Source organism: Oryx dammah, unplaced genomic scaffold, assembly GCF_014754425.2.
Source record: "Oryx dammah isolate SB20612 unplaced genomic scaffold, SCBI_Odam_1.1 HiC_scaffold_2, whole genome shotgun sequence".
In the NCBI taxonomy this organism is placed as follows: Eukaryota; Metazoa; Chordata; class Mammalia; order Artiodactyla; family Bovidae; genus Oryx; species Oryx dammah.
The window spans coordinates 195,267,378-195,338,020 of NW_024070186.1; the positions used below are offsets into that span (position 1 = coordinate 195,267,378).

The following is a 70,643-nucleotide window of genomic DNA, read 5'->3' on the forward strand; positions in this document are numbered from 1 at the left end:
GTTTAGTGGCTAAGTCGTGTCTGTCCCTGGGATTCTCCAGGCAAGAATACTGGAGTAGGTTGCCATTTCCTTAACTGAAACACTAACAATTCAGTTCAGTTCAGTAGCTCAGTCCTGTCTGACTCTTTGTCACCCCACAGACTGCAGCATGCCAGGCTTCCCTGTCCATCACCAACTTCTGGAGCTTGCTCAAACTCATGTCCATCGAGTCGGTGATGCCATCCAATCATCTCTTCCTCGGGAGAAGGAAATGGCAACCCACTCCAGTATTCTTGCCTGGAGAATCCCAGGGACAGAGGAGCCCGGTGGGCTGCCGTCTGTGGGGTCACAGAGAGTCAGATACGACGGAAGACACTTAGCAGCAGCAGCAGCATCTCATCCTCTGTCGTCCCCTTCTCCTCCTGCCTTCAATCTTTCCTGCATCAGGGTCTTTTCCAATGAATCAGTTCTTTGCATCAGGTGGTCAGCATGTTGGAGTTTCAGCTTCAGCATCAGTCTTTCCAATGAATATTCAGGACTTATTTTCCCTAGGATTGACTGGTTGGATCTTCTTGCAGTCCAAGGGATTCTCAAGAGTCTTCTCCAACACCACAGTTCAAAAGCATCAATTCTTCAGCGCTCAGCTTTCATTATAGTCCAACTCTCACATCCATACATGACTACTGGAAAAACCATACTTTTTACTTGCGATCTTTGTTGGTAAAGTAATGTCTCTGCTTTTTAATATGCTTTCTAGGTTGATCATAGTTTTTTCCCAAGGAGCAAGTGTCTTTTAATTTCATGGCTGCAGTCACCATCTGCAGTGATTTTGGAGCCTCCCAAAATAAAGTCTGTCACTGTTTCCATTGTTTCCCCATCTATTTGCCATGAAGTGATGGGACTAGATACCATGATCTTAGTTTTCTGAATGTTGAGTTTTAAGCCAACGTTTTCACTCTCCTCTTTCACTTTCATCAAGAGGCTCTTTAGTTCTTTTTCACTTTCTGCTATAAGACTGGTGTCATCTGCGTATCTGAGGTTATTGATGTTTCTCCCAGCAATCTTGATTTCAGCTTGTGCTTAATCCAGCCCAGCATTTCACATGATATACTCTGCATATAAGTTAAATAAGCAGGGTGACAATATACAACCTTGACATATTCCTATCCCTATTTGGAACCAGTCTGTTCCATGTCCAGTTTTAACTGTTGAAATACTATGTTTCATTAAAATGCTAGGATATAATAAATGTTCAGCCATGATAATAAATGTTCAATCATGGGCATATGGTTTCTCCAAGGAAGGAAAAGAGAATAGAAATTGTAGCTTTTCTAGATTACACAATCAATGCATTAAAAACAGTAGAAAAATCAGAAGGTACATACAAATTGAAAAAAGAAAATGGATACCTGCGAACTTACCTTTTTAACTGGATATTGTTTATGTTAGATAAAAATGTCATTTTTCAAAAATAGAATCATAAGGACAATGATTTATCACTATTTTGGGGGTGAAATCATGTAACCGTGTTCTCGACCAGTTACTTCTCAAAAGCTGGTATGGGTAAAATTAAAAATAAAATCTGCCAATCCAGAAAATTCTCTTCCCAGATGTAGAAATAAAGAAAACAGGTTTATTGTTGAATAACCATGAAAGCAGGCTGGGGGACTTCCCTGGTGGGCCAGTCGTTAAGATTCTGCCCTCCAAACACAGGGGGCTCAGGTTCAGTCCCTCCTGGAGGAGTTAAGGTCCGGCATGCTGTGGGACTGGCCAAAAAAAAAAAAGAAAGCTGGCTGTGCTGTGCACCACAAGGGAACCACTGCTTGTGTAAACGAGATGGACCTCATCTCTTTATTAGCTCAGGAGATAGAATCCAGTGCATATATGTTTAAGGTAACAGTAATTTGTCTTCTGTGAAAAAAGCTTGACAACATTTTCAGCTTGGAGGAGGCAAAGATGCTACTTCCTTGGGTCATCAGAAATCCGGGTTGTTTTGACACCATCTGCCTCCACCATGCTGCCTAAATTCAACACCAGCAAGATCAGAGTCATATAGTAAGGTGCATAGTGGGGAGGTCGTACCCTGTCTGCCCTGGCCCGGAAGAATAGCCCCAGGGTCTGTCTGCAAAAGAGGCTGGTGATGATATCACCAAGGCAACTGGTGATTGGAAGGGTCTGAGGATACAGTGAAACTGATCATTCAGAGCAGACAGGCCCAGATTGAATGGTACCTTCTACTTCTTATGGAACTGCTGAAGCCCTCAAGGAACTGCCAAGAGACAGGAAGAAGCAGAAAAACACTAGATACAGTGGAAACATCGGTTTTAATGAGATGGTCAACATTGCCAGGCAGATGCTCATTGATCTCTAGCTAGAAAACTCTCTGGAACCATTAAAGAGATCCGGGGGGATTGCCCAGTCTGTGGGCTGCGATGTTGATGGCTGCCACCCCCATGACATCATAGATGATATCAACAGTGGTGCAGTTGAGTGCTCTGAGCTTGAGCTTGGCAAACTTCCAGCCCTCGTGCCACAACTAAAAACCCCATAGAGCTGCAATGAAGACCCAGCACAGCCAAACTAAAAACAAGGAAAAAACAACAACAACAAAATCCTGGTTGTGGCAGTTTTCTTGGGCTGTGTCACAAAGTATGCCAAACCAGCGGGCTTAAACAACAGAAATGAATTGTCTGACAGTTCCACAGGTTGCAAGTCCAAATTGAGGCGTTGGCAGGAGTGGGTCTCTCCAAGAGCTGCAGGGGAAGATCTGCTGCAGATGGAGGGGGCAATTTCTTCACTACATATACACTAGGTAGGTACTAGGCAGGTGCTTGTCAGGAACTCCGATCCTGGCTCTGCTTATCCACAGCAGCACGAGGCAGCTTGAGGGGTTTGTCGTGGACCTGTTGGCAGGAGGACTAGAAGCTGGTTCATATATTTGCTCAGCCCCGGACCCATGGCTTGGCCACAACCCTTCCATGTTAGGGTCTAGGTCATGGTTCACCCCTTCCTGCTTGTTTCATTCGATGGTGACATGCTTTCTTTAGGACTTCCTACTGCACCAGCGGGGCTTCCCCGGTAGCTTACGAGTAAAGAACCCACCTGCCAATGCAGGAGAGGTGGGTTCGATCTCTGATCTGGGAAGATCCTCTAGAGACGGAAATGGTAAGCCATCCCAGTATTCTTGCCTGGAGAATCCCATGGACAGTGGAACGTGATGGACTACAGTCCTTGGGGTCACAAAGAGTCAGACACAACTTAGGAACTGAATAACAGCAATTGCACCAGCCTGGGCAGCTCATCTCACCCAGAGATTTCCATCAGAAGCGTGTCAACAAGAAAGTTCAAATTAGGCTCTAGCTCAGTGCTGTGGAATTAGAATCGGTGAGCCTGGGTCCTGGCATCTGTTTATTATTTTCTCCATGTGATTCTCAGCTGAAAGGATTGTATTGACGAAGCACTTTCATTTCACACTGCTGATATTTCTGCAGTACAGTTATCTTAAACTGCATTCATAGGAGGGAGAGAGAAGAGGAGAAGTGATAGTTCTGCTATTCCCCCTGAATACACTGTTAGTGAACAAATCTTGAGTCTGCTCACATGCACACAGTAAAGCCAGTCTCCTGACACTGGGTCGTGAGGAAGGAAAGTGGAACAAGGTGACAAGCAAGGAGTCCAGGCAGCTAGTGAGCAACAGGCCCCAACTCCCCCAGCGACTTTCAGGGAAGAGTTGTTAAAGATGGGGTGTGATTGTTGGTAGGAATATAAGGTGCAGCCACTATGGAGGATAGCGCGGAAGGTCCTTAAAAAACTGAAAATAGAGCTACTATGTGATCCAGCAATCCCACTCCTGGGCATATATCAGGAGAAACCCATAACTCAAAAAGATACGTGCACCTCTATGTTCATAGCCGTTTTATTTACAATAGCCAAGACACAGAAGCAACTTACATGTCCATCAACAGGTGAATGGATAAAGCTGACGTGGTACATACACACAATGAAATGTTACAAAACCTTTAAAAAGAAGGAAACAATGCCACTTGCAGCACCATGGGTGGAGCTAGATAGTACTAAGTGAGGTAAGTCAGAAAGAGAAAGTCAAAGAAAATATGATATCATTGCTATGTAGAATCTTAAAAAATGATACAAATGAACTTATTTACAAAACAGAAACGGACTCACAGACATAGAAAACAAATTTATGGTTCAGTTCAGTTCAGTCGCTCAGTCGTGTCCAACCCTTTGTGACCCCATGAATCACAGCACAGGCCTCCCTGTCCATCACCAACTCCCCGAGTTCACTCAGACTCACGTCCATCGAGTCGGTGATGCCATCCAGCCATCTCATCCTCTGTCGTCCCCTTCTCCTCCTGCCCCCAGTCCCTCCCAGCATCAGAGTCTTTTCCAATGAGTCAACTCTTCACATCAGGTGGCCAAAGTACTGGAGTTTCAGCTTTAGCATCATTCCTTCCAAAGAAATCCCAGGGCTGATCTCCTTCAGAATGGACCGGTTGGATCTCCTTGCAGTCCAAGGGACTCTCAAGAGTCTTCTCCAACACCACAGTTCAAAAGCATCAATTCTTCGGTGCTCAGCCTTCTTCACAGTCCAACTCTCACATCCATACATGACCACAGGAAAAACCATAGCCTTGACTAGATGGACCTTAGTCGGCAAAGTAATGTCTCTGCTTTTGAATATACTATCTAGGTTGGTCATAACTTTTCTTCCACGGAGTAAGCATCTTTTAATTTCATGGCTGCACTCACCATCTGCAGTGATTTTGGAGCCCCCCAAAATAAATTCTGACACTGTTTCCACTGTTTTCCCATCTATTTCCCATGAAGTGATGGGACCAGATGCCATGATCTTCGTTTTCTGAATGTTGAGCTTTAAGCCAACTTTTTCACTCTCCACTTTCACTTTCATCAAGAGGCTTTTGAGTTCCTCTTCACTTTCTGCCATAAGGGTGGTGTCATCTGCATATCTGAGGTTATTGATATTTCTCCTGGCAATCTTGATTCCAGCTTGTGTTTCTTCCAGCCCAGCGTTTCTCATGATGTACTCTGCATATAAGTGAAATAAGCAGGGTGACAATATACAGCCTTGACGTACTCCTTTTCCTATTTGAAACCAGTCTGTTGTTCCATGTCCAGTTCTAACTGTTGCTTCCTGACCTGCATACAGATTTCTCAAGAGGCAGGTCAGATGGTCTGGTATTCCCATCTCTTTCAGAATTTTCCACAGTTTATTGTGAGTCACACAGTCAAAGGCTTTGGTATAGTCAATAAAGCAGAAATAGATGTTTTTCTGGAACTCTCTTTCTTTTTCTATGATCCAGTGGATGTTGGAAATTTGATCTCTGGTTCCTCTGCCTTTTCTAAAACCAGCTTGAACATCAGGAAGATCATGGTTCATGTATTGCTGAAGCCTGTCTTGGAGAATTTTGAGCATTACTTGACTAGCGTGTGAGATGAGTGCAATTGTGTGGTAGTTTGACCATTCTTTGGCATTGCCTCTCTTTGGGGTTGGAATGAAAACTGACCTTTTCCAGTCCTGTGTCCACTGCTGAGTTTTACAAATTTGCTGGCATATTTATGGTTACCAAAGCGGAAATGTGTGGGGTGGAGAGATAAATTAGGAGTGCGGGGTTAACATATACACACTATGACATATAAAATGGACAATCAGGACTTTCCGAGTAGTCCAGTGGTTAAGACTCTTCACTCCCAGTGCAGGAGGTGTGGGTTTGATCCCTGGTCAGGGAACTATAATTCCCGCATGCCACATGGTAAGGCCAAAAAAATAGACAATCTTCAAGAACCTACTGTATAGCACAGGGAACTCTACACAATATTCTGTAATAACCTAGGGAGTTTCTTGGTTGCCTAGTGGTTAGGATTCCAGGCTTTTACCACTGTGGCCCAGGTTCAGTCCCTGGTCAGAGAACTGAGATTCCACAAGCTGCACAACATAGGGGAAAAGAAAAAATTCTGTAGGGGAAAAGAATCTGAGAAAAAGAATAGATATATATAAATGTATAACTGAAACATAGACAACATTATAAATCAACTATACTCCAATATAAAATTTAAAAATTTAAGTGAAGGAAAAAGAATGGGGAGGGGTGATTATGGGGTTGTGTGATCAGCTTGTGGACCTTCCTCTGATTGGCTGGTGTTGAGGTAACCAGGAGTCAACATCATTAACCTTCTGGTTCCTACTGGTCTGAGGTCTACATGCTTGTAACTTCTTCCACCTGATGGAGTTTTCAGTATCTGTGAAACACCTCATAAGGCTTGGCCCAGAATATTATCTATACCCCTTGAGGAGAAACTAAAGGACACTGACTTTGTTTAATGGCTAAACTATTATTATTTTGTCTCTTTTTGGCTGTTTCTCTTTCTTTATGCATGTTCTCACTTCTTTGATTAGATTTATTCTTTGGAACTTGGAGAAGGCGTAGGAGGCTAAAATTCTCTAACGACGAGATGCAGGGGAGGAGAATTCATCCCGGAAGACCCCGAGGTGCTGCTTAGTTACAGCAGCAGATTCAGTCTGGGTTGTTTATGCCATTTTTGGTCAACATAGCAACAGACCCCACACAATTGTAGCCTGATTGGGCAAGGTGGGCAGGGGAAGATTGGATTATGCAAATCCAGATTTGAAGATTAGATTAAATCATCAAGGCATTTTGCTGTTCATAACAGAAAGACAGAAAACCAGTCTTTTAATATTTGAAAGCTTGTTAACCGGGAGAGAGAGTGAATTTCTGTTTTGTTATGGAGAGACCTAATCAGCGTTGATGGGTGAAAGCCTAATGGATGCAAACCTGAACTCATTTGCCTCCTAAAAATTGAACATCATCCACAGCAGAAGGACACGGGTCCTCAGGCAGCCATGCTTCTCCCAGCAGTGCCCATGTGAGGAGAACCAGTCCAGTGGCAGGACCTCAGACGCGGTTTGCACGGCCTCTGAGACCTAGTCCATCTCAGAAAGTCGTGGAGAGCAACCCAGGGACACGGTCTCCGCACCTTCGATGAACTGCTCTGACTCTAGATGACCAACTAGAAACACGTAAGTGATCAAAATAGAAAATAAAACTTTGGGCACACCCTGAACAACAGAGGTACTTCTTATCAAAGTCCAAACAATAATTCAAAAGCAGGGCTCAGAGCCAAAGTTGTGAAACAACCCAAGTGTTCGTTTGACAGATGAATGGATAAAGAAAATGTAGTGTGTATGTTGATACAATTAATCCATAAAAGGGAAGGAAACTTTTAAAATCTATACAGAGAGCATTCATTTATTTATTTAATGATATTTGATATTTCTTTTTATATACAGTGAAAATTCGATAATTCCACTTTTAAGAGGAAGAGTTAGTATTTCTCTGTAGAAACAAGTTTCAGCAGGAGAGCCATAAGGGCTTAGGGTTAGGGTTAGCCAGGTGGTGCTAGCGGTAAAGAACCTGCCTGCCAAAGCAGGAGAGGTAAGATGCAGTTTCAACCCCTGGGTCAGGAAGGAGGGCATGGCACCCACTCCAGTATTCTTGCCTGGAGAATCCCATGGACAGAGGAGCCTGGTGGGCTGCAGTCCACAGTGTTGCAAAGAGTCAGACACAACTGAAGTGACTTGGAATGCCCGCGTGCAGAAGAGGCATACGCATGCACGAGGACACAGAGGACACAGGACTACAGCCCTCCAGCCTCCCCTGTGTCTGATCCCCCGAAGAGACCTGCTGGTTCTTCCTCCAGATGCCTGGAACCTGATGACTTCTCTCCATCTTTTCAGACATCCCCTTTCTGGACTTACCCACCCCCCAACTCTTAACCACATCTGGGTCTCCCTAGTTCCAACTCTTGCTGAGTCTCCACCCCATTTTTTCACATCTTGTGGGGTCTCAGTTCCCCGTTGAGGGGTTGAACTCAGCCTCAGCAGTGAGAGCACAGAGTCCTAACCACTGGACCACCAGGGGGTTCCCTGCACCCTACCCATTAATACAGCAGGCGACATTAATTTTTTACCTTTCGATGCAAATTGGTCCATGGCTCCTCTCCTTCACTGGTTTCCCATTGCACTTAGGATACATCAGAACGAACTCAGATCCAGGGTTTTCTTTCCTTCTTGCCTATTGTGTACCATCCACACCAGCTTTGAGGGTCTGAGAAGGAAATTTTGATTTAGGCTACCACGAGGGTGAACCGTGAAGATGTTACACTCAGTGAATCAGCCAGATACAAATGGACAAATGTGACCCAATTCCACTTCTATGAACTCCCTAGAGGGGTCAGATTCAAAGAGACAGAAAGTAGAAGGATGGGTGCCAGGAGCTGGAGGAGGAGGACGGGGAGTTCGTGTTTAATGGGGACGAAGTTTCAGTTCGGGAAGACGAGCACATTTTGGAGATGACGGCGGCAATGGTTGCATGACCACGTAAGTGTCTGATACACTCAATTGTACCCTGAAAAAGGGCAAGCCTGCTGGGAAGGGATGAACAGGGAATCCAGCACCTGAAGGATGGTTTTGGGGGGATGGTCAGGAGTTGGGTCAGTAGCAGGAGATACAATTTCCCCTTAACCTCCAGGAGAAGTGGACGCCTCGGTCAAACAGTTACTTGTGTTTTTCTTCAAGCTGGTTGCCAGATTGGAATGACCAGTGACGTCAGAGGTTTCTGACCTTCCTGATTGGAAGAGCAGACTCCCATAGTGCTCGACGGTGGAGGTGGACAGCAGCATCTCCCGGAACACCCTCCACTCCCAGTGCATCCTCAGCTTGAAGAAGGAACACCACGCTTGCGTTTGGCCAGGATCCAGAAGAGCTAAGACAGAACAAAGTCTAAGTTGTGTGGAAGAAGAGTTCGGGAGAAATCATGGCCAGTGGTTGCCTGAATTCCCAGTTTGAGGACCAGAGACCCCAGTCCAGCTCCTTGGGGCTCCCCATGGAGATGTTTGTCGGTGAAGAAAGCCCAGGACCCTCAGGTGAGCGAGCTGGGCATGAGAAGGAATTTCAGGGGGTTAACACTGGGGAGGAAGGGGTACAGAGGTCAGGAAGGAGCTCCTGTGTAAGGTGTGTGTAGAAGGAAGGAGAAACTCAGAAAGTCAGAGACTTGGGGAGGAGAGGACAGGAGCTGGAGACAGAAAACCTGGGAAGCAAGAAAGGAGGTTAGGACCTGAGATCCAAGGGTGAAAGAAAGGAAGAGGGGAAACAAAGAGAGGGTTCCTTTTTTTTTCCCTGAGTGGGAGAAATTGCTTCTCTGGTGAGTCGGTGGTAAAGAATTCGCCTGCCAATGCAAGAGACTTGGGTCTACTCCTGTGTTCTTGTCTGAAAATCCCACGGGCAGAGCAGCCTCATGGACTACAGTCCATGGGGTCACAGGGAAACATGACTTGGTGACTAGAACAACACAGTGGGAGAAATTACCTGCCATGAGGAAGAGATTTTCAGGATGGGAAACTGGAAAAATGGCCCCCAAAATGGAGGGAGGGGTAGATGGATATCAACAGAGAAAGATGGAAAGGACAACAATCTATGAGACTGGAGAGGCTGGATGGGGAGAGTTGAGGATGGGAGTGGGAATGGTTTAGGGGTTGGGGAACCAGTGGCTGAATTCCAAAGACAAAAGCTTCATAACCCTCTTTTCCTTTCTCAGCCCTCTGGGCCAGCCCCAGCTCCCTGCCTTCGTGCCCTGGCTATAAGAGGAAGTGGTCAGCGGCATTTGGAGCAGAGGTGGAGGACGAGGCCCAGGACAGCTGGATTGTGAAGTCGCTGAGTGGGCTCAGGATGAAGCTGAAGAAACAGCAGGTGTTTTTGGTGCTGCCTGAACACCACATGGTCTTCAACAAGATGCTTGGTAAGGACCCTTCCCCATCAGCCCCGCAACCTCCTGTTCTATAATTAAAAAAAAAAAAAAACCTTCTAATGACTACATTTTTCCAAGGAGAGGAATTCCCTGCTAGCCAATGAGCTCTCAGTCCCTGGGGGACTCAGTACTGCTCACTCACCAGGGACACTTAGGAATGAGGCAGGATTAGATTAGACTTAGAAATGATACTGATGGCTCAGTGGTAAAGACTCTGCCTGCAGTGCAAGAGACGCAGGTTCAATCCCTGGGTTGAGAAGATCCCCTGGAGAAGAGAAAGGCTACCCACTCCAGTATTCTTGCCTGGAGAATCGCATGGACAGAGCGTGGTAGCCTATGGTCCATGGAGTCGCAAAGAGTCGGACATGACTGAAGCGACAGAGCACAGCACAGCACAGCAGAGATCAGTCTTGGAAACGACAGTCTTGTAAGATGAGGTTAACTTGGTAGCTGCACCCCTGAGAATTCTTAGCCCTGACTGAATCTAGGCTGTTTGAATCTACATGCCTGACATGACTGTCAGGCAAGAAATTGTGACAACTCGATGGCTTCTGCGGTCGTACGTGCTCACATAACGAAAGAGCGCTGGTCCCTCTCATTTGCCACCCCTAGGAGGGGAGTCACCCCCTTTCCTCATCCAGTGAAAGGTCTTCCCTCCCCCTACCCTGAGTCACATCCCAAAATTTCCCCATTGGAGGCATCGTTCTCCCTCTTTGTTCTGGAATGTTCTCCTGGCAGCCCTGTTCCTATTGTCTAACATCTGCCCTCTTTTCACAGAGGATCATGTCATTAAGAGATTCCTAGCCTGGGACAGAAACCTGAAGGTATCTGACAAGGTGAGTCATCCACTGAGAGGGATTTCTGCTCTAGCACCTGTCCGGGGTAGGGTGGGGGTACTCTCTAAACCCAGATTTCCACTCCCCTTTCCAACCTGATGCCTTGTCAGCAACTCCCTCCGGGGGCCTGGAGGTGTCCTCTGGGATTTGAGCCCCAGGCGAGCTCACTTGGTGGTCACCTAAGTCCCCTGCTCTGCTCAGAGGAGACTCATCTTTGCTCCAGCTCATCAAAAACCATCCAGAGCTGGCTGCCCTCAAACCCACAGCCCCTGTCCTGGGAGCATCGTGGACTTTCCATCCTCTCCTCCTCGGAAATAATCAAGCTCACTCAACATGGGGCGGGGGCTCTTCTCCGAGGGGCACCACCCAGTGCCCACCTCCCGCTCTTTGTGGTTGCCGTTTAGTCGCTAAGACATGTTGACTCTTTTGAGACCCCACGGACTGTAGCCTACCAGGCTCCTCTGTTCAGGGGATTCTCCAGATAAGAATACTGGAGTGGGTTCCATCTCTTGGGGATCTTCCCAACCCAGAGATGGAACCTGAGTCCCCTGCGTTAGCACGTGGCTTCTTTACCACTGCACCACCTGGGAAGTCCTACAACTCCCTTCTCTGTTTTTCCTCTTCTGGGATGTGACCTCTCTCTGTTTTTCTTCCTGTCCATCAGTATCTCCTGGCGATGGTGATCGCTTATTTCAGTCGAGTCAGCCTCCTCTCCTGACAATACTAGAGGATCCATTTCTTCATAGCTCTGTGAGTAGCTTGCTCTATCTCCCCATCAATGCTCAGCACCCTGGGAGGGTGGAGGGAGAGGTATGGGGCTCGTCCCTTTCACCTTTAAAAAAAAACAAACGCCTATTCGTACTGTTTATGGTGGAGTGCTTTCTTTTTGAATTGAAGTATGTTTTTTCCCTTAATATATATATTTAATTGAAGTACGGTTGACTTACCGTGTTTCAGGTGCTCAGCAAGTTTATTCAGTTATACATATACATGTTTTCTCAGATTATTTTCTATTAAAGTTTATTACAAGGTATTTTGACTATAGTTCCCTGTGTTAGTCACTCAGTTGTGTCCAACTCTGTGACCCCATGGGCTGGAGCCCACCAGGCTCCCGTGTCAATCCCTGTGCTATGCAGTAAATCTTTGGTTCTTGTTGCTTGTCTATTTTTTTAATTAGAAATCTAGCATTCTATTCATACTAAGTCAAAAAAGTGTAGTCAAAATGTCATAAATATTTTGTTAGGCCAAAATTCATAAGTTTTCTAAGATATATATACATATTATATATATGTATGTATGTATGCAAAAGCTTTTCTACTACACTTGATAAAGTGTTGAGACAGAACATCAAAAAAATGAAATGGAGAAATTAGAAAACATAAACTAAATGAAATGGGAAGACTGAATATAAAATAGAAAAAGTGAAACAAACTAGATAAAAGTAAAAAGTCATATATATATATATGATCCGTATATATATATATGAAGTATGTTTTTTATATTGTTGTCAAAACAAACCCTACTATCAGTCAAAAGACGGAAGGAAACAAAGAAATCCTACTAAGAGGAGAGGAAGAAAGAACTGACAATATCCTGCCCCCAAGTAAATAGGTTTGAGAGTTTCATTTCCGGTTTGAATTCTTCTGTCTCACTCCTTCCCACGTCAGTACCAAGTGTCACCATGTTCCATTTTTGGGTTCCCATGACAAAGGCCATGATTGGGGTCCTCATTACACAGCTGAAATCCAGTGTAAAACCCTCCCCACTGATGTTTCTCCCAAGTCAGTCGGCTTTATTTGCCCGAATATTCTTCCAAAGACACGGGTATGACCTGTATTCATTGGCTAATTACTCACCAAAATCAAGGCCAGAGTTCAGGGTTGGAGGTCAGCCCTCTCGACAGTTGCCATCGCCCTTGCTTACTGTCCAGATTCTTTATCCCTTTGTTTCACTGTTCCCTCCAAATGCCCTTCCCTCTATTTTATATTTTATATCCTTACACTTTCTTTCCAGGTATCTTTCCCACACACATTTATCTGAAGAAAATGACCTTATCCTTACGTTGAGTTCAAACACCAAAACCTTCATGATGCCTGAGCTCCCTAATTTCTGAATCCTACTAACACTTTCCTTAAAATCCTATCATAATGTGATGTTTTGCATTATGGCCGTTTCTTCTCCCCCTCGCCCTTCCCCGATCCTGTTACAGTAACCACTGGGAAGGCAGGCCTTGTCAAAATACCAATGCATTGGTATTTTCCTCAGCACAATTCTTTTCATTTTGCAACGGTTTGTTATAGTGAGTCTCCAAGGTAATCTGTATTGCATTTGGCTATAAAACATTCTTCCATTCATTCAGGGAAACCTTATAAAGGGCACCCTATGTGGTTGGGGCTTCCCCAGTGGCACAGTGGTAAAGAACCCACCTGCAATGCAGGAGATTTGGGTTTGAGCCCTGGGTCAGGAAGATCCCCTGGAGAAGGAAATGAAAACCCCCCCCCAGTATTCTTGCCTGGGAAATCTCCTCAACAGAGAAGCCTGAGAGACTACAGTCCATGGGGCAAAAAGTCAGACACAACTTAGTGACTAAACAACAACAATATGCTGGGGGATATGAGGTGATGGGAAGAGAGACTCAAGGAGGGCTGCTGAATTAATGCATCAATAAGAGCCAAGCCCTAAACATATCATTTAGTAGGAAAGTGGTGAATGCAGAAATAGATCAGTTCTAGCCCTCAGGAACTGTCCAAGTACCTACAACCTAGGGAGTCAGGTGTGTGCACATAAAACCAGTGGAAAGGAACAGAGGTTTGGATTTCATCCTCATCAACAAGGTGTGAGAGATGCCCTTCTGAAGGTCCCGCCCAGCAGTGGCTCTTTGATGACCAGGGAGGCTGGGGAGGGCTGGGCAGGTTGTGTGAAGATGCTCAGCCCACATCCTTTCTAGAAAGCTGACCTCAGGTGGAGGCCCTTCCTGTCCTGCTCCTGACAGCCACCTGATGTCTTTTCAGCTACCTGGCCAGTAAGATGGAAGAGGACAACCAGACCCCCAAACAGATCATCTTTTCGTTCCTCTATGGAAGGAACCACTCCCAGCATCCCTTGTTCCACAAACTGCTTTTCCAATTCACCTGTTCCATGAACTGGAAGATGAGGGTCACACAGGAAGAGTGTGAGAAGGTAGGTGGGCTGTGGGGGCTTGGAAGTGAGGGTGGTGAGGAGGGGAGGGATCATGAGGATTGGGGGAAAAAATTGGAGGCTGGACAAGGGGAGGTGAGGGGTCGACTTGGAGAGGCATCATCATTTCAAGGGACTGTTCATCTTTGCAGATCCAAGCTTTTCACCCGAGGCTCTGGGGGTGGGATCGAGATCGTGCCCTCTTGCCCTAGGGGCCCCCCAGGACCACGAGAGCCTTAGATCATCGGCCTGAGGAAAGGTAGGTCTGTGTCCTCGCAGATGTAGGCGGAATGATGTGTTGTTCATTGAGGATTCCAACTGTGGACCGCCATCACCTTCCATCCTGTGACTTAGGCCAGCCGGGCACACAGCCAGATGCTGACTCAGCTCCCAGCTACAGACTGACCACCACACACAGATGCAAGTACAGTGGGGTCCGTGGGTGCCGGGCCTCGGGGAAAACTCCTTGTCACAGAGGCATGGGTTTGGCTGCAATCATTTCACCCAAAACAACAGGGTCCAAATAACAGCTTTGATGGGATGTTGGTTTTTGTGAAAAGTGACTGCTTCTAATTTTTTCCATATATTGTGTTTTGAGTTTCTGTTTTTAATTCATCTGTGGTCTTTCATCCCTCTGGGATAGCGACTCTTAGAATTTATCTTCCACAAATTCATTGTCTACAAATAGGATGTTAGACAGAACAGCCTACATGGTCAACAATAAAAGAGAAATTATGACTAGCTTTATTTCATCCAAATTCACTTTCAAATGCCTTATTTCCAGATCACCTGTGGTTATTTCCTCTGACTCACCACACCTGGACCAGTCACTCCTCTTGTACAATGACACATTTCCCACCTCAAGTTTTTGGTCAAGGGAGTTTATCAGAACCAGCGAAGGTTAAGAAATGCTATCTTCAGCCTGGCTTATTACGATCTACCAATGGAGTTATAGATTTGGGCAGAGAATTAAGCAAAGGTTTGGTTTAAATTGGAAACTAACTGTGTTAGTCCATTTGCGTTTCCCTAACAAAATACTGCAGCCTGGAGATATTCCCTGGAGGTCTAGTGGTTAAGACTCTGTGCTTTCAATACAGGGCACGTGAGTTCAGTCCCTGGTTGGGAAGTTCCGCGTACTGTGCAGTGTGGCAGGAAAAAAAACAAAAACTACAGCTGAGTGGGTTAAAAACAACAAAAACCATGGGTCCTTTTATAACGGCAGTCGTCTCATTCATGGGGACTCTACCCCATGACTTAGTAACCTCTCAAAGGCCCGACCTGCAAAACCATCACCTTGCTGTAGTTAATCTCTCTGTCATGTCCAACTCTTTGAGACCCCATGGACTATAGCCCACCAGGTTCTTTTGTCCATAGGATTTCCCAGGCAAGAACACTGGAGTGGGTAGCCATTCCCTTCTCCAGGGGATCTTCTTGATCCAGGGATGGAACCTGGGTTTCCTGCATTGCAGGCAGATTCTTTACCGTCTGAGCCACTGGGGAAGCCAAATACCATCACCTTAAGGTTTATGATTTCAACATAAGAATTTTAGGGGGACACAACATTCAGACCACAACACTAACCAAGTTTAGGAGGAAGTATTATTTAAACATTAGGATCCAGGCTTAGGATTAGGGATCAGGCATCCAGTCTTATGATTCATAATGTTGACTTTTTAGTAATGTTTGTAGCATGGTTGAAAGTTCAGATTCTGAGTGGTGCAAAAGGACCGAGGTGAGTTAAAACTACAGCAGCATTCTCTGAGTACCAGCTGCCTGAGCAGAATCACCTAGAATCTTAGCCATAAAGCAAATTCCAGGGCCTGACCTTTGGTGTATTCAGTCATTTCTGGAGTTGGGGTTACCAAAGTCCAAGAATCACACTTGAAAACCCTGGTTCAGGATTGGGGTTTAGAATGGAGGATGTGAGGTAAACCTGGGACTATTAATTAGCCTAAACTCTGGTTAGAATTGACTGAGAATGTAAATACCTTTGTAGTAATTTTATTCAGTTGTTTATTTTTGTCTGTGCTGGTTCTTTGTCACTGTGAGGGCTTTTCTCTAGTTGCTGTGTGTGGCTTCTCATCGCAGTGACTTCTCTTGCGGAGCACAGGTTCTAAGGTGCTCTGGCTTCAGCAGTTGTGGCACACGGGCTTAGTTGCTCCTTGGCACGTGGGATCTTCCCAGATCAGGGATCAAACCCATGTCCCCTGCATTGGCAGATGAATTCTTTACTACTGAACCAGCAGGAAAGCTCGTAAATAATCTTTATATCTGGAGAGTCGCCACTTCAAAATCTGACACCCTAGCTCTCTCACTTCCAGATCACCCAGAGTAGATGAGGATTTTCAAGGGAAAGTCAATTCAGACACTGATGACAGCCACAAGGAAGGACAAGAGAAGCCTCTGTGCAGAAAATGGGAAAGAATCCAGCATCTTCTAGAATGAACTGAAGAGAGTTTTTCGGTTGTACTCCTAGGAGCAGAGTGTGCTTCCAGGAGTCTTTGGCGAGACAATAAGAAATCAGGGTTTTTTTCAGATTCTCTTCTTTCCTAAGGCACCACCCCAATTTTCAGATTAATTCAAATCTCCCCTGAGTTAGATGTTGGTGGCCCCATTTTTATACACTAGTTTGCCCTAGTCTAGATTCATTTGAAGGTGAAATGTAGGGGCTTGGGATAGGAAGGAATTACTTTAAAATATAAAATTAGAGCCATAGCATCATGATAGATGACTCAAAGTTTGCCATCATCACTGGCTTATTTTGAGAATGTTGCCTGTAAAATTATTGTATTTATTTTTATATTTTATTTTTATATATCTACTTTAAATAGTTTTGAAATAGTCTTTGTTTTGAAAACATGTTCTTTCTACAAAGTTTTGTGATGAATATTATAGCTGTTGTGTATAGGTAAATACAACTTTGTATACATTTTCAAGAGGTTTTTGTGCTTTTAATCTATTATATTTACATAATATATCAATTCTACTTATAGCTAGGTGGGTCATTCCTCCTAATTTTTGTAAATATAAATTTTAACTTCTAAAGTTCTTATTATTGAATTATGGAAATTCAGTTGTAATTTTTTTTAGCTTGTCTTGAGATGTTTGTATGTAATTTTAGATTATTTAAGAGGATAATGCTGGAAATATAATAAAGATGAAACTCTTTTCATAGTCATGATGTGTGTGGTCATTACCAGTTTGGTTTGCCTGTTTGCAGTCAAACAAAATGTTATGTTGCTTAATGGCGTTGTGATTATCCAACCACATTTCTTAACTCTGAAAAATAATCCTGAATTATTTTCCATGTAGAAAAAACAATCGAAGATGAGGCAGATCTCACCTCATTCAAAAATTCAATACTGAGAGACAAGTGCCAGGTAAAAGGAAAAACAGCTTTATTGAGGAAGCCGGCAACCCTGCAAAGAAGTTGGCTTCATGTCCCAAAAAAACAACTCTCCTCTCCCCAGGTTTTGCTCGAGGATTGTAAAGGGAGTAGAGGAAGGGGCTACATGCTGAAGAGCGGGTTATGTGGTGAGTGATCAGTTCATAACATTCTTTTAATCTGTTGGAAATTTGAAATGAACACCATCAATCTCCAGGCAGGAAACCAGGAGATTTACTCTCTCAATGCAAGAGCTGCTGCTGCTGCTGCTAAGTCGCTTCAGTCGTGTCCGACTCTTAGCGACCCCATGGATTGCAGCCTACCAGGCTCCTCTGTCCATGGGATTTTCCAGGCAAGAGTACTGGAGTGGGTTGCCATTGCCTTCTCCGTAATGCAAGAGGCCTGGGGTTTAATCCCTGGTCAGGGAACTAGATCCCACATGCTGCAACTAAGAGTCTGCATACCACACCAAAGACTGAGTGTCCTGTGTGCTGCAACTAAAACCCAGGGCAGCCGACTAAAAAAAATTTTTTAATGGCTCGGAAAAACTAGATTTCTTTTTCCCTAGAAGAGAAAGGAAGGTATCCTAGGCTCAGTTCAGTTCAGTTCAGTCGCTCAGTCATTTCCGACTCTTTGCGACCCCATGAATCGCAGCACGTCCATCGAGTCCATGATGCCATCCAGCCATCTCATCCTTTGTTGTCCCCTTCTCCTCCTGCCCCCAATCCCTCCCAGCATCAGAGTCTTTTCCAATGAGTCAACTCTTCACATCAGGTGGCCAAAGTACTGGAGTTTCAGCTTTAGCATCATTCCTTCCAAAGAAATCCCAGGGCTGATCTCCTTCAGAATGGACTGGTTGGATTTCCTTGCAGTCCAAGGGACTCTCAAGAGTCTTCTCCAACACCACAGTTCAAAAGCATCAATTCTTTGGCGCTTAGCCTTCTTCACAGTCCAACTCTCACATCCATACGTGACCACTGGAAAAACCATAGCCTTGACTAGACAGACCTTTGTTGGCAAAGTAATGTCTCTGCTTTTCAACATGCTATCCAGGTTGGTCATAACTTTTCTTCCAAGGAGTAAGCATCTTTTAATTTCATGGCTGCACTCACCATCTGCAGTGATTTTGGAGCCCTCCAAAATAAAGTCTGACACTGTTTCCACTGTTTTCCCATCTATTTCCCATGAAGTGATGGGACCAGATGCCATGATCTTCGTTTTCTGAATGTTGAGCTGTAAGCCAATTTTTTCACTCTCCACTTTCACTTTCATCAAGAGGCTTTTGAGTTCCTCTTCACTTTCTGCCATAAGGGTGGTGTCATCTGCATATCTGAGGTTATTGATATTTCTCCTGGCAATCTTGATTCCAGCTTGTGCTTCTTTCAGCCCAGCGTTTCTCATGATGTACTCTGCATATAAGTGAAATAAGCAGGGTGACAATATACAGCCTTGACGTACTCCTTTTCCTATTTGGAACCAGTCTGTTGTTCCATGTCCAGTTCTAACTGTTGCTTCCTGACCTGCATAGAGCTTTCTCAAGAGGCAGGTCAGATGGTCTGGTATTCCCATCTCTTTCAGAATTTTCCACAGTTTATTGTGATCGACACAGTCTAATACTCTATTATTGCTAAGCTCTGTTTATTAATACTTTAATTAGATATTTCACAAACGATCAGACGCAGACATGATAAACCCCTTTCCCTTATTTACCACAGTTGTCTGTGAACACTGATTTTTGAAACACTCAAGGTAAGGAAAATATTATGGCTTTGTGGTAAAGAATCTCCCTGCCAATACAAGAGAGGTGGATTCAATTCCTGGGTTGGGGAAGACCCTCTGGAGGAGGAAATGGAAACCCACTCCAGTATTCTTGCCTGGAAAATTCCATGGACAGAGGAACCTCTCTGGCTACAGTCCATGGGGTCGCAAAGATTCGGACACGATTGAACGACTGAGCACGTACAAGGAAAATATTAGGACACCAGGACATAAAAGGCAAGATGCCTGAAGAAGCGGTGACATTACAGACATTCCCTTAAATTAAAAGGAAATTTGATTCCCGCGTCCAAGAGGCCCATCCCCTCAACACAGCACCTCTTCACAGGATGATGAGGTGAAGACACTTAAGACGTTCCCTTAACTTCCTGGGGCGTGGAGACTTCTGGGAAATAGAGTCCTGGTATTTGCCCGGTTCCCGGAGGCGGGCTTTGGCAGGCGGACTTCCGGCGTCCTCCTGCGCTGGAGCGTCTCGTCCGGTGTGCGTGTTCGCGCACGCGTACCGCCTCGGCGCCTCTGTCGCTTCCTGTCGCTGCCCGGGTCACCACTCACTCTCATTCCGGGGCCTGCGGGGCTGGAACGCCGTCCGGCTGGGCCGGCGTCCAGCGGGCGCGGGCTGTGCGCGCGAGGGTTCTCGCGGGCCGGGCGGAGGCTGGAGCCGAGACCCTCAAGGTCGAGCCCCGGAGCCCTCGGGCTGGGTCGGAGAGGCCGGACAGGTGGCGGCGGCGCTAAGGAGCGGCGGGGCTCGGGCCCGATCGTCTGCTGCGCACTGAACTGTGAAGCCGTGGGAGGGACGTTGGCCTGAGGGAAGCTCGTCCCGTAGGCCCAAAGCCATCTTCTCGCCCGCAGCGGCCTCGGGAGGCGGAGAGGAAGGACTCGGGGAGAGGAACGCGCCGGAGCAGTAGCCCCCGGCCGGAGCCTGGGGAGCCCTGGGCCGATTAGCGAGTCCCGACGAGGTAGGTGGTGCGTCTGCAGTCTCCAGGCGGCTGTTGATCCTACGCCCCTCGGAGAGCAGGGCTTGGGGAGCCCGCTCCGGACCCCAGGAGAGAGCGACTGAGATTTGACGGCTTTGCGGAGGTCTAGAGGGCAGGCCCGGCTGCTCCCAGCCGGGGATTGGGCTTCCCCGGGGCTTGTGAGTTCTGGGTGTCCTGGGGCAGTGGGGGCCCCAGGCTTGGCCCGGACGTACCGCGTCCACCCCTCCCTCCATCCCCGGCGCCCCTCCTCTTTCTCTCGCCTTCTTGCGATCTTGCACGTGTCTCTCAAGACTCATCAGCACTTGGTTCTGTAATCTAAGCCTCCGGTGACACGCCACGTCCCCCTCCTCCGTGGGTTCTGCCCGGTGGACTCGCACCGTGTAGTTAGTGCGGGATGAGTCTTCGAGGCGTCTGTCCCGCTGCCTCAGTTGAGGAAGGAGGTGACTGAGCCTGAGAAGGGAGGTGACTTGTCCCAGGTCTTTGGGTCTGCAGGTGGGATCATTAGCAAGATCAGACTCCAGGGTCAAGTGCTCTCTCCGACTATATTGCAGTTTTCTTAATTTCAAAACAAAACAAAACAAAAACTCTTTACAGTGGTAACCTGGTTGAGTCAGATCATTTATAATGCCATGCCTTGATGCTCATTTATCTCACTTTTGAGAGCTTCACATTGTCCATTTCCATGGAATCTTTTATTTTAATCAGTTTAAAGAGACAGGAATCTTTTATTTTAATCAGTTTAAAGAGACAGCGGAGTATTTAAACAGTGCCACAGGGAGGGGTTTTGCTTTTTGTGGGTTTTTTTTGCACTTTTTATTTAATGCTGGCAAACTGTTTGAAAAGTGAGTCAGTGTTTATATTCACCAGTGAGAGTAACCTGATGTTGTTGGAGTTACAGGGGTTCAAATGTGTGTTTCTCCTGTAGGACCCCTTTAGCCTCTTCTGAATGTTTCCAGGAGGTTCCTGCCTAGTTAGGCCAGGTTACTCACGGCTTCAACTAATTGCTTCCCTTCCTCTAGGTACACCGGTTCACAGTCTAGCTTTTTCCAAGAGCAGCAGAAAATGAATGAATCCCAGGTGAGTGTTCTGTCTGTTTACGTACACTCACACTTTGTTTTGTAATGCCTTTAAGGACGTATATAAGGATCCACACTTTTAAAATGGGCTGGTAGAAATAAATAAAAGACACTGTCATGTAAAATACACGTTACAGGGACAGATTGGCATCTAGATTCTGTTTAGTTCACATGTATAGGTAGTATGATGCTTTAGGACTCCTGGAATCCAGCTGCAAATATGATCGATTTTATAGAAAAAGGAAAATACCATCCATCCCTTATGTGATTTATGTTGACTACAAGGAGAAACCATTTCTTGGAGAATTTCATGTACACATGGGAAGGGTGCCTGTTGTGCTCTCAGAGTGTTCTGTGAACATCATTCACATCAAGTTGTTAGTGTTGTGCAGGTATACTGTGTCCTTTCCAAGCTGCCCATTTTCCCATCGATCATGAGCGAGGGCTGTTGAAATCTGTGGTTGTGGTTTGTCTGTTTGTCGTTGCAGTTCTGTCAGTTTTTGCTTCATGAATTTCATTGTTAAGTCACTTCAGTCGTGTCCGATTCTGTGTGACCCTATAGACGGCAGCCCACCAGGCTCCCCTGTCCCTGGGATTCTCCAGGCAAGAACACTGGAGTGGGTTGCCATTTCCTTCTCCAATGCATGAAAGCGAAAGGTGAAAGTGAAGTCACTTAGTCATGTCCGACCTAGTGACCCCATGGACTGCAGCCTACCAGGCTCCTCCATCCATGGGATTTTCCAGGCAAGAGTACTGGAGTGGGATGCCATTGCCTTCTCCACATGAATTTCATTAAAAGATACCTAAACATTTAAGATTGTTATGTCCTCTTGATTAATTAGCCACTTTGTCATTGTTCAGTGACCTATCCTGGTAAGAATGTATGCTGTGAAATGGAATCTCTGATATTTATAAATTCACTCCAGTTTTCTTTTGAGTCGTGCGATGTGCAATATCTTATTCTGTCCTTTAACTTTTAACCTATTTGCATCTTTATATGCAAAATACAGCATTTGAAGACAGCATATAGTTGGGCCTTATTTTTTATCCAATTTGAGAATTAATTCCTATTAATTGGGGTGTTTAGGCTGTTTGCATATAATGTAAGTATTAATACAACCAGTTAGGTTATAGTCTCGTGTCTTTATTTTCTGTTCATCCCATCTTCTTTGTCTTCCTTCCTTTGAATTGACTTTTTTAATGATTCCATTTTATACCCTTTGTTGGGTTGTTAGAACACTTGTTATTTTACTGGATACTTTAGGGTTTATAATATGTAACTTTATCATATTCAAGTTATATACTATTTCAGTTAGAGTATAAGAAGCTGCAGTTCCATCTCTCCCATCTTGGTCTTTACACTGTTGTTGCATTTTATTTTTGCAGGTCATACCAATCCCATAATACATTGTTATTTTTAATTATCTTAGTTATCTTTAAAAGAGTTTATACTTAATTATCTTTTAGTTATCTTTAAAAGAGTTTTAAGTGATGAGAGAAAATGCATAGTTCCCATTTCTGGTGCTTCTTTGTTTTTGATCCACATTTTTATCTGCTGTCATTTTCCTTCTGCCTGGGGGGCTTTCTTTAATATCTCTTCTAGACCATACCATACTGTTAGTTGCTCAGTCATGTCCAACTCTAGGTGACCTCAGGGAATGTAGCTCACTGGGATCCTCTGTCCATGGACTTCTCCAGGCAACAATGCCGGAGTGGGTGGCCATTCCCTTCTTCAAGAGAACTTTCTGACCCAGGGATCAAATCCAGGTCTCCTGCATTGCAGGTGGACTCTTTACTGTCTGAACCAGGCAGCCCTGTATTTCTTCTAGTTGATAATGAATTCTTTTAGCTCCTGTATGTCTGAAAATGTCTTTATTTTACCTTCCCTTTTAAAGGAATCATTGCTGTTATTGTTTTTTCCTCCAGTACTTTAAATGTGTTCCTCCAGTGTCTTTTTGTTTACATGGTTTCCACCAGAAATCTGATGTTATCCTTATCTTTGTTCTTCTGTATATAAAATCTTTTTTTTCCCTTCTCCTCTTGCTGTTTATTCTCTTTATCACTGGTTTTTAGCCATTGGATTGTGATGTGTCTTGGTAAAGGCACATCTCATTTTATGCCTCACAGCCTGTCCAAGAACAAAGAGAATCATTCCATTCATTCTCTTTCAGGAATGTTTTTAAATTTTTCTAGTATAGATTTTGTACATTTCTGTTGCTATTGTAAACTGCATGTATGCCCGAATTACATCTTTTTCCTTTTTATGTAATGAGAGCTATTGCTTTTATGTGTGTTAACTATAAATTCTGTTACCTAACAGAATTCCTTTTACTGATTTAGTTCCATTGTTGATTTTCTGAGTTTCCTAGGTATAATATATTATCTGTTAATAGAAATACTTTTACTGACCTTTTGTTAAGCCTGTAATTGTTTTCTCTAATTGGAGATGATGAGTGTTTTGCCTTGTTTCTAATCTTTGTGTAATCTTAGTGAGAATGTGTCTGTTGTTTCCCATTAAATTAGTCCTGACTGTAGAACTTAGAGAACTGAAGCATAAATATGTGTTTATAAACTTAAAGTGTATACATGTGGTTGTACGTGTATGTATCACACATACTGTGCATGGTAGGGTATGAGTATGTATAGACACAGGGCTTCTCTGATGGCTCAGTGGTAAAGAACCTGCCTGCCAACTCAGGAGATTCGGGTTCAACATGAGTTGGGAAGATCCCCTGGAGAAGGAATTGGCAACCCACTCTAGTATTCTTGCCTGGGAAATCCCATGGACAGAGGAGCTGATGGGTTACAGTCCATGGGTTCGCAAAAGACCCACACAACTTAGCAACTGAACAACACCACCACATACACTTATTCATCTTAGTGAACTTTCCGTCAATTCCTATTTTCTTGAGGGTCTTTTTTTTTTTTTTTTAATTAGGATGCATTTGAATATTTTCAGAGGTCTTTTCAGCATCTCTGGAATTGTGACACTTTTCCTTTTAGCTGTATTACAATGGCAGATTGTATTAATGAATTTCCAAATATTAAACCAGATGATATGTGTAGAAAATGTCTTATTTTAGGTTTTTTTTTTTTTTATTGCTCAGTCTTCTAACCCCTGCCACTTCTTGTCTTCCAAACTAAATTAACCCAGAAGATTTTTACTTCCTATGTGTGTGCTCAGTCAGGTCCAACTGTTTGAGCCCCTTTGGACAGTAGCCCGCCAGGCTCCTCTGTCCACGGGATTTTTCAGGCAAGAAATATTGGAGTGGGCTAGAGTTAAACCAGGGTAACTAATGTTTGTTTTTTAATATATATTTAACTTTAGGATTTTTTTTTCTGATCGTAAAATTTTAGAAATTTTATCTGAATATTTCTTAATCTATATTTCCCCCAGTGTTGTTCTTTGCAGATTATATGGCCCCTTTTAAGGATGTTTTGTTTTATTTTGTTTGTTTATTTTTATGATCTTTGCTTCAGGAATATCTGATGATTTTTCACTGTTCATCCTCTATAATCTCTTTCTGAAAATGTTGGATCTGGCTTTCATACCTATGATTTTTCTTTCATCATTCCAATTTCTTGTTTTCAGAGAAATTTTCTAAGTTATATATTCTGTGTCCCATTTGATAAGCTTCTTACTTCAGGATTTTTTTTTTTAAATTCCACAATCCAGTCTTCAATTTCTAAGTATCTCCAGTTGCTGTTTCTTAGCAGAATGTTCTTATTTTCTGGAAGCAATATTCTGCTTAATTTATTATAAAATATAAGTCAGTGTGAGTTGTTTTCCTTTATAAATTTGGTTTCATCATTGTTGAGTTGTTTATCCTGATGCTTATTTTTTATTTATGTTGTTTTCCTCAGCTGACAATTCTTGATTTTTTTAAATTTCATGTTTTGAGAAAATAATTTCTAATCAGTGATGGCTCAGTGGTAAAGTCCACCTACCAGTGCAGGAGACACGGGTTTGATCCCTGGATTATGAAGATCCCTTGGAAAGGAAATGGCAGCATGTTCCAGTGTTCTTGCCTGGGAAATCCCATGGACACTGGAGCCTGGGGGGCTACAGTCCATGGAGTCCCAAAAGAGCTGGACACAACTTAACAACTAAACAGCAACAACATTGTGAGCACACTTAACCAGTGACCACACCTCATTCCTCTTTCCTTCAGGGAGGGGATGGCTGCAGAGTTGTGGAAGGGAGTGGGTGAGGGTGTGTCCTTAGGCATCACTGCATTTTTTCCTCCACGGTTTTTATTGTGGGAAAATACACATAACACAATTTAGTATGGTATCCGTTTCTAAGTATACAGGACAGTGGTCTTAAGAACATTCGTGGTGTTGTGCAGTCATCACCACTATCCATCTCCATCTGTTTCTCATCTTTCAAAACTGAAACTCTGTACCCATTAAACACTGACTCCCCATTCCCCTTCCCCAGCCCCTGACGATCACCATTTTCTCTCTATTTCTAGGATTTTGACTACTTTAAATAGCTCATCTAAGTGGAATTATGCAGTATTTGTCCTTTTGTGACCGACTTTTTTCACTCAGCATAATATCCTTAAAGGTCGTCCATGTGGTACCATGTGTCAGAATTTCCTGCCTTTTTCAAGCCGAATCACATTCCATTGTGTGTATTATCACATTTTGTTTAACCATCCCTCCATCAATGGATGGTTATTTCTGTGTTTTAGTATTTTTTTTTCCTCCCATGCTTTTAGTTTTTGTAAATAATGTTGCTATGAACCTGGGTGTACAGTATCTCTTCAAGGCCTTGCCTTCATTTTTTTTTTTGGAGGGTGGAGACCCAGAAGTGGAATTGCTGAATTATGTGTTAATTCTGTTTTTCATTTTTGGGGGAGCCACCATGCTGTTTTCCATAGTAGCTGCACCATTTTACTTTCCCACTAACAACGCATACAGGTTCCACTTTCGCCACCTCTTGTGAGTTGTAGAGTATTCCTGAGATTGAGAGGATTTCCCCTAAATTCAGCTGAACCTGCAAAGCCTTGTCTACCAACATATAATTAAAATGGTTCACTTCTCTCTTGGTAGACCACTCTCCACCTTGTATGTGTCACTCTAATAATTCCTCGAGCAGTCACTCAAGTAACGCATTTTATTGCTCCCAGAATGAGATGCTTGAGAAATCATTTGAAGGCAGTAAAAAATTTAGCCAAGCAGATGGCTCCCAGTAACTGGTGAGAACAGAGGGGCCAGAGGATGAAAGCACTGAACCAGGATGGCTGACTGCTGGGCTGCACACGCATGAAGAGGTGGGAGGCAGAGGCCTTGCCCGTAGAGGCCACTGAAAGGAATGACAGGGAGTGGAATGCATGTGTTCACTGACCCAGTGCCTCCCAACGGGCTGTAAGCTTTTTTGAGTCGGAGTGGGGTTTCATGTTTCTTCATCCTCTGATAGAGAACTCATATACTTTAAACACAAAGTTGGAACTCTTTTTTATTTCTTTTGGTTTGAGAGTTTTTTGGAAGTTTTGTTTTTTGACACATTAAAGAACTCAAAGGTAGTATGTTTCTAACATGTCTTATTTTCCTCTCAACGTCTGTTAACACAGTCTTCACAGTTACTTTTCCCAGGGAGCTGGGGAGCTCCTGTCCTTGTGTGTCAGCTTCATGTCACCCAGTTCCCATCATGGTGCCATTACAGGGGTCAGTATCGTTCAGGGATGTGGCCGTGGACTTCACCCAGGAGGAGTGGCAGCAGCTGGACCCTGAGGAGAAGATGACCTACAGGGACGTGATGCTGGAGAACTACAGCCACCTTGTCTCCGTGGGTGAGGAGAACTGCTTTCTGAGTTGCTGCTCTGTGGGGGCTTCCAGTTTAAGGACTTTATGCTTGACTTTGAGGAAATCAATAAAACCATTTAATTCCTTTTGGGCACCGGTTAGAGTAATTTGTATCTTTGCTTCTCCATTGAAAGGCTCTAGTTTTGATTAAGTGCAAAAATAGACACTTTATTCTGCAGCTCCTGAGGCAGCAGCTTCTGTTTAGGGACCCAGAACCCAGCAGCTGGTCCATGTTGGCTCTTTCTCATTCATAGGATATGACAGCACCAAACCCAACGTGATCATCAAGTTGGAGCAAGGAGAAGAGCCATGGGTAGTAGACAGCAAGTTCCTACAGCAGCAGCATTCAGGTGAGGTGGTGGGATGTGATGTTTGTAAATGGTCACTTGGTTTTATGTGTGGAGATTGACCCTAAAGCTAGAGTCAATCCTGCAGTAGGCCCTTGAGTACTGCTCTCATCCTATAATTTGGTGTGTTTGGATTCATAAGATTTGTTTACTTTTATTCTTTCTTAGAAAAAGTTTGCAAAGTTGGTGACCTGATAGAGAGAATCCAAGAAAACGAAGATGAATGTTCAAGGCAAGCTGTTTCTATCAGCAGCAGAACCCTGACCAAGGAGAGAGAGGATGCGTTTGATAAAACATATAATGTGGAAACAAGTCTTGCTCCTTTAAATCTAATGTCTTATAATTGTGTCTCATGTGGGAAGACTTTGGAATATACTTCAGAATTAATTATTAGTGATGGAAGCTATGCAAGAAAGAAACCGGATGAGTGTAATGAATGTGGGAAAATGTATGGAGAGAAACTGTATGAATTTCATCAAAATGGGGAAGCCTGTTCTCAAAATGAAGAAAATATTCAGAAAATTAGTATTTTGGAGAAACCCTTTGAATATAATGGATGCACAGAAGCCTTAGACAATGAAGCTGTTTTCATTACTCATAAGAGCACTTATATGGGGGAGAAGTGCTATGAGTGGAATGATTCTAGATCTGACTTCATCCAGATGTCAAATTTTAATATATACCAGAGATCACAGATGGACTTGAAGCCCTTTGAATGCAGTGAGTGTGGAAAATCCTTCTGCAAAAAGTCAAAATTCATTATACATCAGAGGGCTCACACAGGAGAGAAACCTTATGCATGTAACGTATGTGGGAAATCCTTCAGCCAAAAAGGAACCCTCACCGTGCATCGGAGATCACATTTAGAGGAGAAACCGTATAAATGCAATGAGTGTGGGAAAACCTTCTGTCAAAAGTTGCACCTCACACAACACCTGAGGACTCATTCAGGAGAGAAGCCCTATGAATGTAATGAGTGTGGGAAAACCTTCTGCCAAAAGACACATCTCACCCTACACCAGAGAAACCATTCAGGAGAAAGACCCTATCCATGTAGTGAATGCGGAAAATCCTTCTCCCGCAAGTCAGCTCTTAGCGACCACCAGAGAACCCACACGGGAGAGAAGCTTTACAAATGCAATGAATGTGGGAAATCCTACTACCGGAAATCCACCCTCATCACACACCAGAGAACACATACAGGAGAGAAGCCCTACCAGTGCAGTGAGTGTGGGAAGTTTTTCTCTCGGGTATCATACCTCACTATCCATTACAGGAGTCACTTAGAAGAGAAGCCCTATGAATGTAATGAATGCGGAAAAACCTTCAACCTCAACTCAGCCTTTATCAGACATAGGAAAGTACACACAGATGAGAAGCCCCACGAATGCAGTGAGTGCGGGAAGCTCTCACACCTCACCAGCCTTCACACAACTCATCTAGGAGAGAAGCCCTATGAATGTAGTGAGTGTGGGAAAACCTTCCTTGAAAACTCAGCTTTCAATGGGCACCAGCCGCTTCCCACAGGGGAGAAGTCGTATGAATGTAACATATGCGGGAAGGTGTTCTCTGAGCTGTCGTACTACACCATACATTATAGGAGTCATTCGGAAGAGAAACCCTACGGGTGTAACGAGTGTGGGAAAACCTTCTCCCATAACTCGTCCCTCTTCCGACACCAGAGAGTCCACACAGGAGAGAAGCCTTACGAGTGTTACGAGTGTGGGAAGTTCTTCTCTCAGAAGTCTTATCTAACAATACATCACAGGATCCACTCGGGAGAGAAACCCTATGAATGTAGCAAGTGCGGGAAAGTCTTCTCTCGGATGTCAAACCTCACTGTGCACTACAGAAGCCATTCGGGAGAGAAGCCCTACGAATGTAATGAATGTGGGAAAGTCTTCTCTCAGAAGTCATACCTCACTGTGCATTACAGGACTCATTCAGGAGAGAAGCCGTATGAATGTAATGAGTGTGGGAAAAAATTCCACCACAGGTCGGCCTTCAACAGCCATCAGAGAATTCACAGGAGAGGGACCTTGAATGTACTTGACATGGGAAGTCTCCTCTGAAGTTAGTTCTCATTCTAGAAAATCCTCTGCACATAATGGATGTGGAAAGTCCAGCTGAGAGTCAGATACCACTGTCTGAGAGTTCCTGTTTCTGAATGAGGAAAAGCGTTTAGGCATTGGGTTCATTCTAACCTGAATTTTCACAAAGACCAATCCCTAAAAACACAAGAAGCAAAGCTTTCAGCAACTCATTGGACAATTAGTTTATACAAGAGTAAAACTCTATAAATATTTAATATTTATTTTGGATTCCAATTGTATTTACATATCAGGGAGTCATACTGAGGCAAAATCTGTTGAAGCGATGAATGTGGAAAATACATTGTCTTGGCAGTTGTTATACTAAAAGCCATATTTCTGACATAAAATCTAATGTTTATAGAAACTATCAGAAGCTATCAGCTCTGAATAAACTTTCATTGCAGAAAATGAACTTTCAAAATATTCTGGAGTTGATAATGAGGACTCTAGCATTAAAAATATACATGGCAGTTTCTCTCACATTTCCAAAATGTGGTTAATTCTATGCAACCCTATGGAAGTTTGGATTTCAATAATTTGTGAAAAGGCAGTATTCTTATTTGATTATTAAGCTGGCAAAATGTACTAATGTAGGCATATTGTTGAGGTGTTTTACAGGTACTAAATAGTTAAAATTCATAATTTTCTATTCTTTTGAGGCATTTTCAAATGGGCTTTTAGTGAGTACTACAAAGGAGCCAGTGACTTTTGTACAGTTTCCAACTGCACTGGCGCAAAAAAGACTTAAAAATACTATTTTCATAAACCGTGCGTAGATCACTTGGAATCTAGTCTGTTCAGTAAAGGACAGCTATATTGGTCACACTCTATAAAATACGCCCATCTCTCCTGCCACTCTTGTTTTTTAACCCGCAGGTTTGAGTGTGCAGTTTGCCACTATGATGTAATCCAGAAAATCTGCCTGTGCTTTTATTTGATGTGAATCTGGTGTCATTACTTTCTGTACTGACTTTTATTCCAGAATTTTGAAAACAAATTGATGCAACTTTCTAGCAGTCATTTTCGGTTGATTAATGCAGCGTCCCTTCTCCCCTCTTTACTCACTGGAAGAAGTTAGGTATCTACTATTAGTTCACATGACACAGAGGGTGAATCCTGAGTGATCTAAACCAGTCGTGATAATTTCATTCTGATTATTGGTAACTTGTTTATAGTGGTCACATGACTGAATCCTGGGCTAACATAACAGAGACGGTTCTGGAAAAAAGATAACAAAAGAGTGATCAAATGGGTCTTAGTCCAGGAATGTGAGGATATGTTAATTAAAAAAAAATCACTGTAATCAATCACGTTGAAGAAAAGTAACCTAGTATGCAGGAGACTCAGGAAATTAGCATCCATTTGTGTTCTTAACAAACCACATATAGAAAAGAATTTCCTTTATTGGATAAAGAATACCTTCTGCTACAACAAACAGCATATTGAATGGTGAAATATTGGAACTTTTCTCCCAAGATGATTAAAAAAAAGTGGTATCTGCTGTCCCTGGTTTTATTCACTATTGTGCAGAAAGACAGTCAGGGAAGCAGGGGAAGCAAAAGAATGAAAAGGCATAAGGACTACAAGTAAAACTTGTTTGTACATGAAAAATTCTAGGGAATATTCAGGTAATTAAAATTGAGTAAATTGAGCAGAATCCCTGCAAACAAGGTCATTATGCAAAAATGGTTTTTTAATATACCAGCAACAAACAAAATGAAAAGTTTAAAGCAATACCACTTACAGTAATAACAAATCCTTAAGTGCCTGAGGGGGGAAATTATCTAACTGTATTTTCAAGAATTGGGTCCAGAAAAAAAAATTCCGGAAGATTCAGTGGGAGATAACCTGTTCATTGTTTCCAGAACAATCTTAACACATTATTGACTGGAGACTTATTAATGCCACAGGCTTTAGTTTCTGCAAAAATCCCCTGGTCAATGATGTGTTAAAAAGATGTCAGTTTTCCCCAAGTTAACTCATATATTCAATGTGACCCTAAAATGCTAGCATTTTTTAATGGAAATGAATTCTCAAATTCATGTGAAAAATTTAAAGACCAGTAACAGTCAAAGCTATCTTCTAGAACAGACAGTAGAGGACTTACAGTGCCAGATATCAAGAGCTGTTAGAAAGCCATAGGAATTATGGTCCTGTGGTATTGGCACAAAAATAAATTGATCAGTGAAACTATAATAGAGATTCCAGAAAACTCGTATATAATTCAGTCATTTTTGGCAAAGGTGATAATGTGTTGTAATGTGGGGAAGGCTATTGTTTCCAATAAATGGTTTATCAATTAAATTTTATAATTTAATAGAAAATAGACCAGTTGAAATGCAGTCACAGATTAAGTATGAAATGTAAAATAATAAACTTTGCAATTCAGATACCTGGCAGCAGAATCTAGTGTAGAAGAATGCATGGTAGATGATCAGATCGTATTTGGGACTTTGTGGGCGACACGGTTTTCTTTACAACTGCTCAACATTGAACAGAGATGTCCCAGTAAGACTATTTGCAGACACTGGTGGAGGTCTGGATTTGGCCAGCAGGCTGTAGTTACTGACCCCTGATCTAAAATTAAAAGAACTACAGATCCACAAGAAAAGCGAAATGGGTGAAAGACTTGGACATCACAAAAGAGACTATCTGCACTGAGAATAAACACATGAAAAGGTATGTTACATTTGCTAGTAATCTGGAGAAGTGAAGAGAAGTCGCTTCAGTTGTGTCCGACTCTTTGCAACCCCATGGACTGAAGCCTGCCAGGCTTCTCCATCCATGGGATTTTTCAGACAAGAATACTGGAGTGGGTTACCATTTCTTTCTTCAGGGGAGCTTCCTGACCCAGGGATTGAACCTGGTTCTCCTGCATTGCAGGTAGACTCTACCATCTGGGTCACCAGGGAATTCCTAATCTGGAGAATGCAGATTTAAAACCCCATGTGGCACTGCTGCCCATCTCTGAAGTGGTTAAAATGAAAAGCATAAAAAAGCATCAAGCTCTGGCAAGGATGTAACAGAAACCCATCTACACTGCTGGTGCTGTAGCCCACTAATAGAACCATTTGAGAAAGCTGGCACTTGGAGCCAAACTTGTGTGTCTACCCTTTTAACCCAAGCCTAGCAGTCATGCATACACGTGTCCATTGTACATGTAGATGTCCACCAAAGGACATGTCCTGGAATGTTCATGGCATAAAACTGTGGAAAACAACTCTGAAGACACCTGCGCAATAGAACCTTAAATGTCAGTGGTGTTTCCACCGGAGAACACTGTAAAGCAAAAAGAAAAATGAAAGTTGCTCAGTCATGTCCAACTCTTTGTGACCCCATGGACTATACAGTCCATGGAATTCTCCAGGCCAGAATACTGGAGTGGGTAGCCTTTCCCTTCTCCAGGGAGCAAGGAGAATGAGCAATAAGCACAGGTAATAACAGTTTCACATCTAATGCTGAGTGAAGGAATTCAGACACAAAAGCAGACTATGATCCCATCCATATAAAGTATAAGAACAGGCAAAACTTGTCTATGCAGTTAGAAATCAGGATAGCAGTCAGCTTCAGCAAAGGCTTGTGAGGAATTATCTGGTGCTGGTGATAATTGGTTTGTAAATCTGGGTGCTGACTATCTGAGTGTTCAGTGCACTCAAGATATGTGTGTTTTTCTGCATGTATATTACACTTCCATAAAACATTTAAAGACGTCTACCATTTTTGTTGCTCAGCCTTTTAGCCATATTTTTCTAGATGTACATGAATATGCTGCATAACAGGAACTAAATGGTAGGTTTTGCATAACTGCAGGAAATACTCTTAGTTTTAAGGGGCACTACTAAGATTTCCTACATTGTGACCTTAAAGCTTAGTATAATGTATATTTTCAGTAAATATTTGGAAAGGAACAGGGCTATTACCTACATTGTCATGCTCCCCTTTGGCATATGTAAATAGGGTCTGGAACATACAAATAGGTTTGGACCACCTCTTCAATAAAGAACTGATGTAAGCCTTTCCAGTTTTCTCAGGTGAAGTATTTTTTATATTTGGGGTGCATCTTAACCATCACCTTGTCACAGAGGTGGCCTTTCCTTGAGGTCAAATACAATGGTGAGTTTCATGTGATGAAAAATTTAAGTTTTCAGGTTATCCTTTCAACGAATGTAGAATACACAGTTAACAGTGCAAATGTTACTGAGTGAAGGATATAGTTAAGACCTTGCAGCATAAAAGGTAAAAACCCTCAGCATGGGAAGTGGGGGAAGTTGGCTGGGAGTATGGCACAGCAATGAAGAATTAGGACGTTAGATGGAGTGAGAGAAGTCGCTCGGCGTGTCCAACTCTTTTGGACCCCATAGGCTGTAGCCTACCAGGCTCCTCCATCCATGGGATTTTCCAGGCAAGAGTACTGGAGTGGGTTGCCATTTCCTTCTCCAGGGGATCTTTCCCACCCAGGGATCAAACCCAGGTCTTCCGCATTGCAGGATGGAGTGCGCTGTGTATTATTTGTGCCTTGCTTGCTGGTGGAGGCGTGACCAAGGAGTTAGGTGTGACCCTCACATTGGCTCACTGTTCACTCTGTCTCCTGGGCTCAAGCACTAGGTATGTGGTCAAGCTAGGTCACGCCCATCCCTTGCATCATAAGCCCACTTCATATATTTACCCATGTTCAACTTGGAGCCTGTTAACTCCAGGTTTTATCTCTAAATTCTCTTAAGTAGGTCAAAAGACCTTAATGCAAGACCACTTACACCTGAGGGCAAAAATTCACCAGCGGATCCTTGTTCCATCCCAAATTATGTCCAGGTTTGTTATCCAACCACCTGAGCCGTTTAGATGGGACATATGATATGTGGTGATGAAAATGTCACAGGTTTCCCTAGTTATATGGGGGCCATAAGGGAAAAAGATGACTCCCCGGTCACCACAGGTAATCACGACAAAAAATAAACTCCGGTTCATATTGAAAAACTCAAAACCGTTATAGTTCCTTCCAGACTGGTGAACGGCCATTGAATCGCTGACTTGTGAGCAAAGGGTGTGGAGGGGGAAGAGAGACAGTACAGCTGTGCCTTCGACGATACAGTAACAGGAAATAGATTTAATCTCATGCTAAACAACCGAAAAATTGGACACTATAGATGAACCCGGGGCTTCCGGAGTTGGGGCATGGCTTTGCCCTGGGGGCGTGGCATTCATAGCAAGTTGGGGTTGGGCGTAACAGTTGAGGGGCGGGGCCAGGGGGCGTGGTCAGCAGTGGAGCTCGGCCTGGGCTCAGAGGCGCATCGGCTCCACAGGCGAGAACCGCTCAGGCCCGTGGGCCAAAGAGTGACAGAGCTGTGAGTGAGGCGCCAGGCCCGTGGAAGCGGGGAGACAAAGGGCGGGGCCTCTGACCACCCACTCTCGCCCACTCCTAGCCGCCCCGCCTGCCCAGCCATGTGGTGCCCGCTGACCCTGCTGCTGCTGCTCCTCCCGGCTGCCCCCGGCCCCGCTGCCACTGCCGCTCCCATCCCGGAAACCAAAACCCAGGAGAGCCTGCAGCAGAGCCTCCTCCAAGGTCACAACAGCCTCTCACTGGGGGTTGGGGAGAGGAGGACAGGGAAGAGGGGCGGAGGCAGACAGCAAGGGTGGGAGCCAGAGGGCCACCAAGAAGGGTATAGACATGACATACAGGGAGCGGGCCTGAGCGACAGAGGCGATTGGTCAGGACAGATGAGGGGCAGGAATAAAGAGATGATGGGACAGAAGGAAGGTGGGGCAGGGGGCAAGGATGGGTAAGAACAGGGGACAGGATGAGGGTGGACTGGTCCAGCCCTGAGAGTCAAGAGGATGGAGAGACAAGGGGGTGGCAGGGAGCTGGGAACAGGTCTGGAGGGGCATCGGAGATCCAACCCCACACCTGCTCCAAGCCCGTGGGATCTGTCTGTGGCTTCTCCCCAGGAACTGCCCTGCACAGAGAACCAGGGCGCTGGCTGGGGCGGGCACCCTTCCAGGCACACCTGGAGCCTGCTTGTTCTTCCCCAGGTCCCCAAGCTGGAGAAAACAGAGGCCAGCGGGCAGTCGCAAACCACCTCCCTCACTTTGGCTGTCCTCCTGTGGCATGATGTGGCTGCCACTGCGGTGCAGCCCTGAAGCCCAGGAGGCAGGACTGTGGCTCTGTGAGAAGCACCCAGGCTTATGGGGGGGGGGACCTGGGGCTTCCCCGACCCCAGTAAACACCCCCCCAAGACCCACTTCTGAGGCCCCCTTCCCCAGGCTCAGCATCAGGGGCTGGGCGTGGGCATCAGAGCACTGGCAGGCATGTACCCTCTCTTGCTTCTTTTTGGATTATTAAAATTGTTTTGAGGTTAAAGTGATGTGTCCATTGACAGCTCTGTTCTGTGGGGTCCAGTGGGGGGACACAGGCCATGGGGCTGTCTGGGCCCTGTGGGCAGCAGGAGCCGTATCTCCAGCTCTAGAGATCCCAACTATTGTCTGGAGAGACCCCCTATTCCATCCAAGCCAGAGGCGCTGGCCCATGGTGACATCTGCCTTCAGGTGGTCGGAGGGGGAATGCCTGGGCATCAGGAAAAGAGCCAGGGGTGGAGCTGGGGGCCAGAAAGGGCAGAGAGCCTGGGGCTGGCAGAAGAAGGCCCAGCAAGGGTAGGGGTGTAGCTTGCACAGGTGGGGTGCACCAGGGGCCTGGAGTGACCATCCCTGATGGAGACCTCGGGCAACAAGAAATGGGCCCCAGGTGGAACAGGGAAGCCTACAGGAGGTGAGATGGTTGCCACGCCTGCACTGTGGCCGGGGTGTGACACGGAGTGTCAACAACTGACTCTGAATAAACTGAACCCTGATTGGTAATGCCAATTTTCTTTTCTTTTTTGGCTGGGCTGTGTGGCATGCAGGATCTTCCCTGACCAGGGATCAAACCTATGTCCCCTGTAGTAGTAGCACGGAGTCTTAACCACTGGACCACCAAGGAAGTCCTGCCAATTTTTACAGCGTAAATAATCCTACACTGGCCGATCTAAACATACCAATATGACCTGTACATTCTGCTTCTCAGAAAAGACAACTGTCTTCCCCGTGAGCCTGCTGGTGCACACAATCAACGATTTTTAGGTCCCTGGCCAGCAGCTCTTCAATGCCGTTGGGCCTTCAGCGATCTCTGTATGCTTTTTTCACTAGAGCGGTACTTTTTGTTAACCATCAATTCCATTGACCATACTTGGGATGCATGATGCCCAGTTATCTGAGGAGGACAGGCCAAGGATGCTATTATTTTATTTCCAAAAGCGGGTTTCACCATCATGGGATATAAACTGAAATGTGAAAAAATCTTATGTTGTGGGCAGGACTCCTTTCTCCTTGTTTCCAGAAAGACCTCTCAGGAAGCACAGGATGTTTTCCCACCTCCTTTGCCCCCTGCTCACCTGGACTGGTAAGGAACCCGCCTGTCAATAAAGAGATTTAGGTTCAGTCCCTGGGTCGGGAAGATCCCTGCAGGAGGGCATGGCAACCCACTCCAGGATTCTTGCCTGGAGAATCTCATGGACAGAGGAGCCTGGCGGGCTACAGATCAGGGGGTTGCAAAGAGTCGGACACGACTGAGCACACACAGACATACACAGCTGGACTCATAGTATTTGTGAATTTGAAGCAGCACTGAGTGCGCTGAGCAGACCCGACCCGGTCTCTCCGGGGCCCCCTCTTCTCGGGTCCTTCTTCCCCTCACAGAAGACATCTATCACTATGTCACCTGTGACTGGCACGCCTAGGCTCCAGAGCGGCTCACCGATCACCCTGGGCAGGAGTGCATAGGATTCTCGGTGGAGAAATGAGCCCACGGGGGAAGGCGGCTTCCTGGGGCGGAAACCACCGCGGTCCCCCGGGACCTGCGGGCAGTCCTGCCCTCTGGCGGCAGAACTCGGAACTGTAACGCCAGCTCGCGTTCATTATGGAATTGTTCCCCTTCTCCCTAGCCAGCTTCTCTAGTGGTTCAAAGGGTAAAGCATCTGCCTGCAGTGCAGGTAGACCTGGGTTCGATCCCTGGGTCAGGAAGACCCTCTGGAGGAGGAAATGGCAACCCACTCCAGTACCTTTGCTCGGAAAATCCCATGAACGGAGGAACCCTGTAAGCTACAGTCCATGGGGTCCCAAAGAGTTGGATGTCCTTTTCATTATAGGGGACTGAAATGCAAAAGTAGGAAGTCAAGAAACACCTGGAGTAACAGGCAAATTTGGCTTTGGAATGCAGAATGAAGCAGGGCAAAGACTAATAGAGTTTTGCCAAGAAAATGCACTGGTCATAGCAAACACTCTTTTCCAACAACACAAGAGAAGACTCTACACATGGACATCACCAGATGGTCAACACCGAAATCAGATTGATTATATTCTTTGCAGCCAAAGAAGGAGAACCTCTATACAGTCAAAAAAAAAAAAAAAAAAAAAGACCAGGAGCTGACTGTGGCTCAGATCATGAACTCCTTATTACCAAATTCAGACTGAAATTGAAGAAAGTAGGGAAAACCGCTAGACCATTCAGGTATGACCTAAATCAAACCCCTTATGATTATACAGTGGAAGTGAGAAATAGATTTAAGGGTCTAGATCTGATAGATAGAGTGCCTGATGAACTATGGAATGAGGTTCGTGACATTGTACAGGAGACAGGGATCAAGACCATCCCCATGGAAAAGAAATGCAAAAAAACAAAATGGCTGTCTGGGGAGGCCTTACAAATAGCTGTCAAAAGAAGAGAAGCGAAAAGCAAAGGAGAAAAGGAAAGATATAAGCATCTGAATGCAGAGTTCCAGAGAATAGCAAGAAGAGATAAGAAAGCCTTCTTCAGTGATCAATGCAAAGAAGTAGAGGAAAACAACAGAATGGGAAAGACTAGAGATCTCTTCAAGAAAATTAGAGATACCAAGGGAACATTTCATGCAAAGATGGGCTCAATAAAGGACAGAAATGGTCTGGACCTAACAGAAGCAGAAGATGTTAAGAAGAGGTGACAAGAATACACAGAAGAACTGTACAAAAAACATCTTCACGACCCAGAGAATCAAGATGGTGTGATCACTAATCTAGAGCCAGACATCCTGGAATGTGAAGTCAAGTGGGCCTTGGAAAGCATTGCTACGAACAAAGCTGGTGGAGTGATGGAATTCCAGTGGAGCTCTTTCAAATCCTGAAAGATGAGGCAGTGAAAGTGCTGCACTCAATATGCCAGCAAATTTGGAAAACTCAGCAGTGGCCACAGGACTGGAAAAGGTCAGTTTTCATTCCAATCCCAAAGAAAGGCAATGCCAAAGAATGCTCAAACTACTGCACAATTGCACTCATCTCACACGGTAGTAAAGTAATGCTCAAAATTCTCCAAGCCAGGCTTCAGCAATATGTGAACCATGAACTTCCTGATGTTCAAGCTGGGTTTAGAAAAGATAGAGGAACCAGAGATCAAATTGCCAACATCCGCTGGATCATGGAAGAAGCAAGACAGTTCCAGGAAAACATCTATTTCTGCTTTATTGACTATGCCAAAGCCTTTGACTATGTGGCTCACAATAAACTGTGGAAAATTCTGAAAGAGATGGGAATACCAGACCATCTGACCTGCCTCTTGAGAAATCTGTATGCAGGTCAGGAAGCAACAGTTAGAACTGGACATGGAACAACAGACTGGTTCCAAATAGGAAAAGGAGTACATCAAGGCTGTATACTGTCACCCTGCTTATTTCACTTATATGCAGAATACATCATGAGAAACATTGGACTGGAAGAAACACAAGCTGGAATCAAGATTGCCAGGAGAAATATCAATAACCTCAGATATACAGATGACACCACCCTTATGGCAGAAAGTGAAGAGGAACTAAAAAGCCTCTTGATGAAAGTGAAAGAGGAGAGTGAAAAAGTTGGCCTAAAGCTCAACATTCAGAAAACGAAGATCATGGCATCTGGTCTCATCACTTCATGGGAAATAGATGGGGAAACAGTGGAAACAGTGTCAGACTTTATTTTGGGGGGCTCCAAAATCACTGCAGATGGTGAGTGCAGCCATGAAATTAAAAGATGCTTACTCCTTGGAAGAAAAGTTATGACCAACCTAGATAGCATATTCAAAAGCAGAGACATTACTTTGCCGACTAAGGTCCGTCTAGTCAAGGCTATGGTTTTTTCCTGTGGTCATGTATGGATGTGAGAGTTGGACTGTGAAGAAGGCTGAGCGCCAAAGAATTGATGCTTTTGAACTGTGGTGTTGGAGAAGACTCTTGAGAGTCCCTTGGACTGCGAGGAGATCCAACCAGTCCATTCTGAAGGAGATCAGCCCTGGGATTTCTTTGGAAGGAATGATGCTGAAGCTGAAACTCCAGTACTTTGGCCACCTCATGCAAAGAGTTGACTCACTGGAAAAGACTCTGATGCTGGGAGGGATTGGGGGCAGTAGGAGAAGGGGACGACAGAGGATGAGATGGCTGGATGGCATCACTGACTCGATGGATGTGAGTCTGAGTGAACTCCGGGAGTTGGTGATGGACAGGGAGGCCTGGCGTGCTGTGATTCATGGGGTCGCAAAGAGTCGGACATGACTGAGCGACTTCCCTTTCCCTTTTCACTTTCCCCCTCTCCAGGTGGGCCCCCTCCGTGTTGGGGACCTGGGGACACTCCAGTCGTGAGCATCCTTTGGGCTAACAACCTGCTGTGAATGAAGCAAGGGTCTGAAGGAGGTGATAAGTGAGGGGCCACTGAAGACCAGGGACGTTAATGAGGTTTGCAAGCTGGCCTCTGGGTTCCAGGGGCTGAAACCTTTGCCCCCGGGACTACTCAGGGCTGGAGAGCAGGGATTTTCGCTGGGCTCCCCATGCTGGTCTCCTCCTCCTCCTCCCAGGCCCTGAGTGCTGGGCTGTGAGCCCCCTGGTGCTGGGGCCTTTGGGCGGCCCCTGCCCGAGGCCTGGGCTCCTCTCTCCCCAGAAAGGGATCAGGGTTCGGGTAGCAAAGGGTCTTGGGGGAAGTTCTTCGTTTTCCGGATGCACAACAGGCCAAACAGCAAAATGCGAGGCACACTGCAAAGAAAAGTGTTATTATTCACGAGGCCTCCGGGGAAGAAAACAAATCTCGACTCACCTGCTTGAAGGGACGGGGCTTGGGATATTTGTGGGATAAAACTGCGGCGTGGGGAGGCACGTGGCGGAAGGTGATTGGAGAGAAGGTAAAGGTGAGATCATCGCAGTACTGCGCAGGCGCGGCTGAGCTTCCGGCTTCCTGGAAGCCGACGGGCGGCTCCAGCACGTTCTGCAGGTGGAGCTCGTGGCTCTCTGACTTCGGAAGGCACGCTTGCGCGTCCCCACGTGGCGGGTACGTGGGCTTAACCGGTCTTAACCCGTGGCTTCAAGTCCCTGAGAAACAACTTGAGCAAACATCTTATTGTTTAGACCGCTTGGAGGATGTTCACGTCTTTCGTAGCAACAGTTAAAGCCAGCTGGATGCTGAAGTCAGGGTACAGTTGATTATTTATTAAGCAAGTTATAGTTTAATGGATCTGAAGACTGCCCTCGGTTTCAAAAGGACTGAACCCTCTTCTCCCTGATGCCATAGACCCGCCCCAAGACCGAGATGAAGGCGAGAGTTCCAGCCTCAAGACCTGTGCCCGGAAGACCTCTATGTCACCCCCAGGTCAATGCTCCCTGGAGAGAATTCCAAAGCCCCTGGAAAGGAAGGACTGAGTTGGCGGGTTGAGGGGAATGGCGGTGTCCCCCTGAGAGGCGTGGGGAAGACTTGAGAGCCCGAGGAAGCCCCGCCAGCTGGAGCACATGCACAGTTCAGGAGTAAAGCGGAAGGTGAGAGTTCAGGCACAGACATCTGGCTCCGGTCCTCTCCCGGGATGGTCTCTGCTGAGATGTAACTGCTTTCCGCTCAAACTTTGGGTCTCCTTTCCCCATCTGCAAAATGGGAACAGGAGTGGCTCCTCCCACAAGAGGCAGATCCCGGTTGTCTTGGGCTGCTGTGTATGATGGGGGTGTGAAGTCTGGGAGCGTGAAGGGGTGTGCTAATCAGCTTTTGTAGATGTTATCATAGATGATTTGGCCTCTGCTGATTGTAGGGCTAAACTACCCACCAGTTGTGTTCCGGGGTTTGTCCTGGGAGGGCATGATGTCCCACTGGTTTAGACAGGAGCTTCGAGTAGTAAAACCAGTCGATGCCATTGACCTCTCATTGTTATCACTCAGTCATACCCATCAGTTTAATCCCAGATACAGTTATTTTATTTTATTTATTTGTAACAAGATTTTTAAAAATATTTATTTATTTTGACTGCTCCGGGTCTTAGTTGCAGCACGTTCAGGATCTTCGATCTCCCTTGCAGCCTGCAGGATCTTTAGCTGTGGCGTGAGAGTTGTGGAATGCAGGTTCTTGGTGCCGGCACGTGTGATCTAGTTCCCTGATCAGGGATGGCACTGGACCACCAGGGGAGTTCCCCAGGTACATTTTAAAGCAATGGGATCCTTCCAGGTCTCTAATTTCCGCATCTGGAGGAAATGCCTCCTCCCCCTAGAACAGCGCAGAGCTCCGCCCCCTGGTGTCAAAGTGTGGAGTTGAGTTTTCCCAGCATCGAGATCTCCACCATGACCCACTGGGCAAAAGCGCTCTGTTGGTCCTGGGGGCTGGGAGGACTGTGCTCCCTCACTGATCTGATAAAGTCTCTGGCCCAAAGGGATCCACCAGGTGAACATGGAACTTGAGACGGTAATTTGTAGGGACAGATTTCCTTCCAGATGTAATTTGTTTGGCAAAAAATAGCACAAAGGATGTGATAGAGGAGGCAGGTTTATTGTCAGAGTGTTTTTGCATCCTACCGAATTAGGTAGGTAGTAATCCACGCTAGATTGTCTTAGATTAACATGTTAATTGTAGGTTTACAGATGGTCTCTGACATATCATGGTTTGATTTACCATTTTCTAACTCTACCATGGTGTGAAAGCAATACGCGGTCTGCAGAATTTTGATCTTTTCCCAGGCTAGCAATATGCAGTGTGATACTCTTTCATGATGCTGGACAGTGGCAGTGAGCCACAGCTCCCAGTCAGCCACGCATTCACAATCATGATGGTAAATGATCAATACACTTACAACCATTCTGGACACAGACACCGTTCTGGTTTTCACTTTCAGTAGAGCATTCAATCAATTATATGAGATATTCAGCATTTATTATAAAATAAGCTTTGTGTTAGATGATTTCACCCAACTGCAGGCTAATGTGACTGCTCTGAGTGTGTTAAGGCAGGCTCGGTGTTAAGGCAGGCTCGAGTAAGCTGTGAAGTTTAGTAGGTTAGGTGTATTAAATACAAATTAAATCGATTACTGTAGCTTTGTAGTATTGTCTGAAAGCTTGGCGGGTTATGCCTTCAGGTTTATTCTTTTTCCTCAGGAATGCTTTGGCAATTCTGGATCTTTTGTGGTCGCATATACATTTTAGGATTATTTGTTCTAGTTCTCTGGAAAGTTTCATGGGTTATTTTGATAGGAGATGCATTAAATCTGTAGATTGCTTTGGGTAGTATGGCCACTTTAACAATATTAATTCTTCCAATCCAAGAGCATGGTATATCTTTTTATTTCTTTGAAACATCTTCAGTTTTCTTTATCAGTGTTTTATACTTTTCAGGATGTAGATCTTTCACCTCCTTGGTTAGGTTTATTGGTAGGTATTTTAAATGGGTGGGGTTTTTTTTTCTTTCTCTTTCTGATATTTCATTGTTGGTATAAAGAAATGAAACAGATTTATATTTATCAATCTTGTATCCTACTAATTTGCTGAATTAATTTCCTAGCTGTATTAGTTTTTGTGTGGAGTCTTCAGGGTTTAGTTTATTCAGTAAACTAAAATTTTACCAATACAGGATGATTTCCAAGATACATTGCTAAACAAAAGAAGACCATATACATAATAGTTTGAGGACAGCGCTTGTGTTTTGTCAATCAAAAAGAGTAAATCAGGGACTTCCCCTAGTGGTCCAGTGGTTAAAGATTTTGCCTTCCAATGCGGGTTCAATCCCTGATCTGGGAGCTAAGATCCCCCATGCCTCATGGCCAAAAACCAAAACATAAAACAGAAGCAGTAATGTAACAAATTTAATAAAGACTTTTAAAATGGTCAGAAAAATCTTGAAGAGTAAATAACACACATGTATGTGTATGTACCTAGATCTCTGTGAGGAGAAATAGGAATCTGATAAAAATCCATTGCCATTGTGTGAGTTTGGAGTCAGGGTTCTTGCAGGGGGCAAACTGTATTCTTGTATACCCTTTGAAATTTGAGCCAAGTATTTTGTATTTTTAAAAAGAAGTAAAATTAACCCTTAGTTACAAAAATAGGTAGCAACATGGGAAATGTATGTAACTCAGTGTTAACTGGGAACAGCAGGATAGAAGACCATGTATTCTGCAGTGCTATGATTTTCTGTGTATGTGGGCAGAAGAACACAAGAAGCCTGTGTAGCTGGATTCTGCTATCCAGAGCTGCTGATGCTGAGCATGGGATGGTGGTGGTGATGCTGAGGATGTGGATAAGGATGACAATGTCTGCCCCCACCAGTTACACCAGTCAGCCCATCCTGAGATCTTCAGTCTCCTGGCCGCCCCTTGGTTCAAACTTTGGGGAAACATGGAGTGAGCAGGAACCTCCCTCTCTTCTCTCCAGGGAGCCATCTGCCAAGCTGCTTTGGGCTGTTCATCCCCCTGGGTTCAAGTCTACCCGCAGCTCTTGCAGCAGACAGTCTCTTGATCGCGTCAGGGTGGTGGCTTCCTGTCCCCTTGGCCCAGCAATTTCAGCCTTTCTCAGGACTACCCCAGTTCCAGGTCCCAATTCCCTCTCCAGCCTTCTGAGACCATCAAGCTCCTTAGGTGCCCCAGCAGGCGGAGAAGATCACTAATGAGGCCCTGAGGCTTTGGATCCAGCCAGACCCTTAAGTGGGCCCTGGGAAACCTATTAAGCGTCCCGTTTCTTGTTGAGAGTCCCTGGGAACAGAAGTTGGATGATGATGAGAGAAGAGGGAAAATGAGGAGGTGGAGGCTGTAGGTGCGTCACTTCCTACAAAACCCCTCTACAGTCTCCGCTGCTACCCCAGCATTTTTATTTGCAGAGGAGCTGCTGTTTGATCCTGGCCTTGAATGAGTAGATTTCCAGGTGGGGAAAGGATATTCTGACCCGGAGAAGGATGTGTGAGGTCAGGGAGGTCGGAGTGGCCAGGGCACGTGCAGGTGGCTGGGGCGGGGCGGGGGGGGGGGGACTTGTGAATAAAAGGCAGGGACAAAGGATGTTGGAGAGGAGGCCAGAAAGGTGGGCTGGGTCCACACTGTGATGATTGGAACTTGTGCTTCTTCCAACCAGAATCTGAGCCCCTTTCTGCACGACCCCAACTGGATCGCTCCCTCCGTCAGGAGTCATGGCTAAGATCATGGCAAAGGGTCAGAGGGTGGGCCATACACCCAGCCAGCCAAGTAGCTAAGGATTGAATGCAGCTGGAATTTGGGGTCTGGGCTTCTCTAGATCAGTCTCCACATTCTAGTCTCTTCTCCTGGGATGTCAGGGAAGAGGGCACCTCGTGGGTGCGGGTGGCGGGGACTGAGTCCCAAGCTCGTGCTAGAATTCAACACCTGAAATCCATGCTTGCAGTGGAGAGAAAACCCTGATGGGGGTGGTGAGGGGGTGAATCTAGGTCCAGAAAGCTGGGGATGTAGGAGGTTCTCTGTCTCTCCCTGTCTCTGGCTCTGTCTCCCTCTGTGTCTGTCTCTGCATCTCTCTTTCTCTCCCCTCTCTCTATCTCTTCCCATTTTCCCCTCTTTGTCTCTGTTTCTCCATCTCTCCCTCTCTTTCTCTCTGCTCCATCTCTCTCTGTGAGCCCAGAGCCTGGTGAACGCCCTGAGCTGGGGACACGGCCGAGCAACACGTTTTCACTGCTCACCCATCTGCGGCCCCTTGGCAGGTGCAGCCCTGCCCATTTCTGGTCTTAGCCTCTGGGTCTGCTGTTTCCTTCCTCCTTCTGTGCCTTTCTATTTCCCCTCTTTGTGGGGGATGGGGGACAGGTGAGAGCCCCAGAGAAGAGTGGATGCCCCCATTGAAGAGCACAGACTGCAATCAGCCAGCCCCGGGGGACAGATCCTGATTCCAGAGGACACTGTGTGACCCCTTCAGCAGCTCACTGTCTGTGAGTCTCAGCCTCCTTCCCTGTATATAAGCAGTAATGATGATGATTATGGCTCCATGGTGGTCTCATGAATATTAAACAGTGCACGCTGAGCACTGAGGATACAGCCTGCCCCTCATGAGGACTCAACAAATAGCAGTAACAGCGCCCCCACAGTGGTGACTTCGATGCCGTCCCTCACGCCCATCTGTGTTTGCAGGGAATGATGTAGCGGGGAGCCAGTGAAGAGTCAGGCAGGGTCAGGGTCTCTGGACAACTTTCCAGGAGACGGTGGAGGAAGAGCTGGAGCCAGGGGTTGGGGAAGAGAGGCCCGGGCCCCAGCTTGCCGGCATTTCCCATCTCAGAATCAAAGCAGACGGCAGAGGCAATGCTGACTGACCCATGGCACGTGCTGCTGCCCCGGTCCACGTGCAGCCTCTCCTCTCTCCACAGCTTTCCCCACCTCTCCAGGTGACTCCCCATCCAGAGCGCTTCAACGGGGCTGCATGTGCCAGATACGCAGGCAGCAGCAAGCAAATGACAGGACGAAGCTTTTCTTGATGTTCTGGTATTTTTTCCAATGCCACCTGCTATAGCGGGACTGCTGTGCCAGACACTTGCCATCCATCATGAAAACCATTCTCTGGGGTTGGGGAAGGCCACTGGGGCTCCCAAAGGTTCAAAACTCTCTCTGGGCTCTCTCCACCAGCGAAACGAGACGCCTGATGTGTGTCCTCACACCATCCTGGCTTCAAGAGGACAAAGGAACTAGACCCTGATACCTGGGGGTACTCTCAGACCACAGAGAAAAGACGTGACTTGGGCAGCATCACAGAGAGGACTAGAAAGCAGACCTCCTTCCTCTCCCCCACCACAGCCCTGTTATCTGAGCACCGCCCCCCAAAATTGAATGATGAGGGAGAACATGTCCAAAAAGGCATGGCACTCAAGTGTGCAAATGGCCACACAGACACATGGGTGTAGCTAAGTAAAGCTATATTGATGAGTACACTGGCCTAAGGCCCCTCTAAGATCCATAAATGGACATCTACTATGTTTCCTTTACTGATTCGAAATCAGACTGACCTCTTACAACTTCTCTATGGATTCCTGAAACATCAAAATATCTTTTAAAAAATGGCTCTGTTTGGGAGTAAAAGCATAAGCACAAACACTTCTTTTGATAGAACCATATAGTATCAGAACAGGAAGGAACTTTCAAGACCATCTGGTCCAACTCTGTTATGTTAGGGGTGAGGAAACAGACAGGGACACGTTGTGACCAGCTTAGTGGATGGTCATGGATTTCATGGTTCACAGAGTGCTGGCTGTTGGTCTGGATTCTATAAAGTGACCTCAGGCAGGAGAAGAGGAAACACTGGTTAGATATGAAGAGACAGCTCAGGGATGCTGGAGTGTCCACATCAGAATCAGCCTGACCAGGTGGTTTGATATGTGTCAACGGATGTCTGCTGTGCTCTTAACATACGTAATTGCCTTGGAGCAGTGATTGGACCCAGCCAGGTAGGGCTCCTTGGGAAAGGTGAGCTTGAATTAGCCTTCAAAGAGGTGACATTTTAAAAACTGGGAGTGTATGGAGAGAGAAGAGAGGAGGAAGAATGTGTCTCTTGTTGAGATGGCAGGACAGTTGAGTTCAGTTCAGTCATTCAGTTGTGTCTGACTCTTTGCAACCCCATGGACTGCAGCACGCCAGGCTTCCCTGTCCATAACCAACTCCCAGAGCTTACTAAACCCATGTCCATCGAGTCAGTGATGCCATCCAACCATCTCATCCTCTGTCATCCCCTTCTCCTCCTGCTCTCAATCTTTCCCAGCATCAGGGTCTTTTCAAATGAGTCAGTTCTTTGCATCAGGTGGCCAAAGTACTGGATCAGCATCCGTCCTTCTGATGAGAATTCAGGACTGATTTCCTTTAGGATGGATTGGTTGGATCTCCTTGCAGTCCAAGGGACTCTCGAAGAGTCTTCTCCAACGCCATGATTCAAAAGCATCAATTCTTCAGTGCTCAGCTTCCTTTATAGTCCAACTCTCACATTCATACTTGACTACTGGAAAAACCATAGCTTTGACTAGATGGACCTTTGCTTTTTAATATGCTGTCTAGGTTGGTCATAGCTTTTCTTCCAAGGAACAAGTGTCTTTTAATTTCATGGCTGCAGTCACCATCTGCAGTGATTTTGGAGCCCCTCAAAATAAAGTGTCTCACCATTCTCATTGTTTCCTCAAGAGTTTTGCCCAGAGGACACACTGGTCATAGCAAACACCCTCTTTCAACAACACAATAGGAGACTGTACACATGGACATCACCAGATGGTCAATACCTAAATCAGATTGATTATATTCTTCACAGCTGAAGATGGAGAGACTCTGTAAAGTCAGCAAAAACAAGACCAGGAGCTGACTGTGGCTCAGATCATAAACTCCTTCTTGCCAGATTCAGACTGAAATTGAAGAAAGTAGAAAAAACCACTAGACCATTCAGGTATGACCTAAATTAAATCCCTTATAATTATACAGTGACAGTGACAAACAGGTTCAAGGGATTAGATCTGATAGACAGAGTGACCAGAGATTCATGACATTGTACAGGAGGCAGGAATCAAGACCATCCCCAAGAAAAAGAAATACAAAAAAGGCAAAATGAGGAGGCCTTACAAATAGCTGAGAAAAGAAGAGAAGTGAAAGGCAAAGGAGAAAAGGAAAGATATACCCATTTGAATGCAGAGTTCCAAAGAATAGCAAGGAGAGATAAGAAAGCCTTTCTCAGTGATCAATGCAAAGAAATGGAGGAAAACAAGAGTGGGAAGACTAGAGACCTCTTCAAGAAAATTAGAGATACCAGGGGAACGTTTCATGCAAAGATGGGCACAATAAAGAACAGAAATGGTATGGACCTAACAGAAGCAGAAGATGTAAGAAGAGGTGGCAAGAATACACAGAAGAACTAAAAAAAAGATCTGCATGACCCAGATAACCACAATGGTGGGATCACTCACCTAGAGCCAGACATACTGGAAAGTGAAGTCAAGTGGGCCTTAGGAAGCATCACTATGAACAAAGCTAGTGGAGGTGATGGACTTCCAGCTGAGCTATTTCAGATGGCAGAACAACTGACCCTTTTTTCAAAAAAAAATTTGGTTATAGTTGCTTTAACATGTTGTGTTAGTTTCTGCTGTACAGCGAAATGAACCAGTTATATATATACATATATGCATACTTTTTTGGATTTCCTTCTCATTTAGATCACCACAGAGCACTGAGTAGAATTCCCTGTGCTATACAGTAGGTTCTCATTAGTTTGTTGTTTTATACATATTAGTGTATATATGTCAATCCCAATCCCTCAAGTCAACCCACCTCCCTTACCCTCTTAGCATCCATACATTTGTTCTCTACATCTGTGTCTCTATTTCTTGCAAACAGGTTCATCTGTACCATTTTTCTAGATCCCACATATATGCATTTTTGTTTGTTTTATGCATTAATGTTTGTTTTTCTGACTTGACCTTTGGTACTGGGGTGGGGAGATGAACAATGATTCTAGTAGGGTTTTTTTTTCGGGGGGTGGGGGGCATTGCCCTGATGAAGAGATGACTCATTGGGAAAGACCCTGATGCTGGGAAAGATTGAAGGCAAAAGGAGAAGAGGGTGGCAGAGGATAAGATGGTCAGATAGCATCACCAACTCATCAGTGGACCAAATTCATCAATGGATGTGAAACTGAACAAACTCCAGGAGACAGTGTAGGACAGGGAATCCTGGCGTGCTGCAGTCCACAGAGTCACAAAGAGCTGGACACGACTTAGCAACTGAACAATAACGACATTGACCTTGAAGACGATTGACTGCATGGACCCCACCTGAGATTAACCACAATGTGGATTTCAAATGTTCAGGAGCATTTGCAGAGAGCAGGCCACAGAAGTTGGGACAAGTGGGTGTTGTGAAAAAGGGTGGAGCCTCTGACTCTCTCTGTGGTTCCAGGGCCAGAAACCCAGGTTAGGGACGTGATAGGGACACGGAGGCAAACGTGTGGGAGAAATGAGGCTTGAGTAACTAACTCCTTCACTTACAATCATTCGGCCCAGCAACAAGGATAACTCGAATCTTTGCTTCCAGGAGGCTGAATTGAGTGGTGTTGCCATAATAACCGTGGAATGAGAGGATGACACCAAGCCTGCCTGGGGGCAAGGAGTCTTCACCCACGAGGGACGTGACTTGTGAGTTCCTCTTTGAAGGAAGAATGGAACCTCCCATCTTTTTTAGGAAGATGATGCTGGGACTCCAGGGCATCCTGAATGAGCAAGACGTGAAGCTGGATGGCACACTGTGCTGAGGACTTTGTGGACTTAAACCTGAAGGTAAGAAGGGAGAGTTGATATCCATCCTTTCGAAGGGTCATTCCCATTGGTGGTACAAAAAAGTGGTTAGAGAGACGCAGCCGGGAGCAGGAGGGCCAGGCAGGCTCTGTTGGGATCATTCAGGGAAGAGAAAACAGGAGTCCGGGGAGAAAAGATTCTGGAGGCTGTCAGTAGTGCTCAGCGGGGCACGATGCCCTGTTGGACTTGAAGGAGCAGGAGAGGGAATTCACTGGCCATGCCTTCCTGGTTCCCAGTTTCAGTGCTGGACCAGCTCCATCCACAGAAGGAGAGGGAGTTTGGGTCTGAAGTGATGCAGTGAGTTCAGGACTGGTTGGGTTGGAAGTGCTGGTGGAATGCCTAGGGCCTGCTGCTAAGAGAAGGGAGTGGGTCGTGAGAAAGATCGGGGACTCACTTAAGTCAGAGAACAGGATGCTGTCAATCAGGAAGTCTCATCACAGTGCAGAGGGGACAGGCCATCTTCCCTGCCTGTTTTTTTTTCCCCCTATAATTGCATCAGAGGGAAACAACAGGCCCGGGACTACCAGGGGTTTGTCCCAAGTCCTGCCAAGAGAAAGAAATGGAAAATAAAGACAACAGAACACAGAGGCTGTGGCAGGTCAGAGAGGAGGACACAAGTCTTATCAGCAGGGATCTGGGAGCTGTGACCTCGTGTAAGGGAGGAAGGTGGGGTCTCTGAGAACTGGAGACGTTAATGCTGCTCAGGCTCAGCCGGTGGACACGGGGACTGCTTCAGTCTTCCAGTCCGGGGTTCAGCCCCACCATATGGGTTGTCATTACCATAGGCTGGAACCCGGGAGGCTGGCCCCAGGGTACAGGTGGTGTGGGGTTTAGAAGGCTGGATAGAGCCAGAGGGCAGTGGGCAGGTGTGAAGGAGACCCTTGGGTGCCTGGAAGTGCAGTGGGGCACAGGAGGCCAGAAGGGAGGGTGGACCGTGGCTCCGAATGTCTTGACTTCCTGGAGGACGCTGGGCTGCAGGAAATGAGGTGGGAGACGCTGGGTTGGGGAGAAAGCGCTGCATCCCTAGGGTGGGTGCAGGAAGGGGAAGCAATGGACGGGCCAGGGAAGGCAGTGGGACAAGCCAAGAAGAGAAGGCCCCACTGCTCCTTGCCCAGGTCCCAACGATGAGCCACTGGCCCACATCCAACTGGAGCGCCCCATGGGAGTTCGTGATCCTGGGCTTCTCGGGGTGGCCCCCAGAGCTCCGGGCGCTGCTCTTTGCCCTCCTCCTGCCTCTCTATCTGGCCACGCTGACGGGGAACCTGCTGATCGTGGGCTTGGCTGTGGTGGACGCCGCCCTGCACACCCCCATGTACTTCTTCCTGGGGGCCCTGTCTGCCGTGGAGGTGGCCTATACGTTGGTGCTGACCCCGCCCATGCTGGCCGGCTTCCTCCTGCCGCCCGAGGGCCAGGCGGTGGGCCCCTCCACCTGCGCCGCCCAGATGGGCCTCTTTGTGGCACTGGGGGGCTCCGAGTGCCTGTTGCTGGCGGCCATGGCCCTGGACCGCTACCTGGCCATCTGCCACCCCCTCTACTACCCCCAGCTCATGACCGCGGGGCTCTGCTGGTGCCTCCTGGCCTGCTGTGGCCTGGGGGGCTCTCTCCTGGCCTTGGGCCTCACCACAGCCATATTCCAGCTGCCCTTCTGCCATGGGGGCCTGGTCAACCATGTCTTCTGTGACCTCCCGGCGGTCTTGGTGCTGGCCTGCGGCGACCGGGACCTGCAGGAGCGCGCCCTGCTGGCGGCCTGCCTGCTGCTGCTGGTGCTGCCGCTGGCCCTCATCCTGCTCTCCTACACCCGGGTGCTGGTGGTCATCCTCGGGGTTGGCGGGGCCGCGGGCCGCCGCAAGGCCTTCAGCACCGTGGCGTCTCACCTGACGGTGGCCGTGCTGCACTACGGCTGTGCCACGGCCACGTACGCCCGGCCCCTGCGCAGCCGCTCCCTGGAGGAGGACAAGCTAGTCTCGCTCATCTACATCAACCTCACCCCCCTGCTCTACCCGGCCATCTACACACTGCGGAACCGCGACGTGCAGGGAGCGCTGTGGCGGGCCGTGGGCCCCAGGACACCAGGTGCTGCCCATCAGGCTGATGTCACCTAACGCTGATGCCAGGAGGGGTCTCTCTTCTGAAATTCCCTCTCCTGGATGGAAACCTCATATTCCAGAACCATCTATGATTCCCCAAGGCCTACTAGACACAATCTGGAGGCAGCAGACAAGGACCCCAAAATGAGGCTCCAGCCTAGTTCTTCTGCTTCTGTGGACAGTTTGAGTGGATAGATCTCTCTGAGGGGGGTATCGACCTGTGCACTGTGGGGCCCTCAATGGCATCCTTTGTCTCTACCCACATGGCACACAGCACTCCCCTACCCAAGCTGTGATGATCCAAAATGTCATCACACATTGGCAAACATGCCTTGGGGACAAAGTCACCCCTGGTTGAGAACTACTGCTCTGAGTCATGGCCACACAGTATCTTGTGAAAAGGAGTGAGTACTCACATAGAGGACGTCTCTGGCAGCACTGTTTATAACAGACAAAAACTGGAAATGATCCAGATGTTCATGAACACAGAATAGATACAAACAGCTTGTGGCAGGACTACCCTGGTGGTTCAGTGGTTAAGACTTTGCCTTCCAGTGCAGGGGGTGCAGGTTCGATCCCTGGTTGGGGAGCTAAGATCCCATGTGCCTTGCAGCCAAAAAACCAAAACATTAATCAGAAGCAATATTATTTAAAAAATAAAGAATTTAAACAATAATCTACATTAAAAAAATGTTTAAAAAAAAAACCAGCTTGTGGCATGTTCATGCAGTGGAATACTATGAACAACAAAAAAGAATGAAGTACTGCTATTGGCAAAAAATGAGAACAACACAGATGTAATACTGTAAGGAGCAAGACATAAAGAACACATACTGGATGCTCCCATTTAAGTAAAGGCCAGTGACAAACTCGTGTGGCTTTTGATGTCATCGTGGTGGTTAACTGGGGGAATGGTTTGGGTTGGCAGAGAGCACAGGGAGATTGCCTGGATGCTGGCAACATTCTATATGTCGACTGGGGTGGTAATTCTATGGGTATATGTATGTGCAAAACTTCCAGATGCATCCTTAAGATCTGTGGAGTTTGTTTTATGTGAGATGAACTGCAACTGGTTCAAGCCATTCACCAAGATAAGCTTCAAATTATCACACTTGTACTCACACAGCTTTGTGCTGCTTTTTTCCATCTATGAAAATCCCTTGTATAATTCAATAGTAAATCCCAACACCATACCTGCTGTAGACTGAATGTGTCCCCCCTACCCTGCAATTCACATGTTGAAAACTGCTCCCCATTATCAGTCTGTTATTAGGAGGTCGGGGGGTCTCTAGAGTTGATGAGGTTGTGAGGGCGGAGACTTCGTGAATCAGATTAGTGCCTTTATGAAAGAGACCCAGGGACTTCCCTGATGGTCCAGTGGCTAAGGATCCACACTTCCCATACAGGGAACAATAATCTACATCAAGGTTTGACCCCTGGTCAGGGAACTAGATTCTACACGCTGCAACTAAAGATCCCACATGCTGCAATGAAGACCCAATGCAGCCAAATAAGTAAACAAAAATAATTTTAAAATAAAATGTTTTTTTAAAAAGGAGAGAGATACCCCCGAAGAGCTCTGTATTTGTCTTTCTCTGTCTGGCTTACTTCACTTAGTATGATCATCTCTAGATTACAGAAAACAATGTTACCAAAGGGAAAAGCAGGTCAGGCGGTTTGAACGAGACGAAGACGGAACCGGAGCCAGGTACGGGCAGCGGATGCGGTCCAACCGAGAGCCGAAGATGGCAGTGAACGTGTACTCAACGTCGGTCACCAGCGATAACCTCAGTCGACATGACATGCTGGCCTGGATCAATGAGTCTCTGCAGTTGAATCTGACAAAGATCGAACAGTTGTGCTCAGGGGCTGCCTATTGTCAGTTTATGGACATGTTGTTCCCTGGCTCCATTGCCTTGAAGAAAGTGAAATTCCAAGCTAAGCTAGAACATGAATACATCCAGAACTTCAAAATACTACAAGCAGGTTTTAAGAGAATGGGTGTTGACAAAATAATTCCTGTGGACAAATTATTAAAAGGAAAGTTTCAGGACAATTTTGAATTCGTTCAGTAGTTCAAGAAGTTTTTTGATGCAAACTATGATGGAAAAGAGTATGACCCTGTAGCTGCCAGACAAGGTCAAGAAACTGCAGTGGCCCCCTCCCTTGTTGTTCCAGCTCTGAACTAACCGAAGAAACCTCTCAGCTCTAGCAGTGCAGCTCCACAGAGGCCCATTGCAACCCACAGAACTGCTGCAACCCCTAAGGCTGGCCCGGGTGTGGTGCGGAAGAATCCCGGTGTAGGGAATGGAGACGACGAAGCAGCTGAATTGATGCAGCAGGTCAATGTCTCGAAGCTTACTGGGGAAGACTTGGAGAAGGAGAGAGACTTCTATTTTGGAAAGCTGAGGAACATTGAGTTGATTTGACAGGAGAACGAGGGGGAGAACAACCCTGTGCTGCAGAGGATCGTGGACATTCTCTACGCCACAGACGAAGGCTTCGTGATACCAGATGAAGGGGGCCCACAGGAGGAACAGGAAGAGTATTAATAGCCTGGACCAGCCGAGCAACATCTGAATTCTTCACTCCAAATCATGTGCTTAACTGTAAAATACTCCCTTTTATTATTCTTAGAGGACTCACTGGCTTCTTTTCATAAGCAAAAGTACCTCTTCTAAAAGTGCACTTTGCAGAAGTTTCACTCCTTTTCCAATAAGTTTGAGTTAGGAGCGTTTACCTTGTAGCAGAGCAGTATTAACATCTAGTTGGTTCACCCAGGGAACAAAGAGGCTGACCATGGGGCTCACTTTGTGGATGCTGGTAGCACTGATAGCTGGAGAAGGTGGAGACCTCAGTAGAGAAATGTAAAGACTGATTTGAATTTTAAGTTAATGTGAAATCTTGGCAGAGAACGTTTTAATAAATAAATGCCTTAAGAGTGAAAAAAAAAAAAGGGAAAAGCAGAGGGTGGGGGGGATAAATTAGGAGTTTGGGATTAACAGATAGCTACTATACATAAGATAGATAACCAACAAGGACCTACTGTATAGCAGAGGAACTCAACACAATATTCTGTAATGACCTATAAGGGAAAAGAATCTGAAAAATAGACCTATAACTGAACCATGTTGTTATACACCTGAAGCACAACATCGTAAAACAATTTTAGTTCAATTTAAAAAAGAGAGGAGGACAGGAGGAAGAGACTAAAAAAGAAAGAAATGATCTTATGGAAGGGGTCCCTGGCCATCAGCTCCATTCTTACCTCCTGCTTCTCTGAGGCCGGTGCTCAGGAACCCGAGGCACACAGGAAGCCCCCTCCCACAATTCTTCCCCAAATCCTACAGCTGTGAGGAAGTCCTCACTCCAGAGATGCTGAGGGACGGCCATTCTAACAGCCTGGTGTCTGTAGCTAATTGCTTTCAGTGCATCTCCTGGGACCGGGTTAGTCCCAAGGACCACCAGCAGGCCTGTTACCCAGGCTGAACGAGATGAGAGTGTTGGCCACCGCCGAGGAAGCCTTGGTCCTTGACTGGCCGTCAAGGGCCTTGGAGCTGTCTAGATGCTGAGCACGGGTGGCTGCAGCTGCTTTGGAGCCAAGATGAATCCATGTGGGAACCCAGACTGCGTTTGCTAATGGTGGTCCTCCATCCCTGGGTTCTTCTTTTTTTTTTTAATATCTATTTCTTTGACTTCACCAGGTCTTAGTTGCAGCATATGGGATTTAGTTCCCTGACCAGGGATTGAACCCAGGCCCCCTGAATTGGGAGTTCGGAGTCTTAGCCACTGGACCACCAGGAGGTCCCCTGATTTCTTTAAGAAGGTTATGTATTGTGGGTCTTTGGCTGAATTCCATGGTGCAGAGTAGCAGCACCTCTTCTCGCCCTCCTGCTGTACAAAGTCTTTCAGAATATTTTGAATCTTGAGACACATCGTTTCAATTTTCAGTTTATTTATTTATTGAGAGATAACTGACACATAACATCACATTGGTTTCAGGCATACAATGATTCGAGATTTGTATACATTGAGAAAGTATCACCACAATAGCTCTAGTTAACATCACTTCATGCAGCTGCCAAATTTTATTTTCTAGTAATGAGAACGTTCAAGGTTTACTCTCTTAGCAGCTTTCAAAGATGCAATCTAGTTTCAGATTTGGGCTTCTAATTCTCTATTACCTGCCACTCCCACTCCCCACCCATGATTTGGCCTTAGAGGTGTTACCAAAGGGCTTCCCAGGTGGCACTAGTAGTAAAGAATCCACCTGCCAATGCAGGAGACACAAGAGACTCAGGTTCAATCCCTGGGAAGAGCCCCTGGAGGAAGGCATGGCAACCCATTCCAGTATTCTTGCCTGGAGAACCCCATGGACAGAGCCTGGCAGGCTACAGTCCCAAAGAGTCACAGCTGAGCAACTGAGTGACACACACTGCCATAAGGGTCTGCAGTGGGCTCCCTGGTAACCAGACTCCTAGGCAGCCGCTCTCCCCCAGGGTGGTCCCATCAGCCCCAGCAGGGTTAGGGTCTCCCCCACCAGGGCAGAGGCAGCAGGGTCCCCAGAGCTGGGACCTCGGAGCCTGGAACCCATGCTTTGGTGAGTTGGTGGTTCTAGGCACTGAGCACTCCTGCCCTCATTTGTCCTGACAGGACCTTTCGGAAAACCGAGGCCAGCTCTGGATTAGTCGACAGCTGGGTCTGCACCTGAAATGGGGAAACACACTCCAAGTCTAACATTCGCCGGGGGAGTTCATCCTCTGTGGGGCAGTAACAGGCAGGAGACACACCCACAGCCCCTCAAACCAGCCCCCAAGAGCAGTGTTCCAGGGGGATTCTGGGGTGTCTGCACTTGGGGGTTGGGAGGTGGCAGCACAGGGGGGCCCTCAGATGGAACATCCCAGCTGGGGGAGCCCTGGAGCTCTCACAGCTGAAAGGCATTTCGCCAGTACTCAATTGCAAGACTCTTCCCATTGTCAATTGTTACCATCTTGTTCCCAGGTGTCAAGACTCTGTTAAATTAACACTTGTTAAGAGGCTTCCCTGGTGGCTCAGATGGTAAAGCATCTGCTTGCAATGCAGGAGACCCGGGTTTGATCCCTGGGCCAGGAAGATCCCCTGGAGAAGGAAATGGCTACCCAATCCAGCATTCTTGCCTGGAAAATCCCATGGTCAGAGTAGCCTGATAGGTTACAGTCCATTGGGTCGCAAAGAGTCGGACACGACTAAGAGACTTCACTAAGTGGAGCACAGGGTGCAGGCGATGAGTGGGTTGACCAACAGACCACAGAGAAATTGAAATAGACTCGTTTAACACTCATAGGGCCTGGACTGAGTCCACAGCATGCCTGGAGGGGAGGTCAAGATGGAGTTCAGACAGACTGGACTTGGCACACATGCCTTTATTAGGGTCCACAGGAGGCATGCTCTGGGGTTGCTGGGTTAGGACCATATCAGTTCATTCAAACCCACAGAGCAGGGTTCTGATGAGCTCACAGGGTTCCAGCTAAGAGGCGTAAGGCACACAGACACTGGGAGGCAGGCTGCTGATCATAAGGGCTGGGAGGAAGTCACACCAGGGACTTATATCTGCCTGTGGCCGATCGCTGCCATTGGGCATGTCCTTGTTTGGGGGGCTATTATTATCATCTTAAGGTCCCTGCAGCCTCTTGACCAAATATGATGGATGATGAGGCAGCAATATGAGAGAGCAATGGAGCTAAACTCTCGACAGATATACATGGAGTACATCTAGATGTGAATATTTCTAATTACTCAGGTAGGCATATATTGCATGTATATACATATGTGTATTTACACATATATACTGCACGCATATATGATGCTAATGCCTGTCTTTTGTTAAATCTGAGCCAATACATCTTTGAAGTCTCACTTTTCTTTTAGCAGAACGTTTTTCACTTTAGATGGTCCACTATACTGCCAGAAAAGGGAGCCCCAACCTCGAACATTCAACATGACTTGTGAACTAGATGACAGAGATGAGGGTACCTCATGAAGTTGCTGGCTTCCTGATCCAAGGGGTGCTCTGTAATATCTGCCAGCAAACAAAAAACCAAATGGTATGTGGTACTGTGTATGGACTTCCGGTTGAGTGGTAAATTTGGAATGTTCCAGTTATATATTAAAGACAAAAAGGTGTAATTAGTGTGGAAACTCTTGATAGATGTCATCCTCCATATTATGGTATCTACATCTACAAGTTCACAATTGTGTTCAAATATAAATGCAATTCAAAAATAAGTAAAATAAAATTATGTTTATGGAACATCTCCAGGAACATAGCCCCAGTATACCCCTGGGATTGTCCTGTGCCTCATTCAGCCTTATTCAATATGCTGTCTTAACCGTTTAACTTATTCGTTGACTTCAGAGCTCAACAGCCAGTTACTATGAGACACAGATACACTTCATAATTAAGTTTATCCTATAAAAATAAATCCCTCTAGAGAGTCATTACCCTTCTTAGTTTTAAGAGAATAAGCTTTTCGGGACTTCCCTGTTGGGTCCAGTGGTTAAGATTCTGCACTTCCAACGCAGGGCACACGATTTTGATCCCTGGTCAGGCAACTAAGATCATAGGGCCCTGGCGGTGTGGCAAAAAGATTAAAAAATTAAAAAAAGAATAAGCTTTTCCTGACTAAATTATTAGGGTTTCACTTTGGTATGACGCTCTGCCCACAGTTGGCCCTGGACTTCCCGGTGAAGGGGTTTTCCACGTTCACAAAGTCCACAGGGTTTTCATTCCTCAGTGTGCTGGGAATTCGTGATGAAAGCCTTGTCTCACCCTGTCCGTACAGCTTCTCCCGGGGGGGAATCCTGTGGTGTCGGAGGAGGTTCGCCTCCTGGGTGAAGGTCTTCCCGCCGGCGGAGCACTCGTAGGGCCTCCTGCCCATGTGGGTCCTCTCGTGGATGAGGAGGCAAGAGTTCTGCAAGAAGGCCTTGCCGCACCGGTAGGGTTTCTCTCCCGTGTGCGTCCTCTGATGGAGGATGAGGTGCGACTTCCGGAAGAAGGCCTTGCCGCACCGGCCGCACCCGTAGGGCTTCTCCCCGGTGTGAGCTCTCCGATGGATGACCCGGCAGGACTTCCGGGAGCAGTACTTTCCACACTCTGGGCAACCGTAGGGCTTCTCTCCCGTGTGACATCTGTGGTATTCGATGAGGCGCGACTTGTGGGAGAAGATTCCTCACAGCCGGAACACCTGTAAGGCTTCTCTCCAGTCAGAACGGCCTGGGGGATGCGCAGGTTCGACTCCCCCAAGAGCTTTCCACGGCGTTTCCTGTTCCGGCGGCGTTTCCGGTCCGCCTGGTTTCCCGGATGTTTGCGGGCCGCCTGCCCCCTGGTCCTTCCGCCCTGAGGGTGGCTCCTCCCTGTGGACTTTCTGACGGGTGATGAGTCTTGACTTGTGGGAGAGGCCCTTCCCGCCTGTGGGGCGCTTGCGGGTTCCTCTTTACTGTGGGCCCCTTGGTCGGCATTCAGGGCCTGGGCACGGCTTACAGCTTCTCGGCACCGGTGACACCGGCGTGGGCGCGCCCCGGCACGGGGAGCCCCCAGCTTCGAGTAGAGAAACAGGGTCCCCTGCGCATCGTATTCGAACCTCCTCCTCGCAAGGTACGCGCTGGCGGTGACAGTGACGTCTGCCTTGTCTGGCAAGGCGGTGCCGCACGACTCACACCGAGGGCCCTGTTCTGAACGGACGACGTCTGTGTCCTGAGAGGTGTTTTTTCCAGCCGTGTGAGGTGCGTGGTGCCCTTCTGGGGTCAGTTGTTTCTTGTCTGGGCGTTCTGCTTGCTTCAGAGGTTCCTCTCCGTGTTCCCGTTGCCTATCCACTTGGGAGACTTCTAGGAAAAAAAATAATAAGGTCACAGACGTGTTTATCTTTCCAGGAACACCATGAAAGTGTCAGTCGCCACCCCATGGACTACCGTAGTTCACCCGACTCCTCTGTCCAAGGGATTCTCCAGGCAAGAATACTGGAGTGGGTTGCCATTCACGTCTCCAGGGCATCTTCCCGACCCAGGGATCGAACCTGGGTCTCTTGCATTGCAAGCGGTTTCTTTACCAACTGAGCCTTCAGGAGCACACCGTAGGACTAAACTATTTCAGAAACGTTTGGAAAATAAATAGTAAAAAAATTTTTTAAAGTAGTGTTTGGAAGGAGGATTAACTTTGTGGTTTCAAACCTGAGTGCCCAGATTAAATTATGATAACCCTATTCCTACTATACACACTTCCTACTCCCTTGGCTGATCTTTCCCATCAGAATTTTCTGGGTTGGACCAGCCGGGGGCATTTTTAAAGCTTCCCCAGTGATCCTGGTACATACCCCTGATTAAAAACAACCACCCTGAATGGATGCTTGATAAAGGATCCTTGTCCTAGAAGGGAGAAAGGGTTAGTTGATATACATGATGTGTATCCTGCAGAAACAAGGGTGAATAAAACAAAGGCTCTGCTCCCCATGGGAAACACTGAGATGGAGGAAAAGCTTTAGTTATAACTTATCGGACAAAATGGGGACATGTTATCAATACATGCATGGTCTTGAAAGAAGAATTTAAAGTCATATAAAAGGTAGCAAATACATTTTTTGAGGCATTTCACAGTGAAGCAGAGAAAACTATTTTAGAAAACTAAAATAAAAATGAGTGGTACAGGAATTCTCTGGCTGTCCAGTGGTGAAGACTCTGCTTCCACTGCAGGGGGCATGGGTTTGATCCCTGATCTGGGGACTAAAATCCTGCACGCTACACATCATGGCAAAAAAAAAAAAAAAATGAGTGGCACAAAATAAGTTATTTTAAAATAGGGCAAATCTACACATATCTGAGAGCTTGAGAAAGCCTGTGTCATAACCAGGGGGACAAGTGTAAGCCTAAAGATTCTAGAGAGAGACTGAGAAGGCAAGGTCTTAGAAGAGGGTGGCAGAGTAGAAAGAAAGGATAAATTTTAAAAGAATGTCTTTCTCTCAAATCCATGGGAGGGCAAGTGATCATGCAGTGACGTGATGGGTGCAGGTAGCAGAAATCATTTGGGCATCTCAAGGTCTTCGGCCAGCTGTCCACAGTTGCTTGCAAAGATTCAAGGCTTTTAACACAGTTGCCTGAAATTTTAAAAAAATCAGAGATTCTGCCTTGTGACGTTCTGGGACCCCTTGTCTTCTGTCCCCCTGCACACTGGTTCTCTCACCTGGAAAGCTCCATCTCAGAATCTCTTCCTCCTCCATCCATGGCTCTTGCCCCTGCTCCAACCTGGAGATCACAGCTGGTTTGGTGACTTGACACCCTGTTCACGAGAAACAGTTACAAGATGTATCCTGAGGGATTTCCCTAGCGGTCCAGTGGTCAAGACTCCATGCTGCCAATGCAGGGAGATGGGTTTGATCTCTAATTATGGAACTAAGATCCCACATGCCTTGTGGCATGGCCAAAAGATTATTTTTAAAAAGAGTTTTATGCTGAGCCATCTGGGACACCCAAGGAAGCAGAAGGCTCAGGCCACACAATGAATATTTACCTCTCGGCCAAAGAATAGCTGTTTCATTTGGGAGGAAAATTCACCAATAATCCAGGTGAGATTAGAACAGGACTTAACAGCTGATGACTGAAACCCCAGGACAAACATTTTGAGTACTTAAGGGGTCTTATGTAACTGAAAAGGAAGGAGTTCAGACATAAGCAGGGGTGGGGGGAACTGGAAGCCTTCCTCACCCACGGAGACCAGGTGGCTGTAGTTCTCCAGCATCACATCCCGGTACAGGGTCCTCTGTATCGGGTCCAGCTCCTGCCACTCCTTACAGGTGAAGCCCACAGCCAAGTCTCTGAATGACAAGGATCCCTGGAACGGCACATTCCTGATTAATCTGGAGTGCTTGGCACAAGGTATTACGGCAGGGGTGTAGAGGAGACAGATCTTACCACCTTCGGAGGGCAGGTTTCCCCATGTTCAGTTACATAGGAAGCTTAGCATACCCCTAACTTTGTACTGCATTTTGTGGGAGAGAAAAAAAATCATTAGAAAGTGTCTGCCCTCTGGATCTCTATTCATCCATCCATCCATCCATCCATCCATCCTTCCATTTAGAGAGCAAGCATCGGTGGGGGACCAGGTATGTTACTGGTGTTCTGCGTGATGCTTGCGGTTGAAAGCTGAATGCCACAGTGCTCCTGTTCAAGGGTGCTTGTTGCCTGGTGGCTGAGATGAATGTAAGGGACTGCTGTATGTTAACAATACACTGAAGGCTATGATGTAAGGACATTTAAGTACAGGACATGAAGACATAAGCCAGATTCAACATCCTGATGTTAAGCTTCATTGGAGTTGGTAGATGAGCAGAATCATGAAAAATAAAGCGTGTTCTGATGTTGGAAAAATATTCCTATCAAGAAGCATGGCCCAAGAAGTCATGGGGAAATTCGGTAGGAAGTAGAAATAAATTGGGAATGATAGTGTAGAGGTGTGTGTATAAGGCGGGTGTTTTGGGGGTGGCGTAGGGATCAGCTCATGGAACAAATGACTTTTTTTCCCTGCAAGCAAGAGGGTCTCCATCACAGTACTTAAGAAGGGGAGCTACAAAAGCCAATCTGATGTAGATGATTGCTGTATCACGAGGTGGGAATCACAGAGAGAATGAATAAAATTCAGGCACAGTTATAATCTGCAACATGAGATACAGGCAAAGTTAAGGTGGTAGCAAGAGGAAAGCAGAGAAAGGAGTCCATGTATACAGGTATAATTTTCATTCTTTAATTTTTAAAATTTGTTGACTGCACTGCGTGGTATGTGGGATCTTAGGTTCCTGACCAGGGATGGAACCTGTACTACCTCCATTGGAAGCATAGTCTTAACCTCTGGACCACCAAGGAAGCTCCAGTTTTCATCCTTTTCAAATACCACATCTTCAAAAATTGGTAGTATTTTCCACTTAAAGTATATCTTATTTATACACAGTTTTCAGTCTCACTTTGGTGAAATGTAGTCCTATCAAAACAAAGTTGTGTTTCCTGAAAAAATATTTTACTCTGAAGTTTTTAAATTGAAATATAATGTAAAAATTCAAATCCACAGTCACACTAACCACACTTTAAACGCTCAGTATCTACCTGTGGTTACTGGCTACCATGTTGCATGTCTGTGTGTGCGAGTACACTGTCATCTCTGGACCCCATGGACTGCAGCCCACCAGGCTCCCCTGTCTGTGGGATTTTTCAGGCAAGAATCATGGAGTGGGTTATCATTTCCTTCTCCAGCCATTATGGACAGTGCATGTCTAGAATGCATCAATACTACTGGATTCCTCTGCTGGGGATTTGCTATTGGCAGATAAAACTAGTTTAATTATTAAGGGCCCAGTTCTAGGTCTGTCTGTCTTTGCATTCAGATCCCAACTCCATGTCTTCTCTGCATTCAGATCCCAACTCCATCACCTAATGGATTTTAATATCTCTAGCCTCAGTTTGTTCAGCTGTAGAATGGAGGAAGTAATTAATGATACCATCTCACAGGTTTATTCATGCAATAATATACTAAAAACAGAGACCAGCACGTAAGTGCTCAGTGGATACATTTACAAGCTTTATTGTTGTTTTTAATCACACATAACCCTAACAGGGAGATCCCTGAACTAGAAACCTGTGAATGCTTGTCTTCCTGGCATGGACCGCTGCGATGTTTATCTACCAGGTCGAATCTTCCTCCCTCCCCCACCCCTCACCCCCATTCCAAGCCCGTGGTGCTCCTGGGAGCTCCCCTTTGCAGACTCAGCCCCTCAGCCCTTGAACTAAGCTGAACCGATCCCAACCTTTCCCAAAGATCTTTCCAACTGAGGAAGGAGACTTGGTCCCGCTCTGTGGCAGAATTTGTAAATGTGAGCTGTGGAAGCCCTATTTCTGGTCATGTGGATAAGTTGGTATGAGAAAAGGAGTCACGGGAACAAGGGAGACCCCTAGTGAGGTCTGGGTCCCTGGGCAGAACGTTCCGAGTCCCAGTAGCACACCTGCTCTTCCCACAGCTTGGGGTGCTGCCTCAATCCTGCCTTTGTCCTCAACTAGCTCTGGGTCTCAGGCTTTGTAACTTCTGGGACTCTGACCAGCGTACTTCAAGTTCATGCATCCTCGGAGCCTGGGGTAAAGAGGGAGGCCCTTTAGGACTGGAGGCATTTGACGGTGACTGGCAATAGAATACATGATATCGTGATGTCTGAAGAAAGATATGGATGGCCACTGAGAAAGGACACAAGTGGGGTTAAGGGCCATGGCTGAGGTCAAAGTCACGGAGAGAGGAGGCAGGACAGCTCAGACCTTCTCCCCCGCCCCTGCTGAACACTGAAGCTTGGAGCTGTTCAGGCTCTATCTGTGTCCAGAATTATCACAAACAGCAGTTCAAAGAACATACCACTCATCCGTTCGTGCCTCTGGATCATGGAGTGTTTTATCTAGGTCAGTGTGAACCCTAACAAGGCTGTCTATGTAGACCTGAGTATTCTGACTCTGCCTGCAACAACTGTAATCACAGAATTTCTATATTGATATAGTACATACTTGATACTGTGAGGCCGGGGGGAGCTCACAGGAGATCTGCTGTTGCGTTTATTTGGATGTTGTTGTTATTGAGGACCCTGCCTATTATATCTGACGTGTGAAGACCCATCACATAAATGTCTAAATACCCTGGAAAGCATTATGTTCCCTGAGAGGGTGATACGTTTGTCCCAGACAACACAAGTCATGTATTGGATGGAATCTTTTTAAAGTGACAGACATGTCAGATGCAAGTTTAGAGGGCAGCGAATGACTCCAGCAGCCTAGGTAGTGTGCCTGCCCTGCCCTCCCCACGGCCTTGATCTGCCATTATCTCCCTGTTTTCACTGGTTCTGATTTCTGTTGGGATAGTGTTTTACTGGATGAATTCTTTTAAGCATCCTGAAATCCATGGGAAAATGAAAAGTACAGTGTAAAGAACGGCCACACTCACCTGGCACATGGTCCTTCCTTGCTGGTCTGGGAAAAGCAGACACCTGTGGAGGCAGAGATTGGGGTTGGGGAGGGGAGGACATGAGAGGCCAGCCTTGCCTCCAGCCTCAGAATCAACTAACTGCTCTAACACCCCAGGCACAGGGTGGCAGGGGCTCCTCCCAAGAACCCCGTTTATCAGAGCGAAGCCCTCACCTTGGAATGTGATGGGGACCTGACCTTGAGGTTTGAATTTGAATTATTTTTCTGCTTAACAGAATATACATCTCTGTGTCTCAGTTATCACCATGCAGTTTACTACCCTCCCCCGCCATCACCCAGAAATTTAATTCATAGAAGTTTATTCTGCAGAAACAATCATGAGTTTGGGCAAAGATTTAGTGGCCAAGATATTTATTACAATTTGGTAAAACTCCAAAAAAGCAGACATAACTAAATATCCAAGTACAGAGGACTAATTAAATGAATATACCACAGCCAAAGGGAAATAAACATGATGTAGCTAATAAACATAAAATCATAGAAGACTATTTATGCTACTACACTGGCAACTGAAAAAGGTGGTTGAAAGCATCCTGAACTCTCTCTCTCTCCCCCACCCCACACACAGAGTATAATCTCTGAAATGATGTAGGACAAAATGCAAATAGTAGTTAGCTTTGTATAGTTGGGTATTAACCATTTTTACTTTTTTCTGTTTACTTAGATGAATTTTCTAAGCTTTTCTGTGACAAACAGGCATTTCGTATATCATTATATCTTTTAAATTATTATTTTAAAAATATCTGTAGCCGACTAATCTCCTAACCCAAAGCTTCTATCACCGGGTGCTGAGGAAATCCACAGGGAAAAAATGGAGATGGGTACCAGAAGGCAGAGTCCATTCAGTGTCACTCAGCCAAGCAACTGAAAGTCTGTTAACCTGGGGTGCTTGGTTCTATCTGTGGATCCTGCTACATTTTGTTCGGTGCTCCTCTCATGGCTGCAGTTTGTCAACAGTCACTTTTATTACTGAGACCTGTCCTGGCTCAACTGTGCTGACTCCTGCACAGGAAATGGTCCTGGTCAGGCTCTGCCACTTACCAAATACGGGACAAGATCTGATGGCTTCTCCTGAGCCCTCCTCTTCCTTTCCTCATTTTCCCAGGGAACAGGAACACGAAGGTTCAGGAGCAAATTTACTGTGGCTGGAAGCATCAACTGGACCCCACACCTATCTCTCTCCTGGTCCTATGTATGCTCCTACTCAGGACAGAGACACACTGGAGTTTGATCCAAGAATTCTGCAGAGATACTAAAACTCTAGAATGACAGGAAACTCCATAAAGAATTCTGAGGGTGTTTGGTTTTTTTTAAATAAATAAATGGAGGCTACTGAACTGAAAAGAGAATGGTTGATAAATTATGATAAAAATTAAAGCATACTAAGCTATGAATCAACATAAAATAGTGTAAATATTTGAGGTGAAATGATCTTCCAGTAATACCAGCAAGTGGAAAAAAGCAGGCCACATAGCATGTGATTCAGAGAGGGGTAACAGGAGGAAGGCAGAGGTCTGATGATGCAGCAGAAATCGAGGAACGCCACAGATGGCTGGCAAGCCTCCAGGAGCTTGGAGAGAGGCCTGGGGCAGGTCCAGCGCTGGGCAAGATTCAGCATCTGTTGTGTAAACCACTAGGCTTGCGGTGCTTTGTGATGGCGCCTCCAGGAAGCCCACTGGGAAAGGCAGGCTGGACAGTCTGGGTCAAAAGCCTAGGTCAGAAACCTTCTATGCTCTGTGGCCTGTGACCTGCTACCCCATTTCCTGCTTCTTTATCATAGAATGGGTTTTCATAAACACATCAAGAAAAAAACTTCTGTAGAAAACAGGCCAAATGTTAACAGTGATTACCTTTGCATCATAGGATTTGTTATCTAAGTTTTTCTAAGTTTTTCAACAGTAAAACATGCTCATTGTTTAAAACTTACGTATTTCATAAAAATTTACGTGTATCATCTTACTGAGTCCTCTCTCCATGACCTCCTTTCAGAGTCCTGCACCCAGAGGAGCTGAAATCCATGAGAAGGTCTGAAGCGGTAAAGAGTGGGGAGGGGCAGGGTTTAGTGAGGGTGCTACCAGGCTGCCTCCAGACAGGAGCCCTGGGTGCTAGTGCTGGCTTGGCCTCTAGTAAGCTGGGTGGCTCTGAACACCCCTCTCATGCCCATTTTCTTTCATCTTTAACAGGAGAAGGAAAAACGAAATACGTTTAGTTTAAGAAAGCAAAGTCTGGGCCTTGACTCAACTAGGAGGGAAGGTTACGGGTCACGAGAAGTCAGGTATGGAGGTGACATCAGATGACACGCTAGAAATCTAGCTGGATGGACAAGCAGAGAATGAAGTAAATGCAGATGAGTGTAGAGAAATCGGTGGGGGGTGGGCAGTGTCACTCTCAGAACCATGGGAGGCCCTTCCCTCCAAGTTCATGCTTCTCACACGCTAAAGCAGGAGACCCCCTCTTCTCCTGGAAATCTTCCCCCCAGACCGAATCCTAGGTGATCCCCTAAGGCAATGACATCACCCAATTCTGGCTAAGAGGGTCCCAGGCTGCTCTTAGGAGCCCTTTTCAGGGGGCGGCAGCTGCCCCACATGGTGAGCCTCCAACTTCAGCCCTAAGCTACCAAGTAGGATAAGAAAGGGATCCCTCCTTCCAAGGAGAAGGCTGCTCCCTGGGTCACCTTTCTTAGGAGAGTTATTCTAATTTGGGACTCCTGGCATTTGAGGACTGGGGCCTGTTCTGAGCACTAAAGCTCTGCTCTCCTGCTGAGAACTTACCGTCAGCTGAAGGCTCAGCTCTGGCCTCCGAGACTCTAGGGGTAGAAACAAGCTTGACTATGCAGACAGGACCAAGCTGCCTTAGCTACAGTCCGATTCTAAACCTTTGCAAAGACACTAAGAAAACCTGGAAATAAACAGATGAGGTGGTGAGACTCATGTAAAAACATCGGCAGGACACTTCATCTCTGAGTTGGCAATGGATGGGGGCAGGAGAGGAGAGACAAGAAGAGGGAGGACCCCAGAAGGAGCCCGGCCATCGTCTCTGGCTTTGGAGGTGGGTGTGAGTATGAGAAGATGCTGAGGGACGACCTCAGCCCAGAGCGGGCAGTGGGGCAGGGGCCCCCAGCCCAGACCGCCAGAAACCCACTTCCCCTGATTCTGCCCACCAGGGGCGGACTCTCCCCAGAAGCCCCGGAGAAGAGGCCAGCCTATCCAGCATCCTGATTATGTTTTGGAAACCCGAGCAGAGTGCGTGGCCGTTCCACCAGGTCACATGGCCTCAGAATTGTGAGCTACTCTAAATCACCGAATTGGTGGTGATCTGTGATACAGATAGAGAGGAAGAACACAGGGCGGGGCTGGAGATCACACAGAGACTCCCCTGGGCCAGAGGAGGGCAATGGGAACGCAGGAAGCCCCATCCTTCCAGAAATTTCTCTCCTGAGGAACAAAAGTCCCATTTGCTGGAGGAAGGGTTAGCAAAACCCTTTTGTTGCACCCAGATCATGGGTAATACCTACCATATGTGGTAGGAGGAAGAAGCAACAGGAAAAGAAAACCCTATCCCCGTGGGCAAGGGGCAGACATAGGTCCTAGGTTCAGACTATTAGCACCTCCTATGCTACTGAAACACAAGTCCATGCCCTCAACACGCAATGAGGCAAACAATCCCCAAATGTCAAGAGTTTGAAACTGAGGAAGGTTTATCTCAGAGTCATTCAAGGAGATGGGTGGCTTATGCCTTAGAACCCCCAAACTCCTCAAAAGCTCTCAGCAAAGCCCTTTCCTAGGAAAGGTGAGGAAAGAGCATGGTTAGTTGATGCAGACTTCTCGGCGTCACATCCTTTGTTCTTGAGGTCAGGTAATGATGTTCCTCTAAGTCTCTACCAAACGAATGTTATTCTTTGTCCTGACAAGAAAAGGCCAGGTCACCAGGCACAGCGCTTGCCCTCCGAAGTCCCAGTCCTAGCTAAGGAGAAGACAGAGCTCAGTGGGTGGCAGGCCAGGGCCTCAGACGCTGCGCAGCTGTCATCGCTGAAGGTGCCAGGTGCCCAGGACCCAGCCAGCCCTCAGCCGACCAGTTGGCAGGGGCCAGGTCTCGAAGACTGTGTCTCACGCTATTCAGTCAGAGCCGGGGATAGGGGTTAGGTCACTGCGACCTCAAGGCCTGGGCCTGGCCTGGGTGAGCTGGAGGCCCCCCTGGAGAAGGCGAGAATCCACCTCTTACCTCAGTCTCTACCTGATGAGCATCAGTCCACCAACCATTGGCTGAATCACCCCCTAACACTGACGCCATTGCCAGCTGGCTGCTTGAAGGCGTGGGCCACTGCTGTGCTGACCAGTGGGTGAGCAGGACCAGTAACTCCCTATTACACCACCTCCAGGGGAGACACATCCCCAGGGCCCAGGGCCCTCCTAAAACTGAGAGGGAAAGAGTACCCTGCCCCACCTCCCCGGTCAGCCAGCACAAGGAGCAGACAGGGAGCACCAGCAAGAGGAGACAGTCAAGGAGGGGAGGTTGGCGGTGGGTGGAGTGGGAAACCAGTAAGTAACCAGCCAGCTCTAAGCCAGAGCAGAGACCCACGATAACCATAGCAACAAGAAATGCCAGCTCTGCGCAACTCACAACTTCTGTCCTGCCAGCTCCAATACAGAAACAGCCCAGCAGAAGTCTCCCACACACAATGTCTGGCATTCATTTAAAAAATTAGGAGACAGACAAAAAGCTAGAAAGAACAACCCACCAGAAGAAGACAAAGCAGTGACCCGAAGCCAGCTCGATCCCGGGTCCTGTGCACCCCAGCGAATGCACGTGATGCAGGTTAAATGCGCAAAAACACTGGACACAACGAAGAGAAACTGACAAGTTGTGACAGCAAAAGACTTTAGTATATACTTTTAGAAATGAAGATCTAGGATACAAAAAGGAATAGCATACGATGTGAATGCACAAAAGCTTGACATTGGATCAGAGAGTGAACTCAATTGGTAGAGAATATACATTTTTAAAACTGCCATCTGATATAGTTATAAAATTGACAAGCTAAAAAAACCCCTCAACAAACCTTTAAAAAAATCAATATTGCATAAATGCTACTCTCTAAACCAAAAAGTAATAAAATTAGAAAATAAAAAGAATGCAAAAATATTTACAACAATGACAACAAAAATACTATATACCAAAATTGGTGGATATTTAAAAACACATATTTAAAGGAAATTTACAGCCCGAAGACAAGCATTAAATTAATGGGAATTGATGACACAAATGCAGGAAGCTAGCACAGAAAAGAAGAATAAACTCAAAAGATGTTTTAAAAAAGAAATTAACAAGTATGAAAAGAAATTTTAGAAGAAAAGAAATAAGCACATATCTTAAAAAAAAATCCTGCCCCAAATGTATTACCTGAATCTAATCATGACAAAACATCAGACAAATTAAGGAACAATCATAACTGGCCTGTATTCTTCAAAACTGTCAATGCTTTAAAAGTCTCCAGATTAAAGGAGACCAAAGTGGGGAGGGGGTTGCAATGTGTGATACTAGAGTTTCTTTAGCTAGAAAAGGTACTACTGAGACAACTAGTAAAATGTAAGATCCATGGGTTAGACAATGGCATTACACCA

At 46.1% G+C, this 70,643-nt stretch overlaps 4 protein-coding genes, 1 long non-coding RNA gene and 1 pseudogene across 6 annotated transcripts; 5 read left to right on the top strand and 1 right to left on the bottom strand.

Annotated features, from left to right (window-relative positions):
• The first annotated feature begins 8,852 nt into the window (after positions 1-8,852).
• On the top strand, positions 8,853-19,748 carry LOC120882912 (speedy protein E4-like). Its single transcript, XM_040266733.1, is given in 6 exon segments — positions 8,853-8,961; positions 9,633-9,833; positions 10,620-10,678; positions 11,343-11,428; positions 13,690-13,858; positions 19,455-19,748. Coding segments are annotated over 6 exon segments (918 nt in total).
• On the top strand, positions 19,570-33,029 carry RBAK (RB associated KRAB zinc finger). Of its 2 annotated transcripts, XM_040231294.1 has the most exons (5): positions 19,570-19,972; positions 21,010-21,067; positions 26,738-26,864; positions 27,132-27,227; positions 27,393-29,729. In XM_040231294.1, the coding sequence occupies exons 2-5, from the start codon at positions 21,053-21,055 to the stop codon at positions 29,294-29,296; spliced, it is 2,142 nt and encodes a 713-aa protein (XP_040087228.1). In that variant the 5' UTR covers positions 19,570-19,972; positions 21,010-21,052; the 3' UTR covers positions 29,297-29,729. The 2 variants fall into 2 exon arrangements, with proteins under 2 accessions (XP_040087228.1, XP_040087219.1); XM_040231285.1 differs by lacking the exons at positions 19,570-19,972; positions 21,010-21,067 and having other exon boundaries at positions 25,663-26,864; positions 27,393-33,029.
• Positions 33,030-34,554: 1,525 nt separating this feature from the next.
• Positions 34,555-35,672, top strand: LOC120856236. The gene is made up of 2 exons (XR_005719408.1): positions 34,555-34,877; positions 35,345-35,672. It is a non-coding gene; the product is annotated as an uncharacterized LOC120856236 (long non-coding RNA).
• Positions 35,673-51,024: 15,352 nt separating this feature from the next.
• LOC120882922 (olfactory receptor 10AC1-like) lies at positions 51,025-52,002 on the top strand. Its single transcript, XM_040266744.1, has one exon. The coding sequence runs from the start codon at positions 51,025-51,027 to the stop codon at positions 52,000-52,002; it is 978 nt and encodes a 325-aa protein (XP_040122678.1).
• A 1,673-nt stretch (positions 52,003-53,675) lies between these two features.
• LOC120856224 lies at positions 53,676-54,930 on the top strand (annotated as a pseudogene).
• Positions 54,931-58,664: 3,734 nt separating this feature from the next.
• LOC120882929 (zinc finger protein 300-like) lies at positions 58,665-64,990 on the bottom strand. The gene is made up of 4 exons (XM_040266758.1): positions 64,982-64,990; positions 61,720-61,846; positions 59,450-59,850; positions 58,665-59,177 (listed from the first exon to the last, which is right to left on the bottom strand). Exons 1-4 carry the CDS (start codon positions 64,988-64,990, stop codon positions 58,665-58,667), a joined length of 1,050 nt encoding a protein of 349 aa, XP_040122692.1.
• Between the last annotated feature and the right edge of the window lie 5,653 nt (positions 64,991-70,643).

Coding starts and splice junctions, on each gene's coding strand:
- RBAK (XM_040231285.1), top strand. CDS start 26,600: ATGTTTCTAACATGTCTTATTTTCCTCTCAACGTCTGTTAACACAGTC. Junction 26,865..27,131: donor CAGCCACCTTGTCTCCGTGG/GTGAGGAGAACT, acceptor TCTCATTCATAG/GATATGACAGCACCAAACCC. Junction 27,228..27,392: donor CCTACAGCAGCAGCATTCAG/GTGAGGTGGTGG, acceptor ATTCTTTCTTAG/AAAAAGTTTGCAAAGTTGGT.
- LOC120882922 (XM_040266744.1), top strand. CDS start 51,025: ATGAGCCACTGGCCCACATCCAACTGGAGCGCCCCATGGGAGTTCGTG.
- LOC120882929 (XM_040266758.1), bottom strand. Junction 59,851..61,719: donor CAGCCACCTGGTCTCCGTGG/GTGAGGAAGGCT, acceptor TTTTTTTCCTAG/AAGTCTCCCAAGTGGATAGG. Junction 59,178..59,449: donor CCCACAGTAAAGAGGAACCC/GCAAGCGCCCCA, acceptor TTCTCCCACAAG/TCGCGCCTCATCGAATACCA.